Source organism: Podarcis bocagei (genome assembly GCF_964188305.1).
Source record: "Podarcis bocagei genome assembly, chromosome: 13".
In the NCBI taxonomy this organism is placed as follows: Eukaryota; Metazoa; Chordata; class Lepidosauria; order Squamata; family Lacertidae; genus Podarcis; species Podarcis bocagei.
The window spans coordinates 21,189,891-21,261,979 of NC_138138.1; the positions used below are offsets into that span (position 1 = coordinate 21,189,891).

General features: G+C 46.0%; 1 protein-coding gene across 1 annotated transcript; it reads right to left on the reverse strand.

The window, feature by feature from the left end:
- Nucleotides 1-858: 858 nt before the first annotated feature.
- Nucleotides 859-34,768, reverse strand: DLX4 (distal-less homeobox 4). The gene is made up of 3 exons (XM_081166836.1): nucleotides 33,957-34,768; nucleotides 11,630-11,823; nucleotides 859-3,211 (listed from the first exon to the last, which is right to left on the reverse strand). Exons 1-3 carry the CDS (start codon nucleotides 34,342-34,344, stop codon nucleotides 2,960-2,962), a joined length of 834 nt encoding a protein of 277 aa, XP_081022962.1. The 5' UTR covers nucleotides 34,345-34,768; the 3' UTR covers nucleotides 859-2,959.
- Nucleotides 34,769-72,089: the final 37,321 nt, after the last annotated feature.

Sequence of the window (72,089 nt, forward strand, 5' to 3'; positions counted from 1 at the left end):
CTCCCTAAAATATCACTGGTTTGCTCATTTCTATATACAGTGGTTCTTCAGGTTAAGTACTTAATTCGTTCCGGAGGTCCATTCTTAACCTGAAACTGTTCTTAACCTGAAGCACCACTTTAGCTAATGTGGCCTCCTGCCGCCGCTGCAGCACGATTTCTGTTCTCATCCTGAAGCAAAGTTCTTAACCAGAGGTACTATTTCTGGGTTAGTGGAGTCTGTAACCTGAAGCCTATGTAACCTGAAGCATATGTAACCAGAGGTTTCACTGTGCAGGGTGCCTACATTCTGCATGGACTGGTTGCCTATGAGGTCCATAAATTACCATATAGCATATATCCAACAGTGGCGTAGTGTGGGGGGTGCAGGGGGGGCCGGCCGCACCGGGCGCAACATCTGGGGGTTAGGGTTAGGGGGCGCAAATCCACGGGTTAGGGGGCGCAAATTACTTGCCTTGCCCCGGGTGCTGACAACCCACGCTACGCCACTGATATCCAACACCAAAACAGCAACAATTTGTTGTTGACAAAGGACAGCTGGACATATAACCGGCCCCATTACCTTCAGTAGCTTAGGGCCTCATCAAACCTAAATCCAGTCCTGGGGAAGCCCTATGGCAGGGGTAATCAACGTGCCCTCCAGATGTTGCTGAACTACAACTCCCACCATTCCTGATAATTGGCCATACTGGAGGGGCTGATGGGAATTGTAGTCCATCAACATACAGAAGCCTCTACACTGGCTTTGCCTGCCCTATGGGGTTCCTCATTATGCAGTTGTGGGGTGCTGCTGAGGCAGAGCATGGCATTGTGTCTCTGGAGGTCCAGTTCCATACAATAACTGAGTCTGCAGGAACGGTGGTGTTGAAGACTCATAACAGTTGTCTTCGTTTATTTTCTAGATTCAAACTTTACAACAGGCATGGCCAAACTTGGCCCTCCAGCTGTTTGGGGACTACAACTCCCATCATCCCTAGGTAACAGGACCAGTGGTCAGGGATGAGGGGAATTGTAGTCCCAAAACAGCTGGAGGGCCAAGTTTGGCCATGTCTGCTTTACAAGAACTATAAAGGAGGAGCTTGACAGCATTCGTTTGTACAAAAAAAAATTATTTATAGTTTTACATTCTGTTTATAAATTGAAAACAATACAATATACCAAAAGCTGTATTTCAATAAATAAAAATGTCATTATGCTTGGCAAAGTGGGGGGGGGAGAGAGAGAAAAGTTAAATTAGTTTTTTCTTTTTTCTTTTAATGGTTTAGTTAAATAGCCTTCAGTTATTTGCTGGAGGTGGGGGGGGGGAGAGAGACTTCATGTTGTAGCTGAAACAAATATGAAAAATCCCTTTTTCTTTTTTAAAAAAAAATGGGAGTGGGGAGAGGATATGGAGATTACATTCTACAAACGTTTCATTGACTGTAAACATAATCCTGGCTTTAGCACAATTTTTAATGAAAAAATATTTTAGTACAGACAGACATGGAAGCAAAATTGGCTTTGAAGAAAGCAGTTGGATATTTTAAAAATATATATATATTTCCCCCTGCTTTTAGCAAATTGCGGCTCTATGGGGATTGGCTACCTAGAACTATCACCAATTTCTTTTGCAGGTAGAAGGTGAATTGAACCAATTTTGATAGGTAAGTTCTTGCCAGTTTTAACCCCATGAGAATATCCAGCCTAACTTGTATCCTTGCCCCCCTCCCCATTATGAAATTATGCCAATATTTAGGCTCTCTTTCCTACAGTGTTTGGAGTGAACTGTTTCGATTTTATAATGTTCACTGAATTGGTTCCAAAATCTCTGAACCTGAAAGCCATTCCTATAACTAACAGGTGAACTAAAATCAAGTTTGTTATGGGGTAGAGCTTTGAATGATTTCTAGTTCATTCTCCTTTTTTTGTATTATTTATTTTTTTATATTTTAGACTCTTTGGGCCTTTACGTTTGTAGAACATAATATTTGGGGGAAAATAAATGAAACAATTTCTCATTCCACTCTCTGTGTGTGCACTGACATTTTCTGAGTCTTAAGTATATTCTATACTCCAGCACCGCAGCTTGTAACATTCTGAATCGGTTTATTTTGGTTTGGTGGTGTTGTTGTTGTTGTTGAGGATTTGGACGGACTTGAATTGAACTGTGAACTGAACTAGTTTGTTTTGTAAAGGGAAGAACCCAAACTTTTTAGACACATAGAACTAGTCCCTTAAATAAAAAGAACTCTCCAAGCGCTGCTTTCTTGTCTGTTTGACCAGTTAATCATTCCTTCTCTCAGGCCCTTGCCTGGAGTAGATCTTTGTGCAGCTCAAAACCTTGCTACACTAACTAGGATTGCCCAAAAAAAAAAGAAACATAAAGATGGCAATGTTCCTGTGTCTTGAGCCTCTGCAGGACAAGGCAGAAATACAACAGATAAAGTCCTCCCGTCACTGAACCTCCAAACCAGCAACACCACTACCTGTTTATTTCCTGTCTTCCATCAATACTGCTTAAGGCACAGAAGCCTTGCTGGATGAGAGGGGGAAATATGGCAAAAACCTGACCTCTTACTAACACAACTAGATCTGACGTAAGGCCCGTGTCACCCAAGAGCCTATCTTTGGAACGAAAAACACACAAGCACCTCTCTTGTAAAATCCCTGATGAAGAGACGCCGATCCAAATGGGACCCTGACCTTCCATTCGTGTTTCGGAGCTGGGGGGTTCTTTCCCTAACTTTGCCTCACACAACCTGCCATCGTTGTTAAGATTTGGTCCCTGGACATGTCCGTTCGAAGTCCATCTCCTGCCAGGGATGTTCTCACCAGGAGGAAAGTGCTGGTGATTCCTTCAAAGAAGCCAACTTCTCCCTCCAAACTCCACGCCCTCCTTTCGCCTGTTCCGGGGACCCTGATCAGCACTTTGGAGGAAGAGACACATCGAGGATGGGCTGATGCTGCCAGTGCCTCTTTTGTCACATCACCGGAGGCCTCCCCATGGCGTCTTGGTGCTGCGGTTGGTGGTACCAAGGTCCAAAACTGTTGATGTAGCTGCTGGGAGGCAGGGGAGGGCCTTTGCAGGCCATGGGGATGTCCCAGAGTGGGGGGATGTTGGGGGAGCAAGGGGACAAGGATGAGGAACTGTGGAGGTGGTCATCTTGGATGCTGGAGCCCTGCTTCATAATCTTTTTGAACTTGGAACGCTTGTTCTGGAACCAGATCTTCACCTGCGATAACAGAGAGGGAAAGGTGTAAACAGAGCATGTAGAGAAGTAGCCTAAATTTATTTCGGTCAACAACCAGTTGAGAGAAGCGAAACAAGGCTAGGAGAAAGAAAGGAAAAGTGTCATCAAGCAAGTTCTTCCTTCTTGAACGCCCTTGCTAAAAATATATATATATTTCTCATCTTAAAGGTCTTCCCCCACTTTGCATTTATGAATAGTGCTAGGTTCAAGAACTGTAGTGCGGTCGAATATTGAATATGCGAGTCAACACATGCTCCGATTGCGTTAAACTTCTTCAGCAACACTCAAGTTGAAACTCAAATGTGAAATCATTGGAAAAATTCTAAAGAGTCAAAATTTGGATGCAGAACTTCTGCCAGGTATTGAATTGTCTTGGCATTCCTTTCCCTTTCCGGTCTGTGTTGAAGTTGCCATATATGGACTCAGCCAAACACTCAGACTTGGAGTAACATTCATGCAGGAAGGAAGCCCTTTACTGGTCCTACCTGTGGTCTGACTCTACTTAAGACATCTGATCCTATGCACCTACGCAGTGTGGGGATGCCTATGTCAAACCACTTGTGTATAATGTTCTTGAACGGCACTGTCCTGGTGCTACTTCCACCAAGGGCAAAATCGTGGTGGTATTGCTGGTAAGATTCAACTAGCCCATCATATCAGGGCAAAGACTTCTACTTGTGGGCTGGGACTTTCTCTCACACATGCCCTTAACCCTCCAAAAGAGTGATTCTGTTTTAAAATGAAGGTAAAGGGACCCTGACAGTTAAGTCCAGTCACGAATGACTCTGGGGTTGCAGCGCTCATCTTGCTTTACTGGCCGAGGGAGCTGGCGTTTGTCTGCAGGCAGTTTTCCTGGGTCATGTGGCCAGCATGACTAAGCCACTTCTGGCGAAGTTAGAGCAGCACACGGAAACACAGTTTACCTTCCCACCGCAGCATTACCTATTTATCTACTTGCGCTGGTGTGCTTTCGAACTGCTAGGTTGGCAGGAGCAGGGACCGAGCAACGGGAGCTCACCCCATCACGGGGATTCGAACTGCCGACCTTCCAATCAGCAAGCCCTAGGCTCAGTGGTTGAGACCACAGCGCCACCCGCGCCCCTTTAAAATAAAAAACAGTCTCAAGGCTGTATCTGAAAACAGATGAACAAGGTAAGGAGGCAATTAGCTGTTTGATTTTCTGCCAGCTGTCCACTCAGAATCCCCACCCCACCCAGCTGCTTTTTTCTCCCATGGAGGAAAAGATACCGGGTCCCCAAATCTTTTTCTCTCTTGGGAGAAAAACAGGGGGTCAGGGGTCCCTTTACCTTTACCTATATGTTGGAAGCTGCCCAGAGTGGCTGGGGCAACCCAGCCAGATGGGCAGGGTATAAATAACAAGATTATTATTATTATGGAATAGAACATACCTATTTTCATTGGAGAGTTGGAGGGTATATGCATGGACACTCAAAGCAGCAGTACAGTAATGTGTGGTGGGGATTGTGCCAATAAAGGAACTGCATCTAGAGAAGGATACCCTAGAATTCATTGCAGCCTGGTACCTATTGGATCATGTGGCATGGCCTCTGAGGCCAGAAATTTCCAAACGCTTTAAGTCAACCTGCGATGAGCCGGTGAATGGATAATCCTGCCTCAAGGCAAGGGGCTGGGGTTGCCTTGCCTCTTGGTGCCTTCCAATGCCAGAATCCTCTTTCCATCTGCCTTAATTTCCTAGTCTGTAAAATGGGAACAATCGTGCCCTATCTCCTAGGGCTATTGCAAGGATTAAAGATCAGGGCTTGTGAAGCATGCTGCATATTTTGGCAACCTCCAGCAGCTACTTGCCCCTACTTGCCTTTTTAATATGCTCTGTTGCTGCCTGACCCTAGCTAACTTTTTCAAGAAGTTCTCCTTCCCCACCTTTTCTTCCTTCTTCTCCACCCCCCCCCCAAAAAAAAGCTGGTTGCACAATGGCATTTGTGGAAAGATCAGAGAGGGCAAAGTGTAAACATTGGTCTTCAGGGCATTTCGAGGAGGTGGAAAACTACTGGAGGGAGAAGCAGTAGAAAAATATGTGATTTATCCCTCCAGAGTCTTCCCTTCTTATGTGCTACATTATCCCCGTCTCATCATGTTGAAAACTTAGAAGTGTAGTGTAGCAGGGGGAGCAGATGGAGTGTCATATATTACTGGGTAATAGTTTAAAATACAGAAGGAGAGAAACAATGGGGGGGGGGAGAATCTAGTGTCAAGCACCTGTAACTTTGGGGGGAAATTTTTTGCATGCAAAAGGAGATTCACTGGAGGCTAATAATCCTAGTAACCAGTTCTTCATAAGTGAAAAGTAGCCAGAAGGATTGGGACTGTGATTCCACTATTATTAATAATATGTATTTTTAATTTATTACCTGCCCTCAATGCCAAGGTCCCAGGGCAGCTTACAATTTAAAATGCACTGCTAATACCCTGCCAGCAACGTACACCTCCCTTTTGCCCCAGCTGGGGCCACGAGGTGGTAGAAAATAGACTTATTGCACACCTTCCATTTGGTGAGCGTTTAAAATAGGTGCCAGGGCTAAAGGCCAGGTTGAAGCTAATGGGTCATAGCTCAATGGCTGAGAATGTATGTTGCACGCAGGAGGTCTGAAATCCAGGTCACGCTCACATCTTACATTTAAAGCACTCTTATACCACTTCAGCAGTCATGGCTTCCCCCAAAGAATCCTGGGAACCATAGTTTGCTAAGAGTTCTGGGAACTGTAGCTCTGTGACCAGTGGCGTAAGAAGGGGTGTGTGGTGGGTGCGGGCCGCCCCAGGTGTCATCACTGAGTGGGGGTGACAAAATGGCAAAAAATGTGTGTTTTTGAAAAAATAACTCCCACTCCCACCGCACCCCCCTTCCTAGCCAATGCAGGAACACTCTCCCCTCGAGCAATTTCCAGAAACCAGAAGCATTGCTGTCTCCAATTATGCAGGCAGAGCACAGCCTTTATGGCTAGTAGCCTTCGACAGCCCCCTCCTCCATGAACCTGCCTAATCCAGAGCTGTAGCTAGGTGGGGAGGGGGGCACTGGGCATCACACCACGGGGCCTGCAGCGTGCCTGAGCCATGCGTCTCTCCTGAGACCCCAGGCACCCAAGTGGCTAGCTAGGCCGCTGTATGTGACAAGTCTCTTAACTACTCTCTGCAACCTTTGCAAATTATGGCCTCCCAAGATTGCTTGGGGACGCAGGTGGCACTGTGGGTTAAACCACAGAGCCTAGGACTTGCCGATCAGAAGGTCGGTGGTTCGAATCCCCACAATGGGGTGAGCTCCCGTTGCTCAGTCCCAGCTCCTGCCAACCTGGCAGTTTGCAAGCACGTCAAAGTGCAAGTAGATAAAGGTAAAGGTAAACGGAGTTTGTGCTCTGGTTCACCAGAAGTGGCTTAGTCATGCTGGCCACATGACCCGGAAGCTGTATGCCGGCTGCCTTGGCCAGTAAAGTAAGATGAGCGCCGCAACCCCAGAGTCGGCCACGACTGGACCTGATGGTCAGGGGTCCCTTTACCTTTAGGATTCTTGGGGAGAAGCCAATGTGGTATAAGATATAGTATGGATGCAACCTAGATCTCAGGGATCTCCAGATCAAAGAATCTCAGGTAGCAGGAGATGTGAAAACCCCCTTTTCGCTTGAGACTCTGGAGAGCTTCTGCCAACAAGGGTAGACAATGCTGGCATAAGGAAGTTTTGTCTGCTCCAGCTGCACCATCAGCCTTTATTATTGAACATACACACAGAGAGAGCCTGGGACAGATTATTTTCTCCTGAGAAAGGGTGGCTTGGAAGAGGGAACCTTGCTCATGGTGTGAAGAACTCATCCCACTTTCAACCCCGGAAAAACAGGTCCTGCAGGTTGTTGCTTTGTCTACAAAACCTGCCAAACCTGTTTGTCCAGAAGGGAGGTTGGGAGAAAATAAATGTGCGCCCCACAAGAAGTGAAGACTCCCTGAAACCACCTCGAGCTCTCTTTTAAAAGAAATATATATATACTGTCCACCATGGACCTCCCCTGAGCAAGTGGATTTAGGCGACAAGGCTCAATTTTTTGAAACAACATTATAGTCATACTAAGTTCTCTCTCTCTCTCTCTCTCTCTCTCTCTCTCTCTCTCTCTCTCTCTCTCTCTAAGGGAGGGAGGGGCTAAATTTGCCCCATTGCTGTGAAAAATATTGGAAACCGTAGTTTACAGAAAGTCACATACTTTAAATACATGGTGTGTATGAAAACTGTAGCATAAATGCATCACAGCTGCTGAACCCCACAGACTTGTTCAAGGCCTAAAACTAAACCTCTTTGGTTCTGACGAAGTTTCAGAGAAGAGTATAGGCTCATATTTGGTGCACCTGGGAAGACAATTTATTTGCAGAATAAGCTTATAACCCAACATTTTTGAGAGGGGGAGGAACCCTTTCCAAAGAAGCTCACAAGAATGTAAAACAAAACTCAACTGATCATTTAAAATGTTTTTTAAAAAGTGGGTAAAACAGGTAAGTAAGTAAGTAAGGAATAATAATAATAATAATAATAATAATAATAATAATAATAATAATAATAATAATAATAATGGGAGCCACACTTTACGACCAGCACATGCAACACAAAAATAAAACACTGAACAGAACAAAATGAGTTTTTGAAGCCTACTCAGATACAAGCCGATACAGACAATATCCTAGGTTACTTATTTTGGCTGAACTTCACGCTACACAGTGTCTAAATGTGCAAGCTGAGGGTGCTTGTGGTGTCCAAAGTATAGAGGAACTTTTTGCAGACCGAGAGGAGCAGAACTATCCAAGATCCTTGTTTCCACAAGTGCCTCATACTGAGGCAAGAGTCCTGACTTTTGCTGTTACTCTTTCATTCCACTGTGGAACCAGAATTTGTTGCAGAATACCAACTCCTCCCCTGCCCGAAAGCCAAAAATTCCATGGGCTAATCTATTCTAATTTTATTCTGTTTTAGCATGTTAACTTTTGTACATTTTAAAGTGCTGTTGTAATTTTTTTTTCTTGATTTCATTGCTTTATTTTTCCGTAAACTGCTTTGAGGTTTCTACAAGCCAGCGGTGTGTCAATTTTATGACATAATACGAATCCTCTTAACCTCAGAATCATGGGTTTGAACCCCATGTTGGGCGGAAAGATTCCTGCATTTTAGGGGGTTGGACTAAATGACCCTTATGGTCCCTTCTAGCTCTTATGATTCTGTGAAATACACATATAGCACCTTTATCTGCCAAGCAGCCAATTGGGGGAGCTATTCAGTTTGGAATATTCCATGTGCTCCAGCCCATAGCTCCTCGGAAAGAGACCAAAACAAACTGCTGCCTTTTTTTCCTATTCACGTTTGGTTTACCTGCTAATTCTGACATCGTACAGAGGAAGAACCCCATTTTATAACGCTTCACAGCCCTACAACACAATTCCCTGCCCTCACCCACCCCACAAAGTTCTCAGTGTGCAGATTTGGCAGGTTCTTACTTGACTCTCTCCTTCTCTGCCTAAATAAAAATAAATCTTTTTTATGCCTCTGGCTCTGGGCTCACCCCTGACATCTGTCTGTCTCGAGCAATCTCCTTAAGCTGCTCAACCACCTGTGAGGAAGGGCTTCTGGGTGAGTGGAACAAACTTTCGATGGTGCCAATTCCCCTAAAATCCCCCAAACTGTGGGCAAAACACAGGGGCCGAGACTCCAGCGAGAGTCACGTGGAAACAGACATCACTGGACTGTGCCTTTGGATTTGGCGCACCAAAAGGGGAGTTCATAAGCTTTACCAGTTGAATATACATGGTTGTTGTCATCCTGGCAGGGATCCCGTGCTTCTTAAATATTGGGGGCGCAGGCAGAAATTCAACAGGTGAAGCATTTCTAGGCACAGGGGAAAACCTCGTACTTCATTTCCACTCAACCCCATTCCCACAATCCTCCTGTATGTTCCTGAGCTTTCTCCATTAGTGTCTTGCCTGAGGAAGAGCGCAACACCTTCCGGGCAGAGAACACCTCACTCTGCTCGGCACCTGCCACAGTCCCTCACACCTGCGCAATAAAATGTCACCACTGGCGCAAAGTGTTGCTGCCCAGGATTCCAGCCTCTCCCTTCCCTTCCCTCGCTCCCTCGCTTTCCACCACCTCCCTGAAACTGTCTGTCAGCATTCCACAGCCACTGAGCGTGCTCAGTGCGCGCTCGGCTGCTATTGGGTCCCACACTACGCAATGCACCCTCCCCTAAATGCGTTTCTTGTACTTCCGCAAACCTCTCAAGCCTGCTGCCAACTCTTTCTCGACCGTAGGCTGCGCAGTTGTGGCTACGAAAGGAATGACACACGCAGCCATAAGCTCAGAAATGGAGGGAATGGGAAACGATGGTAACATTTCATTCCAATTTCAATTATCAGAAAAATTATTGCATTTTCTACTACTGTTGCTACATAGCTACTAAAGACAGACTGGACTATCACAACTAGTGTGATGTAGTCAGTGCTGGATTTACGTACAGTGGTACCTCGGGTTACATACGCTTCAGGTTACAGACTCTGCTAACCCAGAAATAGTACTTCAGGTTAAGAACTTTGCTTCAGGATGAGAACAGAAATTGTGCTCCAGCAGCGCGGCAGCAGCAGGAGGCCCCATTAGCTAAAGTAGTGCTTCAGGTTAAGAACAGTTTCAGGTTATGAACGGACCTCCGGAACGAATAAGTACGTAACCAGAGCTACCACTGTATAAGCTAAATAAGCTATAGCTTAGGGCCTCACTCTCTTGGGGGCCCCCCAAAAAATTAAGAGGAAAAAAACCTGGATGTACATTTCCAAAATATAAGATAGAAAACAAATAAAATAAAACCTACGTACAACAACAGTGTTTTGTGTTGTGTAGGCTCCTGTGATGTACGTAATAGGCCCCGCCTGGTAGCTTGCTCCCTAAAATATCACTGGTTTGCTCATTTCTCTATACAGTGGTACCTTGTTTCTCAAACTTGGGCTTCTTAATTGCATTTCACTATTAATATATTTCTTCTTAATTGTATTTCAGTTCAACAATTACTTTGATAAAATACATATTTTGTTATGTGCCAATGCCTTTAGATACCTATTAGGTCCATAAATCGCCATATAGCATATATTCAACACAAAAAACAGTGGCAATTTGTTGTTGACAAAGGACAGCTGGGCATATAGAGGGCCCCATTGCTTCAGTAGTTTAGGGCCTCATCAAACCTAAATCTGGCCCTGGGTGTACTAGTTAAGAGCGGGGGTTGCAGGGTATCTTACCTCTCTATGATCTTTAATTCTTGTTTTCTTTCTGTTCATTCTATCCAGTGCTATTTTTCTAGAAAAAGAGGTTCCAGAACTCCCATGAACGCCTCCCTTCTTCTCTTATAATGGCAATGGCATCCATCTGAGGGGTGCTGGAACTGAGTTCTGGTGAGTTCTGGCTGGGGGGAAAATGCCCTGGTTCTATTTATATTTATGCTCTGCTTTTTGAGGTTCCGCATCTTGGATTAATGAAGATGCAGGAAGGTGATGGGTGGAAGATGAAGGGTCCTGGGTGAGGGGCAGGGCAGAGAGAATATTCCAGGGTGGGAGGTTGGGGAAAGTGGGGGGAGGGGAGCTCCAAGCGAGAGCTGGGAGATTTCACTCTTCTGTGCATGGAATAAGGGTTAAGATATAATTGTGATAGAGGGCCTTGCATTCCTTTCCTTTCCTTTCCTTTCCTTTCCTCTTTATTTTCTTCTTTTTCTTTGGAAAAAGAAGGAAAGCTGCCTGTAGACAAACGCCAGCTCCCTTGGCCTGAAAGCGAGATGAACGCCACAACCCCATAGTCACCTTTGACTGGACTTGACCGTCCAGGGGTCCTTTACCTTTACCTTTTTTCTTTTTTTTTTTACACAAGTATTAAAGTCCTCTTTCTCACCAGGCCACCCTACATGTAAGGTAAAGGGACCCCTGACCATTAGGTCCAGTCGTGACCGACTCTGGGGTTGTGGCGCTCATCTCGCTTTATTGGCCAAGGGAGCCGGCGCACAGCTTCCGGGTCATGTGGCCAGCATGACTAAGCCGCTTCTGGCAAACCAGAGCAGCGCATGGAAATGCTGTCTACCTTCCCGCCGGAGCGGTACCTATTTATCTACTTGCACTTTTATGTGCTTTTGAACTGCTAGGTTGGCAGGAGCAGGGACCGAGCAACGGGAGCTCACCCCATTGCGGGGATTTGAACCGCCGACCTTCCAATTGGCAAGCCCTAGGTTCTGTGGTTTAACCCACAGCACCACCTGCGTCCCTTACCCTACATGTAGATCACACCTAAAACTCCTAGAAACCTGGGGGTGGGGGAAGTTATGTTACAGATAAATGAACCAAAGGACATTTGCAACATCTCACCTGGGTTTGGGTCAAGCCCAGCTGTGCTGCTAGCTCGGCTCGCTCGGGTAATGCCAGGTACTGGGTTTGCTGGAAGCGCTGGTTGAGGGCCTGAAGCTGGAGACTCGAGTAGATCGTGCGTGGCTTGCGGATCTTCTTGCCTTTGCCGTTGATGCGGATTTCGCCGTTCTCAATGATGGTTGATTTCTCAAGGTCTTCGAAAGCAAACAGAAAGGCGAAAGGGAAAAGGAAGTAAGTAACTGGACCCAAATCCAGCGACTGTTAACATATAACCAGTCAAGGATTCATCCAGGATTGGCATAAATGCATGCAACCACCAGGATGGGGTGTGTGGTGGATCCTGTTAAATCTGTGGTTACATCTTTATAAAAACAAATTCCAAATATCCTTACATTTGTCCATGGCAAGTCTACGTTTGTGCACAACTTGTTCATTTGTTGCAAGCTTATCCTTATTCTCCATCCAATCATTAAAGAGAGATACATTTTTATATTTCCAGTTCATAAATACCGTATTAGATTAAGGTCTGGTTAACTACAATAACAAGCCCCCACCCACTTTTTTAATGTATACAACATCTTTTTTCTGCTTTGTTTTCTGCATGGGTACTATTTCTTGTTTCTTCTTCTTTTTCGTGTCTTATCTTACTCTGTGCACTTGTAATTTTGTACTTTTTGAATTTTTCAATAAATAATGTATTTTAAAAAAAATAAATCTGTGTTTGTATCATCTTCTTCAACCCTTTCTCGAAATGGCAACAGGAAAGTTTTTTTTTCCTTCCCAGTGAGGATTGTACAATCATAAGATTGCAAGATGTATATACAATGATGAAGGGCGTATTTGGAAACCGGTGCCTTGTAGTAGCTACTCCATCTGTTGTTGTTGTTGTTGTTGTTGTTGTTGTTGTTGTTGTTGTTTTGCTCATTAGCATTTGATGCTGAAAACACAGCTATTCGCACAAACTGAATTTTCAAATCAGCCGTTTTGTGCATTTTTAAATTTTTTTTTTATTGATTGATTGATTGATTGATTGATTGGAGTGCTTGAAATCTGGTGAATGCATCAGCACAGGAGCTGGAATCGATTTCCAAGAGGGTGGTATAGGAATCTTAATCTACCTCAGAGCCCCTGATGTCCTCAAAGACCTTGATGATGCCATCAAGCAGGATTTTGGGGCGGACACCCAGGGCCCCCCCAGTCAGCAGAATGACCAAGAGAGCCAGTTTTGAAGTGAACAAAGGTGTACCCACTAACTTCTAAAGAGAGTCTCTGCCCCCCCCATAATAGTATTGTTTGTTTGTTTTTGTTTTTAGTGGGTTTTTGGTTTTTCAAAAGTTTACAAATATACAAATACCAGACACATAACTCACAAATAATCCAGAACAGCTATGAATTTGCCTCCCTTCCCCTCCTTTTGTGGTTTTTTCTTTAGTTTTAGTTTTTTTATACTGCATTTTCCACATAACTCCCTTTTTAAGTTATTCTTTTCTTTCTCTTAATCATTTTTTTATTAAACTGCTGGTTTTAGGTTAACCCTGCTAATGCCATAACTTTTCAAATATTCCACAAATTTCCCCCACTCTTTAGTAATTCTTTCCCCCTCTTGGTTTCTTATTACACCTGTTAATTTTGCCATTTCGGCATAGTCCATTAATTTGATCAGCCACTCTTCCTTGGTTGAAATAATGTCTTCTTTCCACCTCTGGGCAAATTCCATTCTAGCTGCGGTTGTAGCATACATAAACAATTTCTTAAGATCCTTTGGAATCTCTGTATCTACCCCTCAATGGAGTCTACTCCCTCATGGAGTATCTACTCCCTCATGGAGTCTGGAGTCTAAAATTACCTAGCTATACCACTGCAGTTAGGTGAAGAAAGCACTCTGCACATGCCCAAAAACACTGTGTTCACATGTCAACTCGCAGGTGCAAAAACAAATCTGAAAATGCCCACTGTTCCAATTAGTCACAGTTCAGTTCCTAATTCCTAAATGGAGAGGTGACACAAAAATCTCAATTTTTATGGTGGGTGGGCAGGTTGTGGTGACTGCATGTGGCTCTCTGTGTACACTCAGGAACCCACTAGTACTAACTCCTAGGGGTTGTGATGTCATGTGATTGACAGGCAGAGGGCCCTGCCCACCTGCCAGATTTAGCCACACCCTAGCACTTGGCCCCCACTCCTCCACTAAGGCAGGATTTACACCATGCAAACATTTACAGACCCTCCAAGTGTCCCTATTTTCCAGGGATGCTTCTGATTTAAAGAAGACATCCTGGTTTCTGATGTCCTACTTTTCTGAAGGATGTCCCTATTTTAATTGGAGAAATGTTGGAGGGTATGGTAGGATGTCTGTATTTTCCATTGGAGAAATGTTGGAGGGTATGGAGTTATCTGACTCCCAAGCTGTCTGAAGGCAATCCTGTACAGGGAAGGGGTTTTTTTGTTAATGTTTTATTATATTTTTATATATGTTGGAAGCTGCCAGTATAAAGAGCAAGATTATCATTATGGAATGGGATGTCCCTATTTTCATCGGAGAAATGTTGGAGGGTATGTGTTTGGTATGGGCTAAGGGCAGGGCCAGATTTAGGTTTGATGAGGTCCTAGGCTGCTGAAGGTAATGGGGCCCTTCATATGTCCAGCTGTTCTTTGTCAACAACAAATTGTCACTGTTTTTTGGGGGGGTTGGTTGAATATATGCTATATGGTAATTTATGGACCCTAATAGGTATCTAAAGCCATTTGCACATGCAGAATGTAGGCACCCTATATATAGAAATGAGCAAACCAGTGATATTTTAGGGAGCAGGCGAGCAGGCGGGGCCCATTACTTACATCATAGGAGCCTACACAACACAAAACACTGTTGCTGTATGTAGGTTTTATTTGATTTGTTTTTTATCTTATATTTTGGAAATGTACAGCCAGGCTTTTTTTTCCCCTCTAAATTTTTTGGGGGCCTCCAAGAGAGTGGGGCTTGTTTAGCTTATATATAAATCTGGCACTTGCTAAAGGGGTAGGAAAATAGCTACAGACATTTTTTTAAAAACCCAAAATGACCATGTGGATCAACTGGGTGTCAGGGACTGGGCATTCTTGCACATCCCTTACTGACTACCTCCCTTGGAAAGTGTAGCTGTCATCTGTCTTTTGAAGGCTCCTTCAAACATGCAAGTCATCACTTGGTATTGCATCAAGCAATGGGCAAGGATATCTGAACAGGGCTGAGATTCCGGTAACACAAACTTACAAAGACAGTCAGGCATACAGAACGTGGCTGCCTCCTCACTATACATATAAAGCCCTGCATTGTCATCACTTCTAGCAGCTATGGAGAATCTTGAAAACTGTATGATTTTCACAGTGCCACAGTGCTTCTTCCCAGTGATCTTTGTGATTCAGGGGAAAGCAGGCCAGTCGCCTGTGTGCTACTGGTTTCCCATTGCAGTGAACAACAATATTGTAGAGGAAATAATCAGGGCTTGCATGTTATCACAGAACCTCCAAGTTAAGGTTGGCAAATTTCAAAAAGTGAAAATCCGGAAACAAAAGGTTTTTTTAAAAAAAACGTTTTTGAGCTATTTTGAACCAAAAACTACGTACTTTTCCGACGTTGGTTGCCATACGTCCGGATTTCCCCAGACATTCCAGTGATTCCCTCCCAGATATTGTTATCGGTGGCCAAATTCCTATTACGTCTGGGAAATTCCAGATGTAAGGCAACCCTACTCCAAGTGTCCCTATTTTCCAGGGGCAGTCCCGGATTTACAGAAGCCGTCCTGGTTTCTGATTGGATCCCGGAATGTCCTGCTTTTCCTTAGGGCATCCCTATTTTTATCGGAAAAATATGACATCAACGTTGAGTGAGTTTTCTACACTCGCACAAGACCCCTTGAGAGACCTTCAACATTAACCCACTCTGCAGTGTCGATGTGATGATATATGGACCTTCAATGTGCTTCTTAAAAAGGTGCCCAAATCTGCTTAAGGGACATTTAAACACTGTGCAAGGATTTAAGCCCTGCCGAAACACAAGTCTAATGGGCAGCTGGGAGAAGAGAGGAGGTGACAGAAGGAAACACCATTAACATTTTACGGCAAAATATATCTCCTCGCAATGTGGCATAAAGGTGTTTCTGAACTGAGCATGGGATTTAACCTCTTCAACAGATAGGAAGAGAAATCATGGTCGAAAGGGTTGAAGGAATGGACTAACAGAACAATCTAACCCCAACCTGAAATCAAGGTCAGATTTAGGTTTGATGAGGCCCTAAGCTACTGAAGGTAATGGGGCCCTTTATATGTCCAGCTGTCCTTTGTCGACAACAAATTGTCACTGGTTTTTTGTGTTGAATATATGCTATATGGTAATTTATGGACCTAATAGGTATACAAAGCCATTTGTACATAACAAAGTATGTATTTTATCATAAAATACCTATTTTATGTAGGCACCCTATATATAGAAATGAGCAAACCAGTGATATTTTAGGGAGCAGGCTAGCAGGCGGGGCCCATTACTTACATCATAGGAGCCTACACAACACAAAACACTGTTGCTGCATGTAGGTTTGATTTGATTTGATTCAGCCCCAGAGTAGGAACAGAATCCAGACTACACTAGCACCTTCAGCTCTTGGCTGAAACCAAGCAGAGTCCCCACAAAAGGCAATTTTCCAGGGAAGCTTTGGCAACCTGTAGGCACCTCCCCCTTGCCTGGCAATTCCAGTGTGGTTAAAAGGGTTTCGCTCGGAGCGAGGGCAGGAAAGGTTGCCATGAATTGGCTTTGTGATGTCAGCACATGGCCGGATCTGGTTGGCTACATGATAGCGCTGGCCAGGTCTGATTGACTACATGATAGTCCTGCGACATCCTCATGGTGGCTACGTCTCAATCACATCACCAGGAAAAAGGAGCCCCAGTTTAGGCAACGACTAGAAGGAATGATATGTTGAAACAGCTGCCAATCAGCCGGCGAACAACAGCCGAGGAGATGAGCGTGGGGGAGTTGGGAGGACATTTTGCATGCATATACAAAGCTCCACTGTCAAAATGTGTCCATTTGACGCAACCCTGTGAACTTCAAGTCTGTGCCGCAAAATTACGGTATATATATTATAATAAAACCATCTCTGAAGGAAATAAAATCATTATAACACTAAAGGGCTCAGTGCCATGTTACATTAAATTCAAAGTGTTCAATGTCATCAGCGTTAAGAGTAAGGATAATACAATTTTTTTGGTAAGCAATATTTTATTTAAATGATGAGCAATTTTCATTGGATTTCTTTTAATGCATAGAGGGTGCATTAAAGGACTAGGGGAGGAAGGGTAATTTAACCCTTCCCTCCCTAGTCACAGCCCCATGAAAATCACCCACCCTGCACAGCAATTACACTTAGACAAAAAGCCTCCATTTATGCCAAACTTTCAACTTTAGAAATTCACATTTTCCATATCTCTCTCCTTTTTTTTATAGCAGTCTCATGGAGAACAGGCAATTTAAAAAAAAATCATTTACCAAGTACAAAACCTAAGGATTGTAATGCCTAGTTGATCAGCATGATTTTTCCTCCTACATACTTTGGAATTGCAAAGCCTATTCTGTTTTAACAAATCTGGTCTTCTTTTTTTCTAAATGGGAACAGAAAATCTCGCACACATTCTCAGGTTTTTTTCCAACCCAACATACTCTGCATAAAAATTCCAGACTTGATTGTATTATGCAAAAAAAATTCCTCATTATATTCCTTGTTTTTAAAAACCTGCTCCTCCCCCCCCCCCAAGGAGGAGAGAGTAATTGGGGAGAAGAAAGCAGAGTCCAAAAAATGCAAACAATTTCAGGAAAGAGTCGCTGTCCAATCAGAGGCCTTGTTTTCCCTCATCTTGGCTTGAAACTGTGTCAGGGGAAGGAGGCGAGGGGGAGAGGTCCCTGGGCAGTGCGGCTTTTAATTCTCACCGGGGTGAATTTTAATTAAGAAGCTCAATTGATGTGCAAAGCAAAAGACAAGCTGTTAGGCTTAACGAAGAACACTCCCTAGGCGCCTCAATAAACCACATCCATGTGCTACTGTCGAAGCCACAATAGAGAAGACAAACACTTGCAGAAGACAGAAGTTTTGGCAAGTCAGAGAAAGATTCAGGGCAGGGGAATCACACAAAAAACGGCCGCTCCCTTTAACTATCAAGATGTGCATATACACAGTTCTTTACCTATATGCTGCTTAGATGCCAAAGTGGCTTTACACATCTACTCACAGTGCTTTTTTTTCTTTAAAAAAACAAAAAGTTTAGGGGGTACTCTCATTTTCCTACTCATATAGAAATACTGCCCCTCACTGAGGCCAAACTTAGATTCACAAAATGTTTAGGGGTATGCGCACAAAGACAAACATTCTCTCTGTGTGTTCCTGCACATATACCATACATTTAAAGCACATTGCCCTGTCCCAAAGAATTCTGAGAATTGTAGCTCAAGCCTCACCAAACTACAGTTCCCAGCACCCTTGACAAATTCTACAGTTCCCAGAATCCTTTGGTGGCCGTGCTTTAAATGTATGGTGTGCAGATGGTTTTTGAAACAATAAAACCACATTTCTTTATTGTGTTTTTCAACTAGCAAACAAACAAAATGATGAAATAACACCCTGTAAGAAAGTAGCTGCTGCTTTGGGGGGGGGGAGGGGAGTTGACTCTCCGCTTTTAACATTTTTTCAAGTCCATTGCACAGAGGGGGTTGAGATGTCTTGTTGCCTAAGAACTGCTGTCATGGCACAAAGATGTTTGTGTTATGCCAGAGGCTCAATACTGCCTCGATCACAAGCCTGGGGTGCATTGTCAGAAACAAGGGGGATAGTCTAGGAGAGAGACGTGGGATGGGACAAAATTCTGGAGAATTTGTGTTTACCATCGTTTGCTGAAGAGCATCTATCTGCAATATTGCAAGGGATCTTGGGACCCATTGCTATTGGCTCTCCAACTGCCGACTTCAGTGTGGATCCCATAAGATCCCATCTGGGGCACATAATTCCCCTGTTTGTTTGTTTGTTTGTTTGTTTGTTTGTTTGTTTAATTTAAAATCACAATACAGTGGTACCTCAGGTTAAGAACCTAATTCGCTCTGGAGGTCTGTTCTTCACCTGAGGTACCACTTTAGCTAATGGGGCCTCCCGCTGCCGCCGTGCCACCGCTGCACGATTTATGTTCTCATCCTGAAGCAAAGTTCTTAACCCAAGGTACTATTTCTGGGTTAGCGGAGTCTGTAACCTGAAGCGTCTGTAACCCGAGGTACCACTGTAGTGTCTTCTCACCTCCACACACACACACACACACACACACAAACTCCCCCCCCCCATCTCTTTTCAATTTTATTCTGTCTATTTAGGCAGGAGACCTTCTAACCCCCTTCCACCCCAGCCACCTTTAGTGCTTTAAAAATCAAATGTTGGAAGTTTAACTTCTCATCACAATGCTCCCCACTTCATTCTCCCAAAACATCTTTGTGTGGCACCAAGTTAGAAGTTAAGCCCTGCTGTCTTCCCTCCCACGTTAAGAGTGCATTGCACTGCAGTGACACAGACCTCTGCTCAGAAACAAGTCTCATTGAGTTCCATGGGTCTCCCTCCCTAGTTAGCGGGTACAAAACGATAGCCTAAGTCTGTGGTCCAAAATCCAAAACTGGACAGGAGTTAAGTCCTACTGAAATCTGCATACTCATGCCTAAGTAAATGTACATAGAATTGGGCTGGAAAACTGCCGTGGTTGCTCGTTAGACCATAAGATTTGGCACCTGTTATGGTTAAAAGCCACCAGGACACATAAATGTTGATGGTAAAAGCATATAAATAATACTGTTGGCAAATAATAAAATAATAAAATAATAAAATAATAAAATAATAAAATAATAAAATAATAATAAAATAATAAAATAATAATAATAATAATAATAATAAAATAATAATAATAATAATAATAATAATAATAATAATAATAATAATAATAATAATAATAATAATAATAATGCTGTTGGCTTTTTATGTTATGCAAAGCATAGCCAAATATTTGCCAAGAAATCTTTCCTATCTTGGTAAGAGATCCATGTTAGTTGATCTTAAGAGGACATGATCCATTTTATTAGCATGAATGATGCAGAGATAGAGTCAGCAGAAACAATATTAAAATCCACCAGGCAGAGATTTTAGTTTCATAAGATAAAACTCAAATGCATATTATTTCTGGTTCCTATCTTGCTTTCACCACCATCATCCCAATAGAGTATCCAAATAAATGTGCCTAGGGTTACAATCTTACATACATCTACTTGGAAGTAAGTCCCCTCAAGTTCAATGGAGCTTACTCTCAGGTAAGTGGGTGCCTGAGAGTAGCAACTATTCCCTGCCACCTCCCCTGTTTGCTCTGCTAATATTGCCCTTCCCTGTAGGGCCACTGCAAGGATTACTAGGTCTGTAATTACTCTTAACACTAAGCAATATTATGTACACGCATTATGATTTTATTTGCAGCCTGATTACCATCTGAATTTCTGCATGACAAACTATACAGATGAGGATCATACCAACACTACTTAATAATACCCAGTAATAACATTTAAGAAATCTTCCACTGGATCACATTTCACAGCATATCCTTGCCAATTAACAGAACCACTCCACTAGAGTAACATAGCTAGAGCTCATCCTTTCTCATAATCTTGGTTTCCTAGAACATAAATTCATAACAGGAGCTTGGACATTTTAATCCTTTGGGATTTCTATCTTTATGAGTTCATCTTGGTCACCTTAGACTCCGCATTCTTCCGGGGTGTGTTACTTTCCTTTATTTTTTTACAAAGCAAGAGCTCTCTGTCAGAGCAACACGGTAAGGCAGAAATGCAAGTGGTGTAGCTTCAGCCCATCACTGCAGCTTCTGGCTCAGAGACGCTTCACCTGTTGAATTGGCCAAATAAATAAGTCCCTGTGGTTGTGTTATATTTTCATATCTTGGCAGACCAAGAGGGGGACTGGACAGGATATTTGATCCAAGACAGGTGTGAGAATCTTCTAAAATGAGGAAGGGGAAGCATTCCCCACCCCCACCCCACCCCCCGGAAACAGTATGGGATCTGATCCTATGCAGCCTTACCGGACTTTATGAAAGGGGCGGTCTCTGTCACTTTTGCAGTAATCAAACTTGGAATGAATTCACCTGATCCACATTCCTCTCTAAAAGGATTTACAGAAACCTGAAGCAGCAACTATCAGTTGCGTCAGACGCCTTGTAAAGACACAGGTTTCCTTTTCTCCTGGGCCATAAAATTGAATCCCATTTTTATTTTTCGAAATCCCCCAAATTCTGATTTTATATGACTTTATACTACAGTTTTTTATGTTGTATTGATTATTTTCTTAAAAAAAACAACAACACAATAATAGTGTTCAATTTTTAATGCTGTACAGCACTTAAAGCTTCTTTTTAAAATATTAGTATTAAAACACACACACACACACACACACACACGTGTGTGTGTGTGTGTGTGTGTGTGTGTGTGTGTGTGTGTGCATTAAATAAATAAATAAATAAATGACTGACTCAAGCACTGCCCTGACTTGGAAAAAACAACAACAATGGCAACTGGGGGCGATGGGATTCAGGTAACTTACAGAAAGTAGGAAGAAGCAGACCTGCCTTTCAAGTCTAAGGCTGCAAATTTATGCACACTTACTCAGCAGCAACTTCCACTGAACTCAATGGGGCTTGTTCCTGAGTATTCATGTACAGGCTTGCATTATAAAGCTGCAAAATACTATGCATGCTTGTCTGGGCTGATTTCTGACTAAAGGCAGAGCCGCACTGCACAACTGCCATTACTTGGGAGTAAGGCCCATTGACTTCCAAAGAAATAAGCTTAAAATGGAAAAGCTGCAATCCTAGCAGAATTCCAAGGTAGGGATTATTTAGAAAGGATCAGAGCCCCCCCCCGACTTGAAGCATGGGAAGTCCCCCCCCCCCAAAAAATTATAATTTGGCAGAATATTTGGACGATATGATTTGTATTTGTATAATTTGGAATATTTAATGTGATTGGATTGGATTGTTAAAATGGAAAATTTAATAAAAAAATTATTTAATAATTTAAAAAAGGAATTATTTAGAAAGGGTCTGAAAATTAAACTGCCAATAATATCATCATGCCCTTGTACAAATCTAAGGTGAGACCCCATTTGGTAGGCCACAGACGGTTCTGGCTGCCTCATCTCAGGAAGGATATTGCAGAGCTGGAAAGGTTTCAGAAAAACACAACCAAAATTATCTAGGGGATAGAGAAAACTCCACTATGAGGAGCAGCAACAAAACTGCTAGCACAAGTGCAAAGCTAAGCATTAGATGACCAAGGGGTTCCTTCCAATTCTACAGCTGGAATTGGGCAGGGTATAAACAATAAGATTCTTGTTGTTATTATTAATACAATTCTAAGATTCTAGGTTTTTTGCTTTCTTTTTTAGTTTTTTGGAGGGAACCCTAGGGCACATGATGGAAGCGTGTAACATTTTGTGCATGGAATTGGGGAAGTAGATAATAAGGAGCAGTTTTTCCTCCTCTTGTAAGATTAGAACCCAAGGCCACCCCAGTCAGCAAAGCGGAATAAATTTAACAGCACGTGGTTTAAAGCACGAAATCCGCTCCTGTAAGATGGTGCAGCGATGTTCACCAGCTTAGATGGCTTTCAAAAGGAGAGGATTAGACAAATTAATGGAAGTTAATTCTTTCCATGGCTACTAGACATGATGGCTATGTTCTATGTCTGCTATCAGAGGCAGTGTGCTGGGGACAAGAGAGGGCAGTGGTGCAGGTTGTTGTGTTTGTGTGGGCATCCCATAAGCACATGGTTGGCCAGCTCTGAGACCAGGAAGCTAGATTAGAAGGGGGTTTCGGCCTGAGCTTGTTTCATAGAATCATAGAGTTGGAAGGGACCCAATGGTCATCTAGCCCAACCCCCTGCTAGGCAGGAATCTCAACTAAAGCATCCATGACAGACGGCCACCCAAGCTCTGCTTGAAAACCTCCAAGGAAGGTTTTCCTCGAGAGCAAGCTGCTCTGGACTTCTTGAACCGGATAGGGATCGCGACGAAAGGCTTACAACCCTATCCACACTTAAAGGTAAAGGTAAAGGGACCCCTGACCGTTAGGTCCAATCGCGGACGACTCTGGGGTTGCGGTGCTCATCTTGCTTTATTGGCCGAGGGAGCCAGCGTTTGTCCACAGACAGCTTCCGGGTCATGTGGCCAGCAGGACTAAGCCGCTTCTGGTGAACCAGAGCAGCGCATGGAAACGGGTTTACCTTCCCGCCAGAGCGGTACCTATTTATCTACTTGCACTATTACATGCTTTCGAACTGCTATGTTGACAGGAGCAGGGACCGAGCAATGGGAGCTCACCCCATCGCGGGGATTCGAACTGCCAACCTTCTGATCGGCAAGCCCTAGGCTCTGTGGTTTAGACCACAGCGCCACCCACGTCCACACTTAAAAGGTAAAGGGACCCCTGACCACAAGGTCCAGTTGCGGACAACACTGGGGTTGAGGCGCTCCTCTCGCTTTACTGGCCAAGGGAGCCGGCGTACAGCTTCCGGATTGTGTAGCCAGCATGACTAAGCTGCTTCTGGCGAACCAGAGCAGCGCATGGAAATGCCATTTACCTATTTATCTACTTGCAGTGGTGTGCTTTCGAACTGCTAGGTTGGCAAGAGCTTGGACTGAGCAACGGGAGCTCACTCCCTTGCGGGCATTCGAACCTCCGACCTTCTGATCGGCAAGCCCAAGAGGCTCAGTGGTTTAGACCACAGCACCACTGCCTCCACACTTACACAGGAGTCAATACCGCTTTCAGATTTACTCCTGAGTAAAGGATGCAGTGATTTCTCGGGACTGTCAAGCCCGAGAGACCTTCGTTCCCAGTAAACAAGCGTCGGTTCTGGCTGTCAATCCCGGAGTCGCAACAGATCTCAAAGTAAACAAGCCGCAGTCACTTCGGGAGCGGGAGCTTCGCAGGTGAGGAAAGTTATTTGTTCCAGGGCCAATAATTCCATGGAGTGCAGGGTGTTCGGTTACCTGGGCCCACGTGGTCCTCCCCACCCCTCTTCTTCCCCTAAGGAAATTTATAAGAATTTTTTTTAGGGCTGTACTTTGTTGATCTCAGTTAAAACACACGCACACAGTCTTACCAAGAAGATCCTCTGTTCAGGTTTTTTTTTCCCCCCTGTTGATACCAACACAACCGGTAAATGTTATCAAATAAACGCGATCGGCCTTGCTTGGTTAAACCAAAATACTTGGATTCAAATGGATTAATAATAATAATATCAACACAATTTGCGGAGGTGGGGACTCCGAATTTCATTAATTTAACTGCAGGCTGCAGTTTAACTGGCGAATATTGGGCACGAGCCTTTATTAAATATAATTCGCTTCTCTCTCTCTCTTTTTTTGCCAGCTTATTCTGCAAGGAGCAAAGCCCTTTGAACTCAATGGGGCTTACTTCTGAGTAGACTGCTCCTGTCCGCTCCATTTCTACCGGAAATGGTCTCCAGAAGGAAACGACAAAGCGATCTACTCCGAAATCGCAGGGCTTGTCTACTGAGATGGAAGCCCCGTTTGTTTTCTATGGGATTTACTCCCGAGTAAGAGCGCGCGGAGCGCGCAAACTGCGCTCTCACTCCCGTTGGACTCAATGGGAGTTATTTGCGCGTAAACGCGCGTAGGAGCGCGCTTCTTATCTGCTTGAAATCGAGCAGTGCAAAACAGCGGGGGAGTTCTCCTGCGCAAACCCCGCCAAAGTGAAAAGCAAGCTCTCTTTCCCCTCCTTAAAAAAAAAATACACACAATTCTTGTGGTTTTATAAACCGGTTGAAGACGCCGCTTGTCTTTGATAGACGAGGAGAGACCTAAATAATGACCGCCTACACGCAATCCACGAAGTACTAGATGTCAGCTAGTCAGAAAGATTAAAGTGCCGAGCCCTTAAGGAATAATTTAAGTTGAAAAGAAAAATCAAGGCGCCTGACCCTGTGTCTACGTTTAAAAAAAAAGTTTAATAAATATAAACACGAAGAAAAAGAAAATGGAACACCGCCCCTCCAGTCAGTCTAAGAAAAGCCTTAATATTTCTCCATCAATTAGAGCACGCGTAAATCTGGACTGAGATCAAGGCTGCAATGCTATATTTAAGCACACCATTTACCTGGGAGTAAGTCCCATGGAGTCATATGGGGCTTGCTTCAGAGTATACAATGGCTGGGGTTTGAGGAGTTGCCATCGAAATCAGTTGGAACTAAGCCGTGACTTGAGCGATTTAAATTGTTAAGACTGTAATTCAAGGGAACCAGTTCGGTCTGGATCCAACCGATAATTTTATTTTAGTTTATCGATTGCCAGATTTTGCTTGGATGGCTGTGTTCTGTTATGCTGAAGGATCTGGTGGGTGGGGGACGTGGATTGGCTGCGTGTATAAGGAGTAGATGCACGAGGATCGAGGCCCTCAGAAACTTAAACGTGAATATAGAATATATATAATTTCTAATATATAATTATTATATTTTATTGTTATTGTTGTTGTTATTATTGTGCTCTATAATGGAAATTTTACCTAAAATCCTGACGTTTGCCACAACGTTTATGATCAGAAGTGTCTCTGATCGCGAACGGTCAAAGCCAGTTACGGACTCCTTTGAGTAGAAAAATCACAAGCGATCGACGTAAACACCGACCTTCCACGCACATAACTGATTTTAAGAGACCTTCAAGGTGACGTCTCGGGGCAGAAATCCGCCAGTGGTTCTCCTGCAAATCAACCTCGCGCTCTTGCGCAGGAGAACTTCCCGCCGAGCCTACAACGCAGGTGCCTCCCACCCCAGGCGAAGTTGACCGTTTCCCCGCTGTCTCTAACACTGGGGTTGCTAAAAATGGGGCGGGGGGAAGAGAATCACACCCGACTAGCCGCTTCTTAAACTCTTGGTTCTCTAAAGCACGAAATCTCGTCTGCCGGTATTGAAACCCAAATGCCGAAGTCTTGATTTTAAAGATTTAGAGACCGCCTTTCACTGCACAAAAAGCAAGGCGGTTTACAAAATAAAACCAATACCGTAATAAAACCAAATATCTGAAGTTTAGCAGATGAATTATTCCCTGAGAGAACATGTAAGGTGTTTTTTTTTTTGGGGGGGGTGTTTGTTTGTTTCGCTAGTTGGGACTAACACACCTGCAACCACATGTGGCCGTCGTGTTAATATATTGTTATTATTGTATATTATTATTAATATACAACAACTCTAAGGACAGATGACTGAGTGGGAACATTGGCTCATCTAACTCAGTATTAAATATAATGGCTGGTAGGGTGATTTCAGCATGCACATTCTCTCGGTCCTGCGTAGAGATTTTATTTATTTATTTATTTATTATTATTATTATTATTATTATTATTATTATTATTATTATTATTATTATTATTATTAAGCATTTATTCTAAGAGATTGCCATACACTTGGATTCTGTCAAGCCGTCTTGAAATTGAAGGGGGCTTCCGATGCGTTTGGAAGAAAGATCTCGGGGCCTTATTCATTCATTTTCTAATTTAAAAAAGGGAGAGGGGCGACGAGAAAGTCTGGAAACGAAAGCGCCCTTCAAGAAACTTAACACATCCAGAGCGATCACTCGGATGATTCATAGAAATAACGATCCGTCGAAAGCAAACCTGCAGCAACGATTTGACTGCATGAAATCATCTTCATTTCACCATGTCAGGTTTTGAATCGAGATTTTAATTAGCCAGGTTTGAGGACGCTCAGGAATTGGAGCGCGGATTAAATGGAACCCTTGAAATTAACCACATAAGAACACTTTTCTCCTTAAGGAAGAGCTTGCTTTGCCAGCCGGGAGGAACCACAAGACGAATCCAAGAAACCGAGCAGAAACGAAGCAGCGAAATTAACCTGATATTTAACACCGCCTAAACTGCAGGCCTTCAGGGGGAGGGAATGCGCAGCGGGTGGAAACGGCGGGGGTTTCGGGTTCACGCCAAAACGCGCGCGCGCAAAGCCAGATCGCTGGTTTTAAAAACGACATGTGAGCGATTTCTTCTTTCTTAAAAGCGCTCTTTAGCTCGGATCGCCGCTGGTCCACTAAAATGATCTACAGGGCGATCCCGACCGCGCTTCCTCGGAAGGAAACCCCTGTGCACGCGCAAGGAGGGTTTTGTTTTTAAGCCTTCTGCTCCTCACGGCTCCTTTCCGAAGGAAAAATAAAACGGAGAGGTTATTAAATGGTTTAAATAAATTACTTGGGACGCACAGGCCGAAATTATTCCATGCGGTGTCTCTATTCTCCGCGAATGTTTCTGGGGTTGCTGGGATGAAGCCAAGCGGACTCCTGGCCTCGCCTTTTACTTATTCCAGGGACCGGTGTGTTTTCTGCCAAGCTCTTCCGCAGTAGGCGTAGGATCATGCTTTTATAATAATAATAATTTAAAAAACCCGATTCAATTCGGGTTGTCTTGCCTTTCCATGCCCCAAAACTCATTGCACTGACGGATTCGATTTTAATGCTGATTTTAAACGCCCTCACCTGCTGAAGCTTAAATATAAAAACATCAAAAGGGCCGCTATGTTGCCTATTTTCTTCTTCAAAGCCAGAAAACTAGGACTTGCCAGGGTTCCGCGCTAACGTTGTGTGTGGGTTTTTGGTGGTGGTGTTTTTTTACATTTCCGACACACCGCAATTTATGGCACTACTTTCAATTAATTTTATTATTATATAATTGAAAGTCTTAATACCACATTTATTATTGTATTTGTTTTGAAAGGGATTTTGCAGCCGCCTCTTCCCCCATCCCACAAGCCTGTAATAAAAAAATCAGCCTCCCTTGGGGAAAAAAATCATTGGCGTCAACGTTTATTGGTTTTAAGGGCTCTTGGTGAGTGGCGTTTTAACGCATTTGTTTGTAGGCCGCCTTGCGAAGCTGCGGGCTGAAAGGCGAATCATTAAAATAACGACGACAACGGAATTATCTTCTAGGATTGGTTTTTGAAGCCAGGCTTCCTCGTCTTCCCCGGCTCATACTACATTCTACTCGGAAGCAAGTCCTACTGCATTCAATCCAACTAAATGCACACAGAATTGCAGCTTTAAAACAACACGATCCTATGTACAGGTCACTTGGATTCTCCCAAGCGTTGCGCTACTGGTCTGCAGCCCTATTCCTGCGCAATCCGCTGAACTCAATGGATTTACTTCCGAGTAGACGCGCATAGGGTTGCAAAGTTCCTCTACTATAAGCGCGCACCCGTTTAAACCGAAGCGATTTGTGGAAAATTGCGCGCTCCGACGCAATGCTTCCAAACCATTTTTAAATATTGTTTTTATTAATGATTATTAATGATTATTAATGATTTCCTTGGGTTACAAAAGTGAGTACATTGTCTCTGTTTTCTGTCTTCTGTTTTATGAAGTCCTTTCTACAGATCAGTTGTATTCGATGTGAGATATTAATAATTCTCAGTATCCCAACAGAATTGATTTGACAGCCTTAACGCGGCTGCGCAACACACTTTACCTAGGAGTAACCCTGTTAAAGTCCATGGGGTTTACTCCTGAGAAGAACAAGAAGGTCCGACCTGCTATCAGATTTGCAGGGCAAGGCAGATTGTATACGTGCGCGCCCATTGTAATCCGCCTTGCTCCGCAAACGTGATTACACTCGGTGTAAAAACAATTCTAATAAATCGATCACGTTGTTTCGCTAGACTGACGCGGCCACCCTAATCCCATTTACCTAGGAGTAAACGGCACGACAAAGGAACCTCTCTTCTTCCAATTTGAGAACTAATTTCCCTCTTGCCTAACGAAGAGCTCTGTATCATTCGAAAGCCGCCACAGCCGCCTGCTTCCACCCAAAAGCAACTTGTGCCATCAAAAGCCAGGACCGTTTGACACCTCTTAGCTGACCGCGCTTCGTCAAGATATCTGTTCCTGGGATCTCAGCGGGGTTTTCTCACCAGGAAGCACGTTTAGGATCGCGCGCAAACAGGGCGCAACCAGGCGGCCTAAGTCTTACTGACCTCAATGGGAGTGGGGAAGCGCGCGACCTACCCAACACAGGGCTTTGGGGCCAAGTCCCACTGGTCTCAAGAGGCGCTTACTTCCGAGTAAACGGGCCCAGCAGCGAGCTGGGAAGCGCCGACGGATAAGGCGACCCTTTCTGTCTTGAGGAAGCGTTCTGGGTAACTCTGGGGTGGCTGCAACAAAAAGAAAACCGAGGCCACGTGTTTTGTGCGTTTGCGCGTGGGGTGGGACGGAATCCTACGAACGGTCTTTCTCCGCTAACCGCGCTAGCTAGGAGGATCCCTCTTTATTTTGGGATCTTGTATTGCATGATTAAACGATATGGCAGCAGGTTGCCCCCGTGGCAAGTAGTAATCATCGCCTCCTCAAATTGTAGCGCCGCGGCGCGTTCCAAAGCTCATTAATTAAGCCGTCGGTGCGTGCGATCTACGCCGGCCTAATAAATCGAAATTGCTCTTCAGCCAAGCAGAGAGGGCAGCGCTTGCAAATGGATTTCCGTGGTGCTGCAATTCTGCCTCAAATTACCATAAAGACATCTTCTATCTCCCTTGCTGATCTTGACAGGTGCCAATTAAAAAGAGTGTTTGGGGGGGGTGAGGGCTGGGGATTCAAATATATAAACAAGACACGATGCGAGGAAACGAATTATTGGCTATAATTCAGGGCTTCTTTTGAAGAAGCGACGCGGGGGGGGTGTTCAAAGCTGCCTGGACTCCTCGTTTCAAGAGGGTAGCCTACTGTTCTTCGGGGATGATGGAGAAGCACTCTGTGCATGCTCAGGCGCACTGTTATTGCCTGGGCAGTCAAGGGGGTAGTAACTCAATTCCTCCACATCTCCAGCTATTAAGATGAGAAGCATTGCTTTGTAAATTTAATAACATACATATTCCTCGAATATAAACAATGCATATTCCTTGCTTGGGCAGTGGAAAACGCAGACCGAGAGAGCCAAGCGCGGAAGCCCATCCGTTTCACAGCCGTGTTTTTTACCACTCAGGTCCTAGAACTGTATTGAAAATGGCAATATATTACAAACATTCTGCTAGGGCGACTGGAGATGTAAAGTTTAGCGTTATGGACCCAGTTTCACAAAAAACGTTGAGCAGAAACTCCCATGGAAGGAAGCTAATTTTATGGGTTAATTTCAGTCCAGACTATCTAGCTGAAAATGGCTCAGCATATCCTGTTTCTAAAGCATTCTTTTTTCAAAATAAAAATAAATCAGTCCTGTGTAGCTGATTCAAGAATATTCTTATGCATCTTTTTAAATCTTATGCATAAGACATCATTTTACCACTGCACTCTTAAGCACTCACCCCGCTCCAATCATTAACATAGGAAGTGGGGGAGGAGGACTGGCTTGGAATGTCCTCTGTCTAAATCATATTTAAATAAAAAATTAAAAGTATAAAAGTTAGCATTTCCATTTCAGATTTAGAACAAAAAAATCTAAACAACAGACAATGTTTTCAGTTACAGCGTTCATATGTTTCCCATTTATGAACCACCGGATGACTTTTAAATGGCTTTTTAGAAAAAGGAAAAAGAAAGATCAATTGCTTCTTTTAAATCCAATAATAATTTTGCAAAATGCAGCAGGCCCTAAAACAAACAAAACATCTCCAAATCATCCTTTGCAGTTCAGTGTCTCAGGAATGAATCCATCTAACATTCTTTTTTATTAGGTTTGGGAGCTCAGTTTAAAGCCAAGTTGGTTGGGGACGGCATGCAACAGAGAAGCAAGCCCCTTTGCAATGCAAAACATGCCAGAGAAATATTAATATATTTGCATGCCCTCTTTGGAAGAAACCAAGTCAAGCAGTTTCCTATTAAAGGATTCTGCAGAGTTTGCCTCGTTGTCTGAGAAAGCATCTGGGTTTTGTCAAAATTATTTAAAAAGCTACCCAGAACGGATAGGGACTCATTCCAATGATATCCCTTGATAGTATGTCAGAAGGAGGGGGGAATAATGAGAAAGAAAATTGCCCATCAAATGTGTCAATAAGGAGCTGTGAGTGGAAGAGATATAGGTAAAGGGACCCCTGACCATTAGGTCCAGGCGTGACCGACTCTGGGGTTGCGGCACTCATCTCGCTTTATTGGCCGAGGGAGCCAGCATACAGTCATGACTAAGCTGCTTCTGGCGAACCAGAGCAGCGCACAGAAACGCCATTTACCTTCCCGCTGGAGTGGTACCTATTTATCTACTTGTACTGGTGTGCTTTCGAACTGCTAGGTTGGCAGGAGCAGGGACCAAACAACTGGAGCTCACCCCATCGGGGGATTCGAACCGCTGACCTTCTGATCGGCAAGTCTGTCGTTTAACCCACAGCGCCACCCGCGTCCCTGGAAGAGATATACCCCCACACAAAAAAATTACAAAAGAAAAGTTTTCCTAAAGTACTGGGGATGGAACATATCTCTCCCTGTATGGTGGGGCCACAGACTGTACCCCATTTCTGACAAAGCAAGTGTGTGTGTGTGTAGCATCCTGTCTTGGAGTTGAGGAAGTGCCTTGGATCAAAAGGCACTCTGCCCATGTGCAAAGGGCAAACCAAACTGAAAGCAGCCAGGGCTCAGCCCCAGAACATCAGTCTAAGGGCTGCCATGAGGCTTGCTGGGTGGCTCAACCTCCCTCATCCTCCTGTGGCAAGTTATTTACACAGCACCATCCAGGTACATGGCACTTTTACAGAGCAATACAATCAAGAGGCAACAAGGCCTTGCCTGCAGGCGCTTTTGTTCTGAACAGAGCAGGAAACAGGAGAGGACTGAACAGAAGAGGGTTAACAAAGGGCGATTGTGAACAACTGCAGTTAGGAGAGCTCCAGCTTCAGGACGAGGACTAAAGGGGTTGCCAAAAGCCTGCACACCACACATCTAAACCCCTCCTATCCTCTTTTGCCTATGTACCTTTTCTGTGGCACTTGTGACCCTTCTGACCATTTCCCAGACAGGGAGACTGAGGCAGAAAGACCAGGGCTTACCCACACCAAGCTATGGGTTAAAGGAGAGGTGCAACAGTATCTTGGGCCTGGAAGGACACTGGGGGTAGGGGAATCACTCTCCAAAATTTCCCTCCCCCAACTCCAACAGTCCTGAGACATGGATATTCCTGACCAAATACTCTTAAGTGTATAAGAATAATAGAATTGTAGAGTTGGAAGGGACCCAACGGGGTCGTCTCATCAAACCTCCTGCAATTAAAGGTAAAGGTAAAGGGATCCCTGACCATTAGGTCCAGTCGTGACCGACTCTGGGGTCGCTGCGCTCATCTCACTTTACTGGCCGAGGGAGCCGGCGTACAGCTTCCGGGTCATGTGGCCAGCATGACTAAGCCGCTTCTGGAGAACCAGAGCAGCGCACGGAAACGCCGTTTACCTTCCCGCCAGAGCGGTACCTATTTATGTACTTGCACTTTGACGTGCTTTCGAACTGCTAGGTTAGCAGGAGCAGGCACCGAGCAATGGGAGCTCACCCCGTCACGGGGATTCCAACCGCCGACCTTCTGATCGGCAAGTCCTAGGCTTTGTGGTTTAACCCACAGCACCACCCATGCTTCAAATGCATTTGAAGACAACCGTAATGATTTTAAAAACCAAGAAATAACAACCAAGAAACCAAATACTATCCTATTTATAAAGGGTGTCAGGAGCAGAGGAACTTATCTCCAGTGACTCCAAGACCCCAGTTATGTTCAGCTAACTGCAAAGTTTGTTGCCCCAAGAGGAACACTCGTTGTCCATAGAGATTTATTCATGTCAACCTACTCCTGGTGATGTTTTTGGTGCCTGTCAGGTGGGTTGCCCCGAGGGGCAAATGCTCTAGGAGCCCCTCCCATAAGCCTCTCTGCAGCTGGTGGCCAGAGGGAGAGGTTTATTCCAAGTAAAGTGTCTGTATGCAGTTTTGGTGGACGGCAAAGAGACCTGCAAACTGCAAAGGATGTGCAAGGAGCTGTACAGCACAGTCCTTGTACAATCCCTGCACCCAGTGGGCTTCGGATTTGCATTTTGGTCTGCACCTAAGAACACAACTGAATTTGTGAAGCTGCCAACTGCTTCTCTACGGCTGTAGGCCGGTGGGTTCCATCTAACCAAGTCCATTGAAATTAGTGGCTCTCAGTTACCTATGCCCAACAGATCTACTCTGAGTACAGCTGGCATTGGGTGGAAACCAGGTGGTTTTCCTAGAGGGTATACAAAAGGTAGGGTCCTCCCCAACACCCCAGTCAGTGGGTGTTTTCCACAAGTGATCGATGTTAGTTCGAGATCCCCATACTTGCGAATGTTGACTAATACAGGGCAGAAATCAAGAGTGAGAGAGATCAGGTGTTAAGCCATTGGGACATTGGACTCAGTGCAGGCTTGACATTGCATGAATCCTAAATCCGATTTAAAGTTCACCTCAAGTTCTCACTAGGTACCCCTCCCCATCCTCGCCGATGATACCGGGGCACGGGGTGCCAACTTGAATAAACTATTGGGGGGGGAGCAGGTAAATCCCGCCCCACATAATCGATCACAAGACAGAGCACGCACAGTATTTGAATGGCAATGCCCATTAAGGGGGGGCGGACCTTCAAATACTTTATTGGGGGGACCGAAGGGACCTCGGCCCCTAGCAGTTGGCTCCTATGCCGGGGCAACATTTTATTTATATGCGTGTGTGTATTAAATGCGTGTTAAATGGGGGTTTGATGGAAAGGGGAAACGAATTGACCAACACTGCCAAATTTGGCATTAGAAGCCACCGGAGGCATAGCATCTCCCCCCCCCCCAAGTTCTGCCCCCCAGTTAAAATATCAGCTCCCCCAACTCATCGCTCTCCCTCGCTTCGAAGTCACGTCAAGGCATCCACATTCGCGACCCCTTTACTACGTGTCCTTTTCAGGCTTTTTGTGCTTGCCCGCGGAAATCGGGGGCCTTGCAACCCCTAGCCGTGACCTGCGCTTATGCCAAGGCTCCTTACACTAGGCAAGCAAGCCCCCTTCCAGCAGTTTACTCGTCACTGCGCCGCAACCCAGCCTTTGATCCGGATCGCCGACAAACCGGATCGGCGACCATGTGAACGGCCTAGCCGGCTACTCCGGATCAAGTCAGAGAAAGACTCCGCTCCGGGGGTGCTTTCGCTGCCCCAGAGGGATGCTTCTCTCCCCTTTCCCACCCTTTCAAGACCCCCTCCCATCTCCAAATCAGCCAGCCTCGCCTTACCCGTCTCCTCCAGCCTCGTCCCGTGCCCCAGGGCGCTGGAGGTCTGCTGGTAAGGCGAGTACGAGGCGCCGTGGTGGTGATGGTGGTGGTGGTAGAAAGCGTGGTGGGGGCTGCTGCCGGCTGCCCCGGGGTAGGGGGCGTAAGCCAGGGGTCTGCCGTACGAGGCTGCGCCGGGGGGGAAGGCGCCGCCCCCACCACCGTCGTGCGGCGGCGGCTGCAGCGCTTGCAGAGAGTAAGGGGGCGCCAAGCCGGGTTGCTGCTGCTGCTGCTGCTGGTGATGGAGAGGCGGAGAGGGAGGTGGGGGGCCGAGCCCGAAGTCCAGGAAGGACGCCTTGGACGGGTCCGGAGGGCCCAGCAAGCTCTCGGCCAGAGAGTTCATCGTCATCATCCAAAGCTCGGCGGGGCTGGCGGCAGCCGGACGGAGCGGGCAGCGCCCAGGCGCAGCCGCATCCAGAGGAAGCCCCCCAGGAGCTGGGGCGGAGCGGGGTGGGGTGGAGGGGACTACCGGGTTCCAGCAGAGGATCGGCGGCTTCTGGGGGCGGCAGCGGCGGCGTGGGGCCCGGAAAACCTCATGCCTGGGGCAGCGACTCCTTCCTCCTTGCCCAGATCAAGCCAAGACCACTGCCACTGCTAGTATTATTATTATTATTATGACTGTTATCGGTACTGATATTGATAACGCCGCCGCCGATCGCTCACGTCCAAGCAGCGAGCTCCACTCCTCGCCTCTTCCCAAAACAATAAAGTCCCCCGCACCAGCGCCCTCTCGCCCAGCCAGCTTCCCGCGAAAGAGAAGGCGAGGGCGAAGAGCTGCCTAAGGGGGCGGGGTAGCTCCCTTTCCGCCCTCGCGCCTCCATTCCGCCGCCTTTCATCTCCCCGCCGAGCCCCGCCCACCGCCTCGCCCGGTTGGCTCGGGAGGCTCAGTGACGTCACGGAGCCCCCTAGGGACACCCCTCATTAAGCGCCGGCTTGAAAGGCAGCTGTTGTTGGGATCAAGCCCCGCCTACCTCCTGCCTTCTCTCTCTCTCCCTCCCCCCCCCAGCACCCGCGACACACACCCACACACGCACGCACAAGGGAGCATAAGTTAGGGATGCAGCAGCGACAGGTTGGGGCTTGCCCTATTTTCCTCGCCCATCTTGGAAAGAGAGGAAAGGGAAGTCCAGGGCTGAAATGTTTGTCAACCCTGCGAGTGGGCGGGGCTGGCTGGCAGGGGAGGAGGGAGGGAGGGAGGGAGGCAGCAGGGGAGCTGGCTTGGGGAGTATCTGAAATTTCAGAGAAAAAACGACACAGTAAATAATTAGGTCCGGCGGGGGAGGATGGGGGCCGGGGCTGAGATGGCGAAAAACGACGTGTGGACAGGTTTGGACAAGTCCCCTTCGCCCTTCCAAGTCCCTCTGGGGAAATGAAGAGGAATCCAGATAGAAAAGTTTGTCAACACACTTAGGAGAGAGAATTCCCTGAAGATTTAATAGTTAAAAGAGCTGTAGAAAGCATAATACAATTGAAAGATGTGTTGCCCTATTGATGGGTACGGTTTCTCTATCCTTTTAATATAGTATGTTAAGTCAAATATGGAACTGCTTGAAAGGTTTCCTTTAAAAAAAACCCAACTATCTCATTGTTTTCTGTTTGTGACTAGGACCAAGGCAGGCTTCCTCAAACTCGGCCCTCCAGATGTTTTTGGCCTACAACTCCCATGATCCCTAGCTAGCAGGACCAGTGGTCAGGGATGATGGGAATTGTAGTCTCAAAACATCTGGAGGGCCGAGGTTGAGGAAGCCTGGGCTAAGTGGTATCTGGTTTTCAACAGCGTGCCATGTCACCAGCTAAACATCACTGTTTGTTTACTGATATTTCATGGTGTCTGAAATAAGGATGGAGGCATTGGCTGGCTTCACGGTTTCCCTCCACATTGTAATTTTTGCATTAGCGCCCATCCATCCACTCACCCTGATTCACAATATATTGCAAGGTCAAAAATTATGAAACTGATATCACAAAATGGACTTTGCTGGGAGGGAAGGAACCCTGCCGGGGCTGCCAATTGGTGCAGCCACGCCATCCGCCTGCTGGGGTTGCCAATTGGTGCAGCCGCCCACCCTCCGGAGGGGGGTGCCAAGGCTTGCAGATGCTTTGCTGCTCCCCTCTTCCTCCGCCACTGCTGCCAGCCATATAGCTTGTGGGGCGCAGCTGGCAGGCGTGCAGGGAAAGGGGAAGCCACCGGCAAAGCCGCGCAGCTCCCCCACTCGCTGGGGCACCCCTGCGAGGCCCTGGCACGACGAACCACTAAGCCCTATGGGAAAGACGGCTCTGGCTTGTTCAATTACCCAGTCCATCACTCAAAATACTGAAGAGTATATGATGAAATGAGGAAGACAGTCAAATCATAATTTGTACCAAAAGTAATCTCCTTCATGGATCACTGCCTTGCCGTGCTGAAGGGGCTTGAATAACTCAGAGAAGCTATGAGCTATGCCGTGCAGGGCCACCCAAGATGGACAGGTCATAGTGGAGAGTTTTGACTAAACGTGATCCACCTGGAGCAGGAACCAGCAAGCCACTCCAGTATCCCTGGCAAGAAAACTCCATGGACAAAGACAAGAGGCATATAAAAGTTATGATGCTCGAAGATGAGCCCCTCAGGTCGGAAGGCATCCAACATGCTACTGAGGAAGAGCAGAGGACAAGTACAAGTAGATTCGGAGCTGATGAAGCGGCTGGGCCAAAGCTGAAAGGTCGCTCAGTTGCGGATATGCCTGGAAGCGAAAGGAAAGTCCAATGCTGTAAAGAAAAATATTGCATAGGAACCTGGAATGTAAGAACCATGAACCTTGGAATGCTGGATGTGGTCAAAAATGGGATGGCAAGAATAAATATTGACATCCTGAACTAAAATGGGCGGGAATGGGCGAATTCAGTTCGGATGATGATCCATGGACCAGAGCATGCCAGGCACTTCTGTCTTCCACTGCCTCCTGCAGTTTGGTCAAACTCATGCTGGTAGCTTTGAGAACATCGTCCAACCACCTCATCCTCTATCGTCCCCCTCTCCTTGTGTCCTCCATCTTTCCCAGCATCAGGGTCTTTTCCAGGGAGTCTTCTCTTCTCATGAGGTGGCCAAAGTATTGGAGCCTCAGCTTCACAATCTGTCCTTCCAGTGAACACTCAGGGCTGATTTCCTTCAGAATGGATAGGTTTGATCTTCTTGCAGTCCATGGGACTCTCAAGAGTCTCAAGAGTCAATATATATATAGCTTTGGTTCTGTTTGTCTCTGGGTGACCTAGGCAGATTAAAATTTTATACCAGTTTTGGTTTCTTCTAAAGCATCTTGGGATTGTAGTTGATTTAGCATTCTTCTAGCAGGGACAACCTCTGCAGCACTACAGTTCCTCTGAGAGGGACTGTTAAACCAGTTGAACTCTACGATGTGGATATAAAACACAGGTCCCAGGTCGTTTTGCCAATCCTGCTCCTTGGTCTCAAATAGCAGCCTGCCATATGAAAGCCTGCAGGGCAATGCTGACCATGTTTTTCTCACAACTAAGTCCCTTCGAACAAGTTAGGTGAGCTTTTTGGTGATGGGCGGTTCTGAATGTATTTGGAGGGTTGCTGGGGATGAAATTTGCAGTTGCAGCAAAAATAATAACATGCAAAGTTACTGATGTAATAAATCATTAGAATGACTACGATTTTTTTCCATGCTCCTGATTTAACTGCGATTGTGATGTTACTGCAAATGAATGTGCAAATGATATGTACTCTTTGATCGTTTTCTATAACAACTGTTGCTAATTTTTGTATGTCATAAAAGATGGGGCTGTCTCTGCGGCACACTTTGTGTTATTTGCCCTGGCTACAAGGTACCTAAGTTTTGGCCCTGTTAAAAATATTCCATATCAGAATTAGGATTGCCAACTTTTTAAAAATAATAATGAAAGGATTCCATTCATGGGTGCGGCTAAGGGGGGGGTGGCTGCCTTCCCTAAATCATGTAAATGACCCACTTAATTTTTATGATTGTAAGTTGTTTAATACTGGTGTTTTTTTTTAAAAAAAATGTGTTTCAATGGTAAAACCCCAGCACCTTAGGGTAAAGGGCGGGTAATAAATTAATAATAACAAATTCATTTTATTTGCTGTAAAGAATGGATATATGTCTGTTATGAACTTTAATCATGTTTTTGACACCCCCTTGAATTAGGCTCCCATGGCAAAGCCCGCCCTCCCCCACTCCCCTTGGTCCAGCCCGTTGCTTTAAAAAGCGACAAACAGCTCAGGCCGTGTGGCAGGTTTAATATTACAGAGTATGGAAGTGACTTGGCTCTTGCCCCTAGAGGAGAAATGGGTGGAATGGAATGCCACCCATGGAATGGAAATCCAAAGTCCTTCCCCACTTCAATATCTGAACACCAGAAGAAGGACTTTGTTGCTCCCGAGGCAAGGAGTAGAGCAGGCTTTCTCAACCTGAACCCTCCAGATGTTTTTGGCCTACAACTTCCATGATTCCTAGCTAGCAGGACCAGTGGTCAGGGATGATGGGGATTGTAGTCTCAAAACATCTGGAGGGCTGAGGTTGAGGAAGCCTGGAGTAGAGTAAATGGGTGGGGACAGCAAGGAAGCAAATAGATCAGGTGGGAAGAATCTTTGGCCCTTTCTGAACTACATCTCCCATCAGCCCCAGTAAGCATGGCCAAGGGTCAGGGATGATGGAAGTTGTAGTTCAGCAACACCTGGGGACCAAAGATTCATCTGTGGAGGAAAGGGTTAGAAGGAATAGGTGGAAATGGCAAGGAAGCAGATGGAGAATCATCCCAACAATGAGAACTGTTTGACGGTAGAACAAACTGCCTCTGGAGGTGGTGGTCTGTCCTTCACTGGAGGTGTCTAACTAGTGGTGGACTGCCATTTGTTAGGGATGTTGTAGTTGTGTGTCCCACACTGTAGATTCTTCATTGAGCAGGAGGTAGGCAGAATGACCTGCCAGGATGATGATGATGATGATGATGATGATGATGATAATAATTTATTAGGTTTATATACCACACTTCATCATAAGATTTCAGGGCGGTTCACAGATCCTTCAAACACTTCACTTGGTCCCCAAAATTCAGACCCTCCAAGTGTCCCTATTTTCAAGGGACGTCCCTGATTTAGTGAAGCCATCCCGGTTTCTGATTTGATCCCAGAATGTCCCACTTTTCCTTAGGATCTCCCTATTTTTATTGGAGAAATATTGGAGGGTATGGAGTTCTCTGACCCCTGAGCCATCTGAAGGCAATCCTGTATAAGGAAGTTTTTTTTAAAAAAATGTTTTATTGTGTTTTTATATACAGTGGTACCTTGGTTCTCAAACGATCCGTTCCGAAAGTCCGTTTGACATCTGAAATGTTTGGGGAAAACCAAGGTGTGGCTTCTGATTGGTGCAGGTGCCCCGGAAACAATAACCGACAGCCGCATCAAATGTTCAGCTTCCGAAAAAACATTCGAAAACTGGAACACTTATTTCCGGGTTTTCGGTGTTTGGGAACCAAGGCATTTGAGAACCAAGGTACCACTGTATGTTGGAAGCTGCCTAGAGTGGCTGGGGCAACCCAGTAAGATATGTGGGGTATAAATAGTAAAGTTATCATTATGGAATGGGGTGTCCCTATTTTCATCAGAGAAAGGTTGGAAGGTAGGAAAATTTGTTACAACAAGAAGCATCATCCTGCTATAAGAAGCAACCAAAGCAGCAGATACATTTCTCGGCCACTCTGCAAAGCCGTGCTGTCAATCACACAGACTCCAATGAAGTTTTCATCATTCCCGTTCAAAAAGAGGCGGCTGTCTGCATTTTCAGAAACTGGTTGCTTGAGACGTAGAGTGCTGAATTCTGCATTGTGCAAGACAGACAGCATGAAGATCTTGCGAAGACAACGGCACAAAGCATACCTGTTATCACTCACATCGTTGACTCGGGGCCAAAATCAACCGTGGGACAAGAAAAGACAGTAATTGTCTTGGTTGTTTAAGTGAACTCCAAAAGATCACTTACTGCTGTTTGTTTAATCCTAATGAGCGTCAGCCTCCTATGATTGCGTTTAAGTCTCTGCGGCGGCAATGCTTCTGGTTCATCCATATGTTGAAGACTCTCTAATTCTTGGAAGCCTAAATCATATAATGAAGGTGTCTTTGTTCAAGACTGCTTAGAACTCTTTCCCCTGAATCTCAGTTGTGTAGGGATTGATTGCGGCCCTAATCAGAGATGCACACTCTGTGTTTCTCTTTTACCGTTGCTTCACATCTCATAGAGTCATAGAGTTGGGAGGGACCATGAGGGTCATCTGAAGTCCAGACCCCCAACAATGCAGGGCTCAATCTTGAGATTGAGAGTCATGTTCTACTGACTGACCTATCCCAGCAGTTCCCTACCTTTTAAAGGAAGTTCTTGGGTTCAGTATTGTTTCAAAGGAAACTTTGATTCTGTGGGATGTGAAACACAGAGCAGTCAAGTACAACATCCCTAGAGTGGACATACAAAGGGGATGTCTGGACCAGCCAGTCGGAACTTCCTGTTTCCTCCTAGGCTTGCAGCCAAGAGAGGACAAAGGGAAATAGTTGTCAACCTTCCCTTTTTGCGGGAAATTCCCTTATTCCAGTGCCATTTCCCGCTGCTTCCCACTGCTATTCCGGATTGTTAGATATCCCGTAGACTGTCCCCGGGACAGGTGAGGCTTCTCATCCCTTATTTTCGAGGCTGCTGATCCCTTATTTTCAAATCTGAAAGTTGACAGCTATGCAAAGGGACTATCTCTTTATGGGATAGAGTCCAGGTATATTACTTTTGTAACTTAAGTCTGCCTTCTGGGATCCATCTGTGAACAGAATGAGTGAGTGAGTAAACTCTTTTTTATACTTTTATAGAAGACAGTGTCATGTCTATCTTTTTATGAGGGGCTAAAAGGGAAATAGCAAGGAAACTTATTTTAGAGGCTTTAGTGAGCCTGAGCAAATGCATCCACTGTGCAAGTTTAAAAGGGGAATGTTACTCTGCTAAATTGTAGAACTTGTTAACACAAGTTGGAAAGCATGTAATCGAACAATATATCCTCTCCTGCATCCCTGAACATTCCCACAGATTCCACCCATCAGGACCTCTGGTGATAGGTGAACGTCCCTTGGCTCAGTTTGGAATTGGTTCAGAGTGATCTATAAGCTTTTTGGGATAATTTTTTGGGAAGCCTTGCCTGTTTTCCAGCACTTCACTTCTGACTTACGATGTTAACATCCCATGTGGATGCTGCTACACATTATGATATTATTGTTCCCTGAAAATGGCAGAATTGGGAAGGGGTTTTGTAAGTCAACTAGTCCAATTTTCCACTAAAAGCAAAAGGTTTAGAGCTATGGCATCCACAAGAGGTGGCCATCCATCTTCTGCTTGAGAGCATCCAGTGACGGTAACCCAATAACTCCCAGATAAGGATGGGGGAGAGATGAGATTCAGTTTGCATTTACAGGCAAACATACCAATTCCACACTTTCTGGAACAATACACGAACTGAAATTTGCCCTTCTCTGAATTTTTGCTGTGTTTTTCTCCAGCCGAGTCATATGTAAAAGTACACATGGAGTGTGGTTAAGTGTGCATTATATTAAGGAAAGCAGCTTTGCAGGGGGGGGGGATGTGTATATTAGGCACAATTGCATAGAAAAATGTGTATATCAGAAGGAATTCATACTAAAACGAATCTACACGAGGACCTAAAAATAATAATCACAAACTGATTTGGAAATGTGGGGGGCTGAATTTAAGATTGGGGGAAATGAGATGCCGAAATGGACATATTCTCTCATCTTCATTCCCAGGTAAATTGGTTCCCTTGTCAAACTGCTCTTACTGTTAAGATATTTATCCTTACGTTCAACAAAAATCTACCCTCCTGTTAAATACCAACCTACTAGGTGTAGTTCAGCCTTCGAGGGCAGCAAGAGAAGATGTATCTGCCCTCTTCTGTGTGATAGCACTTCTGGTATTTGAAGACTGTGATAGCTCAGCTAGATTGCAGAGTCTCGGGATAGCTGGGTAGCTCAGTTGGGTTAGAGCATGCCAAGGTTCCAGGTTCGATCCCCTGCATATTCTTGCATTACAGGCGGTTCGACTAGATGATCCTCAGGTTCCCTCTCAACCTTATGATTCTATAAAATAAATAAGCTGATCCTGAGCTGTACAGGGGCTGAATATGTTAGTACCAACACTTCAAGCTTGGCCTTTTAGCAGGTGGGCAGTCCGTGAAATCTTGGAAAGGGGGGATTTTAAGGATTCTTAAGGACATACATAGTGGGACACGAGTGCTGCTGTCGTCTAAATGACTGAGCCTCTTGGGCTTGCCGATCAAAAGGTCAGCGGTTCGAATCCCCGTGATGGGGTGAGCTCTCGGTGCTCGGTCCCTGCTCCTGCCAACCTAGCAGTTCGAAAGCACACCAGTGCAAGTAGATAAAGAGGTACCGCTCAGGCGGGAAGGTAAACGGCGTTTCCGTGCGCTGCTCTGGTGTTGGTGTTCCATTGCGCCAGAAGCAGCTTAGTCATGCTGGCTACATGAGCCGGAAAAACTGTCCGCGGAGCAAATAAATGCCAGCTCGCTTGGCCTGTAAAGCGAGATGAGCGCCACAACCCCAGAGTCGTTCACAACTGGACTTAACTGTCAGGGGTCCCTTTACCTTTAAGGACATACTTAAGGACAAAGGACAGCTGCTCTTCCTTTAGTTACAGTAGCTACTACTCGGAGTTGAACCTACCTATATCAGAGCTGAAGCAGATTGTGGCACAGACATGCACAGTGGTAGGTCTGATCTTTGCGATAGGTTATCAGCCCTGCCTTTGAGAAGAAGCCTGACAGCTCGAGGTGTGTAGCAATGCAAATGAGAACTGCTTTCCACGAAAAGGAAAGAACAGCCAAGCTTCATCCCCAGTCTGCCGCTGGCAGAGCAATTAAATCTTGTCGGGTGTTGAGTTTCTTCAGGGGCCACTTTCAACAAGGGAAGGCAGGGCGAAGGCTCCGAGGTTTGACGCGATAATTGCCCAGCCTGGCAATGGAAATCCAAGCTCTGGCCTCTTTTGCCAGGAGAAGAACCAGCCACCACCTGTCCTTATTACAACCTGTCGACGGGGAGACCTTTTCGGTAGCCAAGCAATTAATCTGTGGGGCTTTGGTGTGTGTTTGAAAATTAGGACTCTTCCTGCATGGGAAGCAGAGGGAAAGGAAGTCTGAAAACGCACACGTTCGCCTTGGTTGATACTACAACTAATCCAGAATGCGGCAGCTAGACTGGTGACTGGAAGCAGCAGCCAATATCATATAACACTGGTCTTGAAAGACCTACATTGGCTCCCAATACATTTACTGTCACAATTCAAAGTGTTGGTGCTGACCTTTCAAGCCCTAAACGGCCTTGGCCCTGTGTACCCGAAGGAGTGTCTCTACCCCCATCGTTCAGCCCGGACACTGAGGTCCAGCTCCGAGGGCCTTCTGGCGGTTCCCTCCCTGTGAGAAGCGAAGTTACAGGGAACCAGGCAGAGGGCCTTTTTGGTGGTGGTGCCCGCCCTATGGAACACCCTCCCAGCAGATGTCAAGGAAATAAACAACTATCTGACTTTTAGAAGATATCTGAAGGCAGCCCTGTTTAGGGAAATTTTTAATGTTTGATCTTTTATCGTGTTTTTAATATTCTGTTTGGAGCCACCCAGAGTGGTTGGGAAAGGTAGATGAAGAATTACACAAGCTTTAGAAGACATCTGAAGGCAGCCCTGTATTGGGAAGTTTTCTAAAAAATGTTTGATGTTTTATTATGTTTCTGTATATGCTGGAAGCCACCCAGAGTGGCTGGGGCAACCCAGTCGGATGAGCAGGGGAACAAACAATAAAATGATGATGGTGAAGATGTACGCTGCCTACAGAAGCTGTGAAGGATGTGAGCATTGCATGGGACCAGGGCTGTCTTAAGCATATCCGGCGCTGTGGTGCAAAGATCCCTCCGGTGCCCCCCCCCCGGCAACTCCAAAACAAGGGAGGGGGCAGTGGAAAATGTCCTCTGCCTCCCCCACCACCCTGATCCCCTGGGTGGTGGCGGAAATCAAGCAGGAAAACATGCTGGCAGACATGCTCTCTGGTGTTGGGGTGCCCGAGAAGGCAGCCCCGGAAGGCTGCATGCCGCCTTTTGTCAGGAAGCAGGAGGAGGACAATGACCGGGAACAGGGGCATCTTTAGCAGGTGCAGAGGTTTGGGAAGGAAGCTGTGTGCCCTCCAGCCATATAGTTGGCGGGGTACAGCTGGCAGGCGTGCAGGGAAAGGGGAGGCTGCTGGCAAAGCCTCGCAGCTCCCCCACTCGCTAGGTTGCCCCTGAGAGGCCGGCGCCCTGGCGCAGTGAACCACTAAGACCATTGGGAAAGGCGGCTCTGCATGGGACAGTGTCCACGTGGGCTTTCTGCTCTTTGCTCACAAAACTCAGCCATTCTTTCCCTAAAAGTCAAGTGTAACGTGAGCACCACTCGCTGCTCTACAAGTCATGCATAGACTGCATGGGAGCTAGAGCCACCTCCTGCATCAAAAATCATAGAAGTGGGACCCACAACTCAATGTGGTCACCATTCATTTTATTAAATTTATATACCACCTTTTCCTCCAAGGAGATCCAGGTGATGAACATGGTTCTCCACTCCAGATTTTATCCTAACAACAACCCTGTGAGGCTGAGAGACAGTGACAGGCCCAAGGTAACCCAGTAAGCTTCATGGCTGAATGGAGATTTGAACCCTGCACTTGCAAGTCCTAATCCAACATTTGTTGTTGTTGTTTAGTCATTTAGTCGTGTCCGACTCTTTGTGACCCCATGGACCAGAGCATGCCAGGCACGCCTGTCTTCCACTGCCTCCCGCAGTTTGGTCAAACTCATGCTGGTAGCTTCGAGAACACTATCCAACCATCTCGTCCTCTGTCGTCCCCTTCTCCTTGTGCCCTCCATCTTTCCCAACATCAGGGTCTTTCCCAGGGAGTCTTCTCTTCTCATGAGGTGGCCAAAGTATTGGAGCCTCAGCTTCAGGATCTGCCCTTCCAGTGAGCACTCAGGGCTGATTTCCTTCAGAATGGATAGGTTTGATCTTCTTGCAATCCATGGGACTCTCAAGAGTCTCCTCCAGCATCATAATTCAAAAGCATCAATTCTTCGCCGATCAGCCTTCTTTATGGTCCAGCTTTCACTTCCATACATCACTACTGGGAAAACCATAGCTTTAACTGTACGGACCTTTTTTTGTAAGGTGATGTCTCTGCTTTTTAATGATCCATGAAGAGGTTAGTCCAACATGCTAACAGTTAAACCACATCGGTTCTTGAGTTTGGAGCCCTCCTGCAAATCCAGCCAGCCAGCCAGCTATGCCTCCTTTGAGAGGCTCCATTCCATTACCTCCTCACCATTCTCTCTCTCTTTCTCTCTCTCTCTCTCTCTCTCTCTCTCTCTCTCTCTCTCTCTCTCTCTCTCACACACACACACACACACACACACACACACACACACACACACCCCATACCAGAAACAACATTTTGGGTCTATTGAGTATACCTGGCCCCAGAGGGCTGGTTTTTTTTTTTTGAGGGAGGGGGCTCTTACATTTTCCCTCTCAATGTTTTCTTTTGTACCCCTGCAAATCTTGTGGTTCTGCTTAACATACTAGTATCATCTACGTCTTATTTCTAACTTGGTGACCCTGTTTGGCTGCAATCCAATCGGCTCTCACCAGCTGAGCTTGCTCTTAGAGGGAGTGTTTTTCACGCAAAAGCATACCATCATTCCTTACAACTATGCAAGGGAAAATGTGGGCTAGTAGTCCTCACCTTTCAAACATATATGGCAAAGTAACAGTAGCAGGAACTTTGAGCAGGTGTTGAAATCTTTCTTGTCACCACATTTAACTCCTGTATATCTTGAGACAAGGGACGTCTTAAGTGTTATTTTAAATTTAGGTCTCAGTCCCAGGGCCTGTCCTCAGCGATAAAGTTTTTAATTTCATTTATTCATTCTGTGGATCGCAACCTCTTTTCCTCTACCAAATGGAGCTGCCTGGAGCAAGTTACAAAAGCAAACCATCATAAATTATAAAAACCACATCAAAACAGAGAACAAGAGAAGCAGTATAACCAGAAAAGAATTAATGACTTAACATGGAGCCAAACTGCAATAAGAAGAGTTTATAATACAGACAGAAGGGGTGGGTGTGTAGATAAGAAGATTCCTGGTATTCCATCATTGCTTGAAAACCTTGCTTTTTCAGCAAAGGAAGAGACAGAATATTCTTGGTGGCAGGAAGCTTCACATATTGGGGGCCACCACCGAGAAGACCCTCTCGCATCTTGCCCCCAGTGCCAATAAAGCCTAGTGGCATGCAGAAAAGGACCTCATAAGATGACTTCAGCTTAGTGCAGGACCTGAATACAAGATGATTGCTTTCCACTGTCCACGCTGTCAGCCAAGGATGGGGAACTTTAGGCCGACCCCACGTTGTTGACCTGCAATGGCCATTAGTCCAAGCTATTGTGGCTGATAGTCAGGGATGACGGGAGAGGTAGTTGAGAAACTTCTGGAGGGCTGTATTAGACTGGCGGGTGGCGCTGTGGTCTAAACCACAGAGCCTAGGGCTTGCTGATCAGAAGGTCGAATCCCCGCCACGGGGTGAGCTCCCATTGCTCGGTCCCTGCTCCTGCCCACCTAGCAGTTAGAAAGCACGTCAAAGTGCAAGTAGATAAATAGGTACCGCTCCGGCGGGAAGGTAAATGGCGTTTCCGTGTGCTGTTCTGGTTTGCCAGAAGCGGCTTAGTCATGCTGGCCACATGACCCGGAAGCTGTACTCCGGCTCCCTCGGCCAGTAAAGCGAGATGAGCGCCACAACCCCAGAGTTGGCCACAACTGGACCTAAGGGTCAGGGGTCCCTTTCCCTTTCCCTTTAATGGACTGGCGGAATCATAGAATCCTAGAATCCCAGAACTGTAGATTTGGAAGGGAACCCCAAGGGTCATCTAGTCCAACCTCCTGCAATGCAGGAATCTCAGCTAAATCATCCATGACAGATGGTCATCCAACCATCTGGGGAATGGCGGGAGGTCCAGCTGGGGAACCCCCCAAGAGAAGGGACCCTAGGCCAGTGGTTCTCATACTTTTTCTCTGAGCCACAGAATAAAAACTTGCTCATGCCATGCCGATTTTTTTTATTGATAATAAATACATTGGGAAACAAAAAGAAACAATTCCTAGCAGGGCTTGACTTATAGCACAGAACACGACTACTTTATAATATGTTCATGGGACATCCAGAAAGTATATAACAATGCAGCTACATAAGAACGTGAATCACTCCCAAAATATAATTATAAACGAGCCTCGTGCATGTGTACCTTATGTATGCATACAAACTCAATTAGAGGTGTGAGTTTGCTTTTGGCGGGTAATCTCATTTATATGAGGTCTAATTGGAGACAAACTCTCATCTCCTCATCTACACAAAGAAGGTTTTCTCTTTCCCCATCATCCATATTTGTCAGAATTGAAAATCCATGTTAGCAACAATGCATTGTGGAGAACTGCAGAATAATAGCCAATGCTCTTGAAGAGAGGCGTGGGTACTGTTTCTGGTTATATATTTAATATATATATATTGGATATACACAATATATTAATATTGATATCATACTATACTAAAATGTTTAAATGTTTCTTTGATTGTCCTCATAGGAGCCAGCTCCTTGGGGCCGAGGTCCCTTCGTGTGCCCCCCCCCCCAAAAAAATATATGAGCCCTAAAAGCCCTAAATGGCCTTGGCCCAGTATACCTGAAGGAGCGTCTCCACACCCTTCATTCAGCCCAGGCACTGAGGTCCAGCTCCGAGGACCTTCTGGCAGTTCCCTCCCTGCAAGAAGTGAGGTTACAGGGAACCAGGCAGAGGGCCTTCTCGGTGGTGGCACCCGCCTTGTGGAATGCCCTTCCATCAGATGTCAAGGAAATAAGAAACTATCCTACTTTTAAAAGACATCTGAAAGCAGCCCTGCTTAGGGAAGTTTTTACTGTTTAATGATGTATTGTGTTTTTAATATTCAATTGGGAGCCGCCCAGATTTGCTGGGGAAACCCAGCCAGATGGGCGACGTATAAATAAATTGTTGTTGTTGTTGTTGTTTGTTTATTATTATAGCGGGCCAGGTCCCCCAAAGTTGATGGGCACTGCCATTCAAATGGGGGAGGGGTGTGCCATGTTTTGTCATTGATCTTGTGGGGCCGGGGCTTACCTGCCCCCTCCATATTTTATTCAAGTGGGCACCATTGCTTGCCCTTGAATCTTCCTGCCACACTTGCCACCCTCTCCTGCCCACCCTTTGGGCACCACTGCCCTAGGCAAAGTGCCCTCTGGGGAGGGTGGCGGGTCTCCTCATGTCAGTAGACCCTGGCAGACTTAGGTGGTGGTGATGGAGACAGCAGCAGCGATCTGAGAAGCACCCGATGCCTCAATCTGGCTGCCATTTTAATTACCCACAAGGCCTCAGAGGAGCACGATGGCTACATTCATACCACACAATTACTACCAGGCCACTTTAGAAAGTCTCAGCTTCCCCCAAAGCATCCTGGGAGCTGTCATTTGCTAAGGATTCTGGGAGTTGTTAGGAGATTCCCTACTCCTCTCAGGGAGCTACAATTCCCAGAGTTCCTTCTCTCTGAGAATGGCAGCTCTGTGAGGGGAGTGTGTTAACAACTCTCAGGACCTTTAACAAATCACAGCTCCCATAATCCTTTGGTGGAAGCCATGACAGTTTGAATCATAGTGCTTTATATGTCTTGGGTGAATGTGGCCTATATCAGGGGACTGTGGGGAACTGAAACCCGAAGCCAGATCCAACAGTCTAGTGACTTTTGGAGTGCTGGACTAGAAAAATAATTTAATTCTTTAAAGGGAGGGTCAGGAGCAGTGGCATAGCTACCTGCTCTGGCACTGGGTGCAGTGTACAGGGGTGAGAGGCGAGCGTCCCAGGGGGCTGGGGCAGCCGTGATGTCACCCCCCCGGGATGGCATCCGGAGCGAACCGCTCCCTCCGCTCCCACCTTCGTCCACCATTGCCCAGGAGGGCAGGCATGAACAGTGGACAATGGTGGGGTGTCAACAGCTGGCCAAGAATCTCAGGTCCCCCAAGTGCTGACACCCACCCTGTTTGAGTTATTGTTATTTATTAAATTTGTAAATTTGATTTTCACAGAGGTTGACGGCAGTTTCTGAGCAATGGGAAACAGGCAATCTTCACATGCTCTGAAATGCTCCTTTCGTCTTACCTTATCATATACAGGGGTACCTCGGGTTACATACGCTTCAGGTTACAGACGCTTCAGGTTACAGACTCCGCTAACCCAGAAATAGTACCTCAGGTTAAGAACTTTGCTTCAGGATGAGAACAGAAATCACACGGTAGCAGCGCGGCGGCAGCGGAGGCCCCATTAGCTAAAGTGGTGCTTCAGGTTAAGTACAGTTTCAGGTTAAGAACGGACCTCCAGAACAAATTAAGTACCTAACCCGAGGTACCACTGTACTCCAGGGACTAAGGTCCATGTAACGCTGGAGAAGGGCAAGACTCTGCCTAGTTCAGGCTGAGGACTGAGCAGCCCAAAAGTCAGCGCACCCCATTCCAGCCCCTGCAGTTCTGTTTGCTTAAGAGGAGGAGACCCTGTCATCGCGAGTGGGACATTTTGCAGAAGAAGTCTGGAAGGATGTGACGCCTCCAGAATGAGGCCATCTCCCGACTGTGTTTCCAGTCAACGTCATTTGGAAGCAATGCTGTCACACGTAGAAATGTAGAACCAGGCATTCCTTTCTCCACCTACTCCCTAATCGTTTCTACCCTGATACAAACAGTATTTGGCCCGAGGAGTGACCAAATTCTGTCAGACTCATATCTAACTCAGATCAGTTCTCCTTGCTGGTCCCACTTTTGCTAACGCTCTGTTTTCTCCCCCATTTCTTGGGTGTCCTCCGTCAGCCCTTGACAAGCTACCCAAGAAAGGTTTCCAAGATGCCGGGGTTAAGATTAACATCCTTGGCTGCGATTTCTCCCCTTGCATTCATACAGCTTCCCAAAAGAAACATTACGGCTCAGTGCAAACACTGTATTTCACTCAGCAAGGCTGACACCTCTGAGCCTGCTTCACTGGCCCTTTTTGATCGCGCTAGACCAGGAGGCAGAGAACATACCCTCTTGGTTTTATGGGGTGGTGGCCATAAGGCTGAGCTCATCTATGAAATATAGGCATGTAGCATTGCAGAAGAAGCCTTAGCCAAGAACTGAGCTGCAGAACTTGTCTGAATATCAGGGTCCCAGGTGATATTATTATTACAGGGGTACCTCTGGATGTGAACGGGAACCGTTCTGGAGCCCCGTTCGCATCCAGAAGCGAATGCAACCCACGTCTGCGCGTGCGCAGGTCACAATTCGCCACTTCTGCACATGCGCATGACGTCATTTTGACTGTCTGCGCATGCGCGAGCGGCGAAACCCGGAAGTAACACTCTCTGTTACTTCCAGGTCTCCGCAGCACGCAACCCGAAAATATTTATCCCAAAGCTACTTCAACCTGAGGTATTACTGTATTACCGTATTGGCCTGAATATCAGCTACACCTTTAAAATGGGGGGGGGGGGGAGGGAGAGAGAGAAAAATACCTGAATATAAGCCACTCCCATAAAATTCCACAGGCACTCACACCCGTTCCATTTTACCATATGTCTGTTTCAGCAGCGACATCGTAAAAGCCAATATTTGTAAGGTTGAGAATTTAAGCCGCACTTTAACTTTTCACAGTCGGAATTTGGGGGGAAAGTGTGGCTTATATTTGGGCCAATATGGTATTATTATTTAAATAGGAGCACACAAAATAGTAAAAAAGACAGAAAAGCTTCTGAGCATGTACAGAGTGCTCTTCTCTTACTACTGAGTGATGATGGTGTAGTGGGGAGGGGTGGCCACAGGGACAGTTGCTTTGGGTGCAAAACGGTTAGGGGTGCAAAACATCCACACCCAGTGCTGCCTCAATACAGCTGTGCGCTTCTGCCGCTGAGCTCTGTTGAAACACATGGAGCTTCTCCATGTGTACCAGGAAGTGACCTCTCCAAACAACTGAATGACTCTTCTTTCCTTATCTCTGCAGCTGTGATCACCTGGGTGGCATACACGCCATTAGGCAATTGAGTGTGCCTGCTTCCTCCCTCTGTTCCCCTCAGTCTTACTCCTGCCCCGGGCACTGGCAACCCCTGCTACACCACCGGAGATGACAGCCAGTATCACAAAGCTGGGACTGCAGAGCAAGGCACACGAATTAGAAGGACACATGCCCAGGCAGCTTGATGACATTATGGCATAGCACAGAGCTTTCCAAACTTTTCATGTTGGTGACACACTTTTTAAGACACGTGTCATTTCGTGACACAGTAATTCAGTTTTACTAGCAAATCAGAGGTTGAACTAACCCCTTTCCAGCTCCGGGAGAAGCCCGGGGAGCATTTGCGCGACACACCTATGCATTGCAGCTGAAGGAACAATGTGTTGCAACACACAGTTTGGAAAGCTCTGGTGTAGCAGTTAGAGGGTTGGCCCAAGCCCTGGTTTGAATCCCCACTTGGCTATGAAGCGCACTGGGCGGCCTTGGCCCAGTCACTGTCTCACAGTGTTCTTGCAAGGATAAAATGCAAAGTGCAAAGTCCCCGCCTTCGACGCGCTGCGCGCACAGCCGGAGCACAAAGCTTCTCCTTCTCCCCATCAGCGGCCCGGACGTTCTCAATATGAGCAGCATCGCCTGCGTCAAGAGACACCAGGTAAGCAGGGGCTGCGAGGCCCACCGGAGCCTCTTTCCAGCGAGGGACCGCGTGTGTTTCCTTGGACTGTTTGGAGGACAGGTGAGATGGAAATGTAGAAATAAAAAGAAATGGAATATTTAGAGGTCACTGCATTGTAAGTGAAGCTGATGGTGCCTTTGCTTGGATGGCCATGTGTCCTACCGCACAGAGGACAATCCTCTGTTTGAAGGGCTCTCAGAGGATAGTTGCCTATTTGAAGGTAACCTCTCTTTGAAGGACTGTCTGGCCCAAGTCCAGCTGAAAGATGAAGAACTCTATGATTCTTACAGAAGGAAGAGTAGGCAGGGCCTTGAAGTTGCTCACCTATGCCTAGCACGTGGTGGTCCAACCCATGGCCCACAGGCCACATGAGGGCTTTTTTTTTGGCAGCCCTTGCTAAGTGTCAAAACAATGTTGCAAGTGGTAATGGCCATTCTCTTCCACTTTATCTCTATGTTCCTTCTGACAATTCCACATGAAAGCAGTAATGTGGAGGTGGTGCCACGGTCTAATGACCAATGGGCTATGTTTATTTACTGGCTTCACAAGAGACTTAAATTGTTTTGACTAGAAGCCTTATATAAATTATATTATTATTATTATTATTATTATTATTATTATTATTATTATTATTACCCTGCCTTTTTATCCTGACAGTAACTCGATGTCTGTGTTGTTAATGAAAGTGCATACATCTCTTTGTGCATTAATTTTTGTGCTTGTGTATTAAATTAAACGGCTTTAGAATGGTGATGGAAGCTACATAGTTATTAATGATTCTTTCCCTCTGCTTTTTCTCTTTTCTTTGTCTTTCCCCCTTTATTATTTTATATTGGATTTGTTTCATTTTTATTGTATTATATATTGCAAACCTTTAATAAGTTTGTTTCAAAAATTAAACAAAAATGGTTTAATAAATAAACATTAAAATGGTGCATTTTAAATAATACTGCACTATGGAAATTTAATTCAGCACAGCCCCACTTTGCTCTGGTGGGGGTGGGGTGATTCAGGTGGTGTCAGTGGAAAGGGATGGACTGGCACACCCCTCCCCCCACCAGGTGAGAGTACACCTGCCCCGGACACCTGCAACTGACGCTATGTCACTGGTGGCACTTAAATCCATCTGATCATTTTCTAATCTACAATGCATAGCCTACGTTTCTTCCCACTCCACCGCAGGAATATGCTGTGGTTAGACCTATTCTGGACCTGTTCATTCAATCTCCACTCACCCCAGATCAGTTTTGCAGGTCCTCAATGCTCATTGTATGTGCCTGAGGAAAGAAAGCAGGAAACCAATTTTTAGGAAGGACATGTAAAAGAAAAAAACAGAAGAAGAAGAGGAGGAAGAGGAGGAGTTTGGACTTGATATCCCGCCTTTCCACCCCCCTTAAGGAGTCTCAAAGTGGCTAACATTCTCCTTTCCCTTCCTCCCCCACAACAAACACTCTGTGAGATGAGTGGGGCTGAGAGACTTCAGAGAAGTGTGACTGGCCCAAGGTCACCCAGCAGCTGCATGTGGAGGAGCGGGGAAGCGAACCTGGTTCACCAGATTACGAGTCCACCGCTGTTAACCACCACACCACTGCTGGCTCCCAGAAGATGGAAAAGACGAGAGAGGAAATTATAGGTGAATTATAGGAAGTGTGAGGGACAGTGCCTATCTGCAGAATGCAAGCATAAAATAAAAATTAGGAAGGAAAAGTCCGCACTGCCCTTCAAGAGAAGTCCCATGGCTGCCTTACACAAAAGAAAAAATACAGATGAGTAGAAAAGTGTAAAAGAAGTAGAAGAAGAAAGGAAAGGACATCATAGAGTTGGAAGGGATTCCAAGAGTTGTCCAGTCCAACCCCCTGCAATACAGCAATCTCAGCATGTGGTTTCCCATCCAATCTGAAATCATACCAGACCCTGCTTAGCTTTGCAACTGTGCTAGCAGCTTTGGTGCTGCACCACTAAGGATGAAGGAAAGGAAGGGAAGACAAAGGGTATTCCTGTCTGTTGCTGTTTTGGGGTGGGTTTGAGGCACATGCCAGCAAATTCAGGTGGTCGGGATAGTTTGGGAAACAAACCAGTTCCCCCCTAAAGATCAGGGCTTCTTGCGTTATGGAATGTGATCGAGAAATGCACTGCAAAGCGTGGGACGACACCTGTGGAGATGGCACATTATCTAATCTCTCTGCAAACCGATCAGAACAAATGCCCATTAAAATGCCAACATTGTCTAATCTCCCTGCAAGCAAATCAGGACGAATGCACAATAAACAGGTCATCTGGATGTAAAGAGGAGCCAAGCAGGCAGGCAAATAAATATTTTTGTTCAAAAAAACCCTCTTAACCACCTTCTTGTCTAGCGCTCCAAGCCATGTGCAAAGATTACAATGCTTGATGTTCCAGCAGCTGCAGGACGTTAGATCATATTTTCCCTACATTTTTTTTCCAGTTTGGACTCTCCTCCTGCCAGGGAGGAGGGGGGGGGGAATCCAGGATGTGAAGGAGAAGGAAGAGCAGGTTCAAGGCCATAAACTCGCACAAACCTTCGAAGATAATGGAAGTCCAGACAGCTGTAATTATGCACTCGTGATGGAACTGGGGAAACAGAAAGGATGGAGGAAAGACAGCAAGGAAGAAGGAACGGAGAAGAAAAGAGCGAAGGAAAAGCCACAATAACAACGGCAAAAGCCTGGAGCCAAGCACAGAAGCTCCGGTTTAATGGAAGCCCAAGGAGAAGTTAATAACAAGACAAGAGAAGTCTTTACAGACAGCCTGGCGTCTGGCCTCCCACACACGGCTGAAGCCTTGCTCAGCGAGTGGCAGCAGCGCAACTATGAATAATAAATCCGCCAAGGAGGAAAACCTAGGGGGCAAGAGGAGGAGGAGGGTGTGTTTGCAAACAGGGAACTTTCTGCCGCCCGTGTTGATTTAACCTTCCCCACTTTGCTGGACCATAAAGAAGGCTGATCGCCGAAGAATTGATGCTTTTGAATTCTGGTGCTGGAGGAGACTCTTGAGAGTCCCATGGACTGCAAGAAGATCAAACCTCTCGATTCTGAAGGAAATCAGCCCTGAGTGCTCACTGGAAGGACAGATCCTGAAGCTGAAGCTCCAATACTTTGGCCACCTCATGAGAAGAGAAGTCTCCCTGGAAAAGACCCTGATGCTGGGAAAGATGGAGGGCACAAGGAGAAGGGGATGAGATGGTTGGGCAGTGTTCTTGAAGCTACCAACATGAGTTTGACCAAACTGCGGGAGGCAGTGGAAGACAGGAGTGCCTGGCGTGCTCTGGCCCATGGGGTCACGAAGAGTCGGACACGACTAAACGACTAAACAACAACAACAACCTTGCAGAGGTATCAAAGCAGAGGGCTGCCCAAGTGGTATCTTGGTTTTTCTTTGAGCCGGAAATTCCATGGAGCTCTCGCAGTGTAGTGGTTAAAGTGTTGGGCAAAGACCCAGGAGTTCTGGTACCCACTCAGCAGGGCCGGCTCAAGAAATTGTGCTGCCCGAGGCGGAAGGAGAAATCAGGGTCCTCTCCTTGCATGTGCTAAATGGGTTGGCGAACAAATCTTCCTTCAGCGCTGGTGACAGGATAACGTTCCTGCAGTGCACTCGAAGGTAGCAAGTTAATTTAGGAAAACACAAAAGACCTGTGGTACACTAAGTTCTGGTCCCCCACAGAGAGAAGTGGCTATGAGTGGGGGGTCTCAGTAGTGGGGTAGGAGAGCTGAAAAGAATGCCACTATATTTCACATCTGATAATAATAGTAATAGTAGTTGTTATTTATTTATTTATTTATTTGTTTATTTATTTATTTATTTACCGCCCATCTGACTGGGTTTCCCCAGCCACTCTGGGCAGCTCCCAACAGAACATTAAAAACACAATGGAAGATCAAACATTAAAAACTTCCCTAAACAGGGCTGCTTTCAGGTTCTTCTAAAAGTCAGATAGTTGTTTTTTCCCTTGACATCTGAACAGGTGTGTTTGTGTGTGTGTGTGTGTGTCTGTGTGTCTGTGTGTGTGTGTGTGTGCATTCCACAGGGCAGGCGCCACTACCAAGAAGGCCCTCTGCCTGGTTCTCTGTAACCTCACTTCTCACAGTGATGGAACCCCCAGAAGGCCCTCGGTGCTGGACCTCAGTGTCTGGGCTGAACAACGGGGGTGGAGACACTCTTTCAGGTATACTGGGCCGATGCCATTTAAGGCTTTAAAGGTCAGCACCAACACTTTGAACTGTGCTCGGAAACCCTTGGGTTTCAGACAGTGCATGGGCAGATGAGGCTAAAAAGCCCAGGACACAAATTTTCACGGCCCTCTTAGTGGCTATGGTGGCTCATTTACCAGAAGTCATGTATTTAAAGCAGTGGCGTAGCATGGGGGGTGCAGGGGGGGCCAGCCACACCGGATGCAACATCTGGGGGTTAGGGTTAGGGGGCGCAAATCCACGGGTTAGGAGGCGCAAATTACTTGCCTTGCCCCGGGTGCTGACAACCCACGCTATGCCACTGATTTAAAGTTAGCTCTGGGAATGTATGCTCGATTCTGACCCAACTAAGCCTCCTGGTGTTTATTGTGCTCTAGGAGGCCTAGTTCGGTCAGAATCAAGTATACACTTCCAGAGTGGGTCACGTGACTCACCTGGAAGTGCATCCCGGAAGACACGCACCCCAGTTTTGCACCGGGACATGTTGGAGTGTATGGCTTAGCATGTAGAAGGTGCCATGTTCAATCTCTGGCCTTTCCAGGTAAGACTAAGAAAGTGTCTGGTAAGCGCCACCTGGCAGTCAGTGTAGACCAGGAGTGTGGACCCTGTGGCCTTCCAGATGTTCTTGAGCTCCAGATCCCATTGTCTTTTATTACATTTGTGCGCTGCCTACTCCAGGGTGCCCCCAGATATTTTGGACTACAGCCATTGCCCCTGAGCACCAGCCTTGCTGGCTGAGGCTGATGGGATTTGTAGTCCAAAACATTGGAAGAGCACCACCATTAGCCACCACAGGCCTACAATGGAGCCTCTGGGAGACTTATACAGCACGTAATTAAAAGTACATAAATACAATTGACGTAAGAATGTCAGTAACCCACCCCTCCACTATATAAAACTGCACATTAGCAGGCCGTGCTGGTCAAGACTGGAGAGTCCCCAGTTCTCCACCTCTGATGTAGCCAGTATTGAGCTAGGTGGTGTCATGGCCTCATTTGGTATGATAGCTTCTTATATTCCTGGAGTTAGTGTGGTGTAGTGGTTAAGAGCGGTAGTCTTGTAATCTGGTGAACCGGGTTCGCTTCCCCACTCCTCCACATGCAGCTGCTGGGTGACCTTGGGCTAGTCACACTTCTCTGAAGTCTCTCAGCCTCACTCACCTCACAGAGTGTTTGTTGTGGGGGAGGAAGGGAAAGGAGAATGTTAGCCGCTTTGAGACTCCTTTGGGTAGTGATAATGCGGGATATCAAATCCAAATTCTCCTTCTTCTACTACTATTTAAATGTTACATGATTTCTCTTCTGGCTTTGTATTTCTTTCTTTCTTTCCTCGTCCCTCTTGTCAGTGTTCTTTCCAGAGTGCCTGGCAGTAATTGGGAAGCACAATTTTCCGCCAGATGAACCCCCCCTCCCCCGCAGACCCCCTTGTTATTCTCCCCTCGGCCTGACGTGTTAAGCTGATTTGGGTGGGTGGGTGGAGATGTAATTGCAGCCTGCATCTGGAACCCTTTTGAGAAGGTGTGGAGGTGTCAACAAGAAATGTGCCATATTTGATCAATTATTCCACTAATTAACTCCAGCCTTTGTGTCTGTTCCATGGCAGAAGAGCAGCTCACATGGCCTCTTTTAACTACTATTTGGCCACGGTGACCATTAATTGGAGGGGGTCAAGGAAGAAAGGAGAGGGACCAATGTTAGCATGGACTGCATTGTGTTGGAGGAACTTTGCACCCAGCTACTTCAGAGGTGAGGAACCCTCCAGATGTTGTCAGACTCTAACTACAATCATCCCTGGCCTGGTCAGGATGGATGGGAGTTGTAGTCCAGGAACAGTTTCTCCATCCCTATGCTACAGCTTCCAGATCCACCATCAGTCAGCACCATCAGAGAAGCACTGGCAGATCCAGGTTCCTATTTGAATTTAATCGCAGATGTAATATAGCTTAACAGGGATGTGGGTGGCACTGTGGGTTAAACCACAGAGCCTAGGACTTGCCAATCAGAAGGTTGGCAGTTCGAATCCCCGCGACGGGGTGAGCTCCTGTTGCTCGGTCTCCGCTCCTGCCAACCTAGCAATTCGAAAACACGTCAAAGTGCAAGTAGATAAATAGGTACCGCTCCCGCAGGAAGGTAAACGGCGTTTCTGTGCGCTGCTCTGGTTCACCAGAAGCGGCTTAGTCATGCTGGCCACATGACCCAGAAGCTGTACCCCGGCTCCCTCGGCCAGTAAAGCGAGATGAGCGCCACAACCGCAGAGTCGGTCACAACTGGACTTAATGGTCAGGGGTCCCTTTACCTAATATAGCTTAACATCTGCACGGTGATTTCAAGGATTCAAAGTGCTTCTCACACATTGTCTAATTACAACAATCCACTTAGAGAAGTTGGTCTTGCTCTCATCCCCATTTTGCAGATGGCAGGATGGAGAGAGAGAGAGAGAGAGAGAGAGAGAGAGAGAGAGAGAGAGAGAGAGAGAAGCTGGCCTAAGGCCACTGTGAAAATTGGTGTAGGGGTGAGATTCGAACTCGGGACTTGATTTGCAGCTCAGCTGCTATTCTGCACCGGCTTCCACAGATCTTCCTCTTGACTCTCCCCCCCGCCCCAGCATATGTTGAAAGGCTTTGTGTTTCTTATTCACTTGCTGAATTCAATTTTGCAACTTTCCCCCAAGAAACCTGAGTCTACATTGGCCAGACACTGGAGTTTCCATGACGAGATAGAAATTATTCTATTTGCACCAAATTAAGGAGTAGAACCAACTGTCGCCAGAACGTGCCTCCAGAGTCCAGGCTCCCTGTTGCATTTGCTACAGTAGTCTAATATGGCTACCTCCCCTGTGGAATTTGCTACTGCTTAAACAGCCACCATGAAGAACTTTAAGTGGAGAGTGTTGTTGAAATGTTGAGCGGGGAGGTATATGGCAGTAACATGGTGACATCCGCCAGCTTGCAGGCTTGAGGCATGCTTTTGGATACAAAACATTGATGCTGTCTCAGCCCAAGCACAATTTTCTGGTTCTAATTTGCGGGTATAAACAGGAGGCACCTGAAGCAGCAGCACAATTTTCTGGCAGGCTTTGAAACAGCCGCTTCCAAGATTGGAAGGAGCTTAGAGGCAAGATCCCCAATCGTCCCCCAACGAAAGATGCAACGTGCCATCTTGGAGGCAGTGAGATGGAGAGTCCCCAAAGAAAACATGAATGGGATGGACAAACATGTCCTATTTCCCTTTCTCTCCATTTCTTGGTTTTTTCCCCATTCTGAAGTTCAGTTCTCCCCACTTCCACATCAATTTGTGATTTATTTATTTTTTTAAGTCTCTGTGAAAATTTCCCGGCATTTTAGTATGAATTTCTCCTAAAATACACAGTTTTGCCTAACATACCCATTTTTTGCAAAGCGATTTCCCCATATGTAATGCATATTGTCACAAAGATACGAATTTTCTGCCCTAGTACAGTGGTACCTCGGGTTAAGTACTTCATTCGTTCCGGAGATCCGTACGTAACCTGAAACTGTTCTTAACCTGAAGCACCACTTTAGCTAATGGGGCCTCCCGCTGCCGCTGCACCACTGGAGCAGGATTTCTGTTCTCATCCTGAAGCAAAGTTCTTAACCTGAAGCAATATTTCTGGGTTAACGGAGTCTGTAACCTGAAGCATATGTAACCCGAGGTACCACTGTATATGCATTCTGGTACGCATCACTCGGCTAGAGAACTACATTACAAAATGCAGAGAAGTGAGAATTTTGAAGGATGGCCATGCATTACTATTATAATTAGTAGTAGTACTACTATTACTGCTACTACTAGTAGTAGTATACCGCCCTCCCCTCCAGAGGTGAAGGAAGGGTGGATGCTAGCAGCCACTGTCACCCCTGGGTGTATTCTAAGTAAGAAGGCAGGGAGGACGGGGTGGCTGGGGGCAGACTGAAGTTGGTGGGGCAGTGCCTCAATTGCCCAATTGCCCCCTTGGAGACGAGGGAGGAGGGGAGCAGTAGGAGCAGCTGGCCCTGTGAATCTGGTGCAGCCTTAGCCCCCACCTCCTCCTCAGCTGCCTGTCCTGAGTCTGCAGTGTTGTCTGCCTCTCCTTCCTCTCTCTCACTCAAGCCTGTTGCTTGTTCAGCATCCAACCATTGTGCCCCCCCCCATTCTCTGACCTCTCCCCACGACTGAGCCTTCCTGTTCTGAGACCTCCAAAGGGGGTTCTCCAGCTAAAGCCTCCCACCACTCCTCATCGTCTCTGACAACATGAGACTCTTAATCTCATGGTTGTGAGTTCAACCCCCACGTTGGGCAAAATATTCCCGTGTTGTAGATGACCCTCATGGTCCCTTCCAAGTCTGTAATTATATGACTTTGCTATCTATGACTTTGCTTCTGCTGGCCCCTGCCCTTCTCGTCACACAATTCTTGCCTCGTATAAAGTTGGTGCGGAGAACTTCTGGCCTGCGGGCCGAATAAGGCAAGCAATTCTTCCTCATAGAATACATTTTGGTACGGTATAGCTCAGTCAGAAGAGCACGAGACCCTTCATCTCAGAGTCATGGATTTGAAAGCCCTACATTGAGCCAAAGATTTCTGCATTGCAGGGGGCTGGACTAAATGACCCTTGTGGTCCTCCCAGCTCTACAATTATAGGATTCTACTTTCACTAATATCTTCATTCTTAGAGACATTCCCCACTAATACAGTGGTACCTCAGGTTAAGTACTTAATTCGTTCTGGAGGTCCATTCTTAACCTGAAACTGTTCTTAACCTGAAGCAACACTTTAGCTAATGGGGCTTCCTGCTGCTGCTGCGCCTCCAGAGCACGATTTCTCTTCTCATCCTGAAGCAAAGTTCTTAACCTGAGGTATTATTTCTGGGTTAGCGGAGTCTGTAACCTGAAGCGTATGTAACCTGAAGCGTATGTAACCCAAGGTACCACTGTACGTGGGTATTTGTAAACAGTGGTTGGTTAGAGAACCGTATCGCAAAATTCAGATACGTGTGAATTTTGGAGGTGTGTCACCTTTTGGTTCTTGTACTGTTTTTGGAAGGTGAAAATTTGATAAATTTGGCTTTAAAGGTGACGTGAATCCAATTTCTCCCTCTGTCCCTTCATGCTCCTAATTGGGTCAAGGATTACCAACTCTTGAAAACAAATCCCACAATATGAGGGTGTTATTATCTGCTCCTTGCAAGCTCATTTGCACGATGCTATGATGAAGTGGGGAATGCAGGTGGCGCTGTGGGTGAAGCCACAGAGCCTAGGACTTGCCGATCAGAAGGTCGGCGGTTCGAATCCCCGCGACGGGGTGAGCGCCCGTTGCTTGGTCCCTGCTCCTGCCAACGTAGCAGTTCGAAAGCACGTCAAAGTGCAAGTAGATAAATAGGTACCACTCTGGCGGGAAGGTAAATGGCATTTCTGTGTGCTGCTCTGGTTTGCCAGAAGCGGCTTAGTTATGCTGGCCACATGACCTGGAAACTGTACGCCGGCTCCCTCGGCCAATAAAGCGAGATGAGCGCTGCAACCCCAGAGTCAGCCACAACTAGACCTAATGGTCAGGGGTCCCTTTACCTTTATGATGACGCGGACCCTAGTCCACAGGAGCTCTGAATGCCATCGTGGAGCCTAATTCAAGAGTGCCTTGAACACATTGAGCCTAATTCAAGAGTGCCTCTGTGCATGTACTGGGTGCTTCCCCCCCTTTCTTTTGCCTTGAGCGCAGCCTCACCCATTTGGGATTTTGGAAGCCTTCCAGACTAAGAAGACCTGATTCCCTAGCCAGACTTGCTCAGGGCCCCCGTTGCTGTCTCCTTCTGGATATGTCAAAGCAGACTGTTTGAGGGGAAGAATCTGTCAGTGCTTTCAAAGAGTTGACAGGAAAAGGTGAACCCACATCTGACAATGTTCTCAGTCCCCACTTGTGACGGCTTTTCTTTGCTAATGACAGAAAATTGCTTTGTTGCCCAGGTTCTGGGGGAGGGCAAGTGATTGACAAGGGAAATAGCAGAGAGTCGTTCCCCCCACCCCACCCCACCCCCACTTTGCTAAGAGGCAAAGTGGAGTCCCTGGCAAGAGAAAGATCGGGGGGGGGGAGGTAGCAGAAGCAGACAAATCATGTTTCACCCCCATTCTGCTGAAAATAGAAACAGCACTTAGATGGTTCCAACTCCCTCCCTCCTTGTACTTCATCAGAGACAGATAGCGCCCTTAGATCTGAGCTATGTAAAAGTATGTTTCAAGTATCTGTATGGATGAAAGATGTTCCCTGGGGCAGAATGCGACACCTCAAGAATCCCAGCTTGCCTTGACCCACCATGAACACTAAGCAATTTTCTAGAATGCATACTGCCTGGTTATGGTAGATCTCTCCCTCCCCCCCCCCCAATTATATTTTATTAAGTTTCAGCATTTTTTTACAGTTTAGCTATTCCTCTTATTTTGTTGACTTCCAACCCCTTTTCCCATGGAGTAGTTGTTTCTCCCCTTCTGCTGAACAATGTTATAATCTAATAATTTTAGTGGTTCATAGCTCAACTCCTGCTCGTGAGTTCATCATATGATAATATTTCTTTAAATAGTCCCCCAAAAGGCATCTATTCTTCCATAAAACACTCATCATTATATCCTCTTTATTTTGCCAGTTCTGCATAGTCCATTGTCTTACAGTGGTACCTCAGGTTAAGAACTTAATTCGTTCTGGAGGTCCATTCTTAACCTGAAACTGTTCTTAACCTGGGGTACCACTTTAGCTAAAGGGGCCTCCTGCTGCTGCCGCACTGCCGGCGTGTGATTTCTGTTCTCATCCTGAAGCAAAGTTCTTAGCTTGAGGCACTATTTCTGGGTTAGCGGGGGTCTGTAACCTGAAGCGTCTGTAACCCGAGGTACCACTGTATTTATCCATGGTTGTTATGTTGGAACATCTTCCTCCTTCCATTTCTGGTACATCGTTCCTGCTTATGAATATCTTCTAGTCAGAGGATGGGAAAGATCTGTTGGGCAGGATGAATGGCTCTGTATTTTGAGCAAGGGTGTGTGTGTGTGTGTGTGTGTGTGTGTGTGTGTGTGTGACTAGTTGGCCTTTCTGGTTCTTTTCAGCCATTTTGGATACCATGATAGAAAAGGGAGGCGTATTTATTTATTTAAATAAATAAATAAAACAGAACATGGAATGCTGCATGTTCCTAGTCCTAGAGAGCCAGCATGGTGTAGTGGTTAAGAGCGGTAGACTCGTAATCTGGTGAACTGAGTTCGCATCCCCGCTCCTCCACATGCAGCTGCTGGGTGACCTTGGGCTAGTCACACTTTTCTGAAGTCTCTCAGCCTCACTCACCTCCCAGGGTGATTGTTGTGGGGAAGGGAAAAGGAGATTGTTAGCCGCTTTGAGACTCCTTAAGGGGAGTGAAAGGCAGGATATCAAGTGCAAACTCCTCCTCCTCCTCCTCCTTATGTATGAAGGATAGAAAAAGAGAGAGAGAAGATACTAGCTTGTTCTGGAATCTAGAATAGGACTTGACATGTGCTACATGCACAGCATACCTTTAAAGAATAGTTAAAGCACATTTCTTCTCCTCCCATGCACAAAAAAATGAATCCTGGGAGTTACAGTTCATTAAAGGTGCTGGGAAGTGTAGTTCTGTGAGGGGTAAATGACAGCCCCCCCATTTTTAAAAAAATGATTTTCATACAATTTAACAAATTCAATTCAGTTTCAATACAATACAGTCATACCTTGGAAGTCAAATGGAATCTGTTCGTCTTCCAAAACATTCGAAAACCAAAGTGCAGCTTCTGATTGGCTGCAGGAAGCTCCTGCAGCCAATCAGAAGCTGTGGAAATCCCATCGGACATTCAGCTTCCAAAAATAGTTCACAAACGGTGTTCGGGTGCCAAAACGTTCTAGAACTAAGCTGTTTGAAAAGCAAGGTACGGCTGTATTCGCTTAATGTTTTGATTTCCTATTCTTACTTCCATAATGTTTCTGTTCAAATCCTTTATCTACTGCCTTTAATGTACCGTACTGGACAGACTATAAGCGACACCTGCAAATAAGCTGCACCTTTAAAAACCAAGGCATATTTGCGGGTGCGGCTTGCCTCCCGACACTACTGCCCTGAACAGGGGACGGGGCTGCCGGCGTCAGCGCTGAGCACCCCACTCCCCAAGCTGGTGCCAGCACTCGGCTCCAAATATAAGCCACACTTTAACTTTTCACATTCGGAATCTGGAAAAAAAGCATGGCTTATATTCGGCCCAATACGGTAATAGTTATTGCTATAATATATATCCTACATTACATTCCTTTATCATTTTCATCGCTTTGCTTATATTTCCAGTCTTGCCTTTGATTTCACTTGACTGTACTATTCCCTCAGATAGTTTAGGGAAGCTTTTAGTGTTTGACGGACTACTGTATTTTAATATTTGTTGGAAGCCACCAGCATGGTGCAGTGGTTAAGAGCGGTGGACTTGTAATCTGGTGAACCGGGTTCGCTTCCCCACTCCTCCACATGCAGCTGCTGGGTGACCTTGGGCTAGTCACACTTCTTTGAAGTCTCTCAGCCCCACTCACCTCACAGAGTGTTTGTTGTGGAGGAGGAAGGGAAAGGAGAATGTCAGCCGCTTTGAAACTCCTTCGGGTAGTGATAAAGCGGGATATCAAATCCAAACTCTTCTTCTTCTTCTTCAGAGTGGCTGGGGAAACCCAGCCAGATGGGCAGGCTATAAATAATAAATTATTATTATTATTATTATTATTATTATTATTATTATTATTATACAGTAAATGACGTGGGTGGTGCTGTGGGTTAAACCACAGAGGCTAGGACTTGCCAATCAGAAGGTTGGCGGTTCAAATCCCCGCGATGGGGTGAGCTCCCATTGCTTGGTCCCTGCTCCTGCCAACCTAGCGGTTCGAAAGCACGTCAAAGTGCAAGTAGATAAATAGGTACTGCTCCGGCGGGAAGGTAAACGGCGTTTCCGTGCGCTGCTCTGGTTCACCAGAAGCGGCTTAGTCATGCTGGCCACACGACCCGGAAGCTGTATGCCGGCTTCCTTGGCCAATAAAGCGAGATGAGCGCCCAGAATCGGTCACGACTGAACCTAATGGCCAGGGGTCCCTTTACCTTTACGAAATGACAGTTCCAAGGATTTGGGCACGATGCATTCCCTTTCACCACTTGAGGTGAAACATGCCTGCCGCCGCTGTTTTCCCACCTGCTCTGCCGCCTCCGCTGCTGGCAGAGAAGGGACACTGGCATCGGTGCCAATTTTGGCCGACATCTTGCAGAAACCGTGTGAGATCTTGCGCATTCCGCCACATCCCACGTGGTTTCGGACACGGTTTCAGCTGAGATGGGTGCTGCCTTGCAGGCTCCTGCTGCCTGAAGCAGCCTCATCAGTCTGTCTAATGGCTGAGCCAGCTCTGCAAGGATTCTTGGGGGAGGGCGATTCAACTGTGCTTCAAAAGTGTGGTGTGCAAGTTGTTTAGCATTGTGAAAGAGTGGGGCTTCCGCACTCTTTCCCATGCACTGCGTCTGCATTGTTTATTGGGCTGAAGGACTTTCTCTGGAACCTGTGGCTCAGGGCAGTAATTTACTCATCACCAAAAAAAGAGAAAATGCATAATTAAAAAACACAGAAGATAAAAGAGGACATAGATTTCCTTATTATATGTATAGATGCACACTTAGAAATAATTCAGACCCTCCAAGAGTCTCTGTTTTCCAGGGATAGTCCCAGATTTGCAGAAGCTGCCCCGGTTTCTGATTTGATCTGATTTGATCCCAGAATGTCCCGCTTTTCCTAAGACGTTCCTATTTTATTTATATATATATATATATATACATTTTTATTGATTTTTTAATATATCATTTCCAGCAGTCATTTAACGTAACTTCTTATCTTAGACAATATTTTAGACTTCCGTCAACAACCTCTGATGATTTTCCATTCTTTATCACTTTTTCTGCATTTCTTAATTTCTCTTTTACTCTTAATTATCATTAACTAACAATTCTCCTCATAGTCTTTCTTACAATATTTCAAATAATCCTCCTTACAGAGCTTCTTGCAGTCCAACTAGCGTAATCTGTTCATTACAGTTGCTTTTCAAATAGTTCATATATTTACTTCAGTCTTCTAAGAATCTCTGGTCCCGCAGGTTTCGAATCCTTCCTGTTAATTTATCTAATTCTGCATAGTCCATTAATTTCATCCACCATTCTTCTTTCGTAAGATGTCCCTATTTTCATTTCAGAAATGTTGGAGGGTGTGGAGTTATGTGATTCCCCTGAGCCAAGGAGATAAGTAACTATACAACCTTTAGAAGACATCTGAAGGCAGCCCTTGTTGTTTAATGTTTAATGCTTTGTTTTTATATATGTTTGAAGCCACTCAGAGTGGCTGGGGCAACCATCAGATGGGTCGGGTATTGTTGTTGTTCTTCTTGTTATTGAATAGGACATCTGTATCTTAATTGGAAAGATGGAGGGCACAAGGAGAAGGGGACGAAAGAGGATGAGATGGTTGGACAGTGTTCTCGAAACTACAAACATGAGTCTGACCAAACTGCGGGAGGCAGTGGAAGACAGAAGTGCCTGGCATGCTCTGGTCCATGGGGTCACGAAGAGTCGGACACGACTAAACGACTAAACAACAACATCTTAATTGGAGAAATGTTGGAGGGTATGATAATTGCTATGTTAATTATAAACAAAATCCATCTCATCCTAGTGGGGAAGACTGTGAGCAGGTGATCGAAGAGCCTGTTAAGTCTACTACAATCACAGCTCCCAAACACCTCCGTTTTGGAAGGTTTCGCCTCTCACTGAGAGCCAGTGTGGTGTAGTGGTTAAGAGCGGTGGACTCGTAATCTGGTGAACTGGGTTCGCTTCCCCGCTCCTCCACATGCAGCTGCTGGGTGACCTTGGGCTAGTCACACTTCTCTGAAGTCTCTCAGCCTCACTCACCTCACCTTGTTGTGGGGAAGGAAGGGAAAGGAGAATGTTAGCAGCTTTGAGACTCTTTAGGGTAGTGATAAAGCGGGATATCAAATCCAAACTCTTCTTCTTCTTCTTCTTCCCAAACTCCGAAAAGCTGGAAGTAAATGCTCCAGTTTTTGAACGTTTTTTGGAAGCCGAACGTCCGATGCGGCTTCCGCTTGAGTACAGGAAGCTCCTGCAACCAATCTGAGGTTGTCGAACATTTCGGAAGCCAAATGGGCTTCTGGAACGGATTACTCAGGTTTGACTGTTTTCGGATACCAATAGTAGATGGCTAACTTTTGGACTCCTCCTGCTCTCCTTGCATAGGGCTCTTTATCCTTAAAGCACACTGGGACGGGACCGCTCTTCAAATAAAGGACTCTCCTACTCTGTAACGTGGAACAATAGCACAGAGTGCCTTTGAGCATGTGCAGAATACCGTACCCTCATGCCTAAGCAAGCATCGACACTGAACACACCTCTGGAACACAGGTTTTTAGGACTTGCAGGAGAGTGGCGTGACCTTCAGGCTAATCTGCGCTCTTCTCACTTTCCCTTCAGCTCTGATGATAACTGGCTGCTTTTCATGCTGTAGAACCTATCCTGAGTTTTAGGGTTTGGATCAGCTGCATCCTATAAAAGCCCAGCCCTGGAGCAAATCAGCCTGCCACCATTGCCTGGCCCAGAGGAGATGCAGGGAATGCAAAACGAAGGAAAACAAACAGCCCGCTATTCCCGCCTCCGCAATGAGTAATTGCCAATTGCGGTCACCCAAATCGCTATGAACTGTACAGACGGCGGGTCTCTCCCAATGAGCCGAAGCCCCGCCTTCTGAGTTGCCTGTGATGCCCAAGAAGAATGCACTCAATTGCCCTGTATATCTCTTTCTGTCTGGGACAGGGTCCTCTAAATTGGATTCCCCCACCCAGGGTTTCATCCTATCTCCGCCTGGCTGCCTGCAGAGTGTTCTCTAAGTTGTAATTAAGCAGCGCTGTGCTCTGTGTGGTATATTTACATATCTAGGGAACCCTAAGCTTTTTAAAAAGAAAAGGGGGGAGAGAAAAAACAGAATAAAACGAATAAGTGATGGTAGATGTATAATTAAAGGGCTATTAAGAGGCGCCTCACAGTCTCTTTGCTAGCAAGACAGACGTGCTGCGGGCGGATTTCAGTTCTGCTTGCTTTACCACCCGCCCTTCTGTACAGCCACAAGGTGGTCCTGGGAGGGAAGGCCGTGACTGGGTGCAGATCCAAGACCAGGTACAGCCTTGGTGGAAGGTCTAGGTGTTGCTTGGCATGGACAACTGGTGGACCTCTGGAAGTCCGAAAGCCAACTTTCTTTCTATCACCTCATCTTGAGTTAGTCGCATAGCTGTCAACCGTCCCTTATTTGGCGGGAAACTCCCGTATCCCAGCACCGTGTCCCGCTGCTGTCCCTTATTGATGATGTCTCTTAAATTTCCCGGGTTTCAAAGGAAGCAGCTCCTCTCCCTCCCTCCCTGCCGGCCAGCTATGGTTAGTCTAGATGTTGCATTCTCCAGGGCATCCCTGACACAAGCCTTCATTCATTATTCCATCCATCCATCCATTCATTCATAATTAGAACTCACAATGGTCTACCCATGTCCTGAGTTGTCCAGCACCCATTGATGACTGTTGTTGGGGAAATCGCTACAGCAGTGGCGGGGAGCCTGTGGTAATGCCGGGAGGAGGGTCACAGGTTTCTCAGCCCTACGCTACCTGGTGGCCTCAATTCATGTCAATCCCCATGGCAAATGTCATATCTAGGCCAGCTCTTTGTCCTGAATGCCTAAAATGGTGGTTCAACAATAATGGGGTGGGATCACACACCCACACCCACACCTGCTGGCCTTGCCCTTCCCCTGATGCATTCGTCAGGACTTCTGAGCAGACAATAGCTTTCTCCAACCTGGTGGCCTCTGGAAGCTGTTAGACTCCAACTCCCATCCTCCCTGACCACTGGCCATGATGGACTGGACTGATGGGAGTTGGAGTCCAATGACATCAAGAGGGTGCCACATCTGGGAAGGCTGGAACAAAGTCCACCAGCATCTAAATCAGATCTGTGGAATCTATTTTTCCAAAGACCTTAAAGATCTTTCCCTTCTGATCTGCTTTTCATTAAAGATGGTTTAAAACCATTGCTCTTTCTCTGTTTAAAATTGTGTCAAAATGTTTAATTTGTACTATCTGGACCACAGGGGGTAGACTAAGCATTTTGATGCTGCTGTGTTAGTCTTAAATGTGTTTTCATAGGCTTTTTGCATGGAAAAGAAAATGAAAGAATGACATATGGATTTGGGGACTGAAGATAATGTTGTTTATGGAAAGTTGTTTTGATGTGTGTTATATTGAAGTGGATGGAGTGACTATCATTTATATATAGCGGACCAATGAAGAATTTGAAATTCTTTAATTTCTGTATTTTATCCTTTCTATTCTCTCTTTAAAGTTCTTTTCTATTTCTTTTTCCCTAACATATTCTCTCATTTTTTCTCATTTTCTCCTCCTTTTCTTTTCCTTTTCCTCTTTTCCTCTATGTTTTTATTTTATTTTGATTAATGTTGGATAAAAAGATATTTGGCATTACGTTTTGTATCTCTCTTTATAAACTCTAATAAAATGTATTCAAAAGACAAGTTTGAAATGTGTTTCTGGGAGGGGGTTATTGGTTGCTTTTGCTTTGCTTTGTTTTACTATGCATTTTGTGTTCTCATTTTGTATTTTTATGTTGTGAACCGCCCTGTGATCTTTGGATGAAGGCTGGTGTACAAATTTAATAATAAAAAATAAAAATATGGTTATTATATTCCACCCCCTTTTTATGATGGTGGTTGTGAGTTGTCTTTAGAGGGCTTTTGCGTTGAAAGGCACCGTCAACAGACTGAAACAAGCCAATGAGCCTAGAGCTGTCAGACTCTGAACTTCATCCAGTACCAGGTAATTTTTCGGACATTCAGTGCCATCAGGCAATTCATCACTGCCCATCTGCTTTTTTGTAACTTCCACACCTCCCATTAAGGGCCATGTGTGTTTTGCAGTTGCCCCAGTCCAAGAACAGTGATGAAGCACACAGGTGTGTCATTGCTGGATGGAGCCACTGATGTGCAAGAGTTTTGCACTCTACACACACAAACACACACACAGCCAAAGCAACAAGATTGGACAAGCAGCAGTAGCTTGTGTTTGATCAGGTTCTGACATCTCTGACAGATGGTCAGTGAATTGACTTTGTCAGCACCAGTCTACTCTTTGGGTGATGGAGGGACTGAAGTCTTTCTCTCTCTGACACACACACACCCATCCAAGGAAACAGTAGACCAAGGCTGCAGTCTTACACTCACTTACAGTGCAATTTTATACATGCTAGTTCCATTGGGCTCTATAGCAGTGGCATAGCATGGGTTGCTGGGGCCCAAGACAGGAACGCCGCTTGCTTGCCCACGCAGACGGGAGCCTGGCCGGCCACCATGGCCCGTGGTGGGTGAATCCCCTGACACCTGTGGAGAGGAGCACCAGGCCAGGCCACACTGGGGTCATCCCTTGCCCACCTCCCTCTGTCCGTGCCAGCTCACCGTGGGCCTGGGCTGCTATGCCACCTTTGCCACGGAGGGGATCCCCACGGAAGTCAGGGTGTGCCTGGTTGCACCCCCTCAGAATTTTGCACCTGGGGCCATGCCCCCCCACTACTATAAGGTTTCTTCCCAAGAAAAGAAACTAGGTATAGCATTGCAGCCTGCCTTGGGGAGTCTGATCCATTGAATTCACTGGGGCCTACTTTTGGGTAAACATGAATATATTACTAGGGTGTGAGGCTCTTGCAGCTGAGTTGATTGGCACATAGATGTGAATCCCACTGCTAGGCAGAAGAGTTCTGTAGAGCATAGAATCACAGAATCATAGAACTGTAGAGTTGGAAAGGACCCTGAGGACCATTAAGTCCAACTCCCTGCAATGCAGGAATCGAACCTGCAACCTTGGCATTATCAGCGCCATGTTCTAACCAACTGAGCTATCACAGGGTCTGTGGACAATAACAACACGAGGCAGGGCAGGAGGGGGGAAGCAGATCAGCTTTTTTGCTGCAGATTTTTTGGAGTGCCATTTTACAAAGCATTTTCAGTTTCAGAATCAATCTATCAATGCAGAAAAATCCAACCCTTAAAAAAAAACAACTTGCTGGCTTTTGTTGATGTTGTCTTGGGTCTAACGAATGACATTCCGATACCGCAAAGTTTAATGGGATGTAAGCACATTTATACCCTCTTCTTTCAACATTTCGAAACCTAAATAACCCTTCTGTTCATCCTGTGGTTTCCTCTACTGCTGGTCCCTGGAATTCATTTCCTAGGTATTAGCTTTCGCAAATAGGTTTGTCATTCAGTTCTGCTGCAAAAAGAACAGTGCGCTTGAAATACACAACGACACACAAGGTCTGTGGAAGAACAAAAAAATATAGGGAGGGGGAATCCCTATCTGTGAGAGTGGATACCCCATAATAGATTAACAAGGACTGATATGTTCAGTGGGCACAGAATGCTGACTGACTGCTCAGGAGAAAGGAAGAGAAACCCGGAAGACAGGGGAGTTGAGATGGGCCCTAGGTTATGGTTGCCCAGTGCACGTGACATCATGACATCACATTGCAGCATGATGCCATGATGTCATGGTGTCGTGATGTCATTCTCACTCCCCCCGCCTCAGAAACTTGGAGCCTTTCAGGGGCCTCCCCTGAGCTTCCAAATTAGACCCAAGCCCCTTGGCAGAGCGTTCTTACATTCATCAACTGCAGAAAACCTGCTTCTTCAGCATTCATCCTGTCTGGCCTTTATTGAGAATTTGTTGTGATTTGTTTATGGGGTGGTTACACAACAGTGAACATTCAACATGACTTGCTTGCGGGTCATTTACACACCTTCCCATGGTCCATTCCACATTTTTCAGTGCCTTTCCCCGTTATCTGAAGGCAAAATCGGGAAATTTTTTATGTCTATATTTTTATGGTTTTTTATGTGCTGTGGGCCACCCAGAGT

What these genes read in the sequence shown, in the direction of transcription:
- DLX4 (XM_081166836.1), bottom strand. Translation starts at nt 34,344, where the DNA reads ATGATGACGATGAACTCTCTGGCCGAGAGCTTGCTGGGCCCTCCGGAC. An exon ending in GACGAGGCTGGAGGAGACGG is followed by an intron (nt 11,824 to 33,956) that starts GTAAGGCGAGGC and finishes TTGCTTTCGAAG; the next exon opens with ACCTTGAGAAATCAACCATC. An exon ending in TGGGCTTGACCCAAACCCAG is followed by an intron (nt 3,212 to 11,629) that starts GTGAGATGTTGC and finishes CTGTTATCGCAG; the next exon opens with GTGAAGATCTGGTTCCAGAA.